General features: G+C 38.5%; 1 protein-coding gene across 1 annotated transcript; it reads left to right on the top strand.

Moving 5' to 3' along the window:
- Positions 1-4,053: 4,053 nt before the first annotated feature.
- Positions 4,054-41,159, top strand: gucy1a2 (guanylate cyclase 1, soluble, alpha 2; the record flags this gene model as incomplete). The annotated part of the gene is made up of 9 exons (XM_083886207.1): positions 4,054-4,371; positions 12,065-12,126; positions 12,680-12,804; positions 15,200-16,089; positions 29,103-29,315; positions 31,588-31,860; positions 34,701-34,844; positions 40,691-40,845; positions 40,940-41,159. 9 exons carry the CDS (start codon positions 4,054-4,056, stop codon positions 41,157-41,159), a joined length of 2,400 nt encoding a protein of 799 aa, XP_083742333.1.
- Positions 41,160-60,948: the final 19,789 nt, after the last annotated feature.

Here is a 60,948-nt window from a genome sequence, read left to right as displayed (position 1 = left end):
ACATTCTCTTATATACTTCACAGACATGCTGCAGCAGCAGGGGATATCTATTTTTCACAAAGATAAAATTATACATTAATCAAGTACACGGTGACTATATTGCCCAGCAATTGTGTGTGTGTGCAGGAGTTGCGGCCACAGCGATGAATATACAACTGCTGAATTTTTCCTCATGAGTGTCTGCTTATCTCTTAGGCTCCCGTAGTTGACTCGCCGGTGTGTGTCACGGTACTCAACCACTTCGATTTATCTCGCTACATTCCACAAATACACATATTTCAGGTTTTGATGGCATCACCTCTGCTCAGTGTGGATGTGGTTTTGTGGAGTTTTTTGTTGTTGTCTATATATGGGTTTGTCCCTTTTTTCCAGCTTTTATTTTGTTTATTGGAAATCTCTGTATCCCTGTGCATGATCCAGCCTTTTAGACTGCTCATAAATATCAGGGCTGTACCTGAAATTACACTCTAAATCTGTCAGAAAAACATGCTAGTTATTTCCTCTCAGATGTCTTAAAACTTACTCTAGAATCTTCTTCATCTTGGCTGTACATGCAATAATACCTACCAACCTACCTAACCACCTACCCCTACCTATCTATATATCTACCTACCTGCCATAACTTTCTATATTTACCTACCTACCCCTATCTTACCGCCCCCTAAGGATCTTATCTACCCCTACCTATCTATATATCTATCTACCCCTACCTACCTACCTACCTACCTACCCCAACTATCTTACCTACCCCTACCTATCTATATATTTATATTGACCTACCTACCCCTAACTATCTTACCTACCCCTACCGATCTATAATCTACCTACCTACCCCAACTATCTCACCTACCCCTACCTATCTATATCTACCTGCCTGCCTACCTATCCCTAACTATCTTACTTACACCTACCTATCTATATATCTATATCTACCTACCTACCCACCCCTAACCATCTATATATCTATATTTCCCCCTAACAATCTTACTTACCCCTACCGATCTACCTACCTCTAACTATCTTAGCTATCCCTAACTACCTACCCCAACTATCTCACCTACCTACCTACCTACCTACCTCAACTATCTTACCTACACCTACCTATCTATATCTATCTACCTACCCACCCCTATCTTTATATCTATACCTACCCCTAACTATCTTACCTACCTCTACCGATCTATATATCTACCTACCTACCCCAACTATATCACATACCCCTACCTATTTATATATCCCTACCTACCTTCTTTTCTACCTACCTACTCCTAACTATCTTACCTACCCCTACCTATCTATATATCTATATCTACCTACCTACCTCTAACTATCTATATATCTTTACCTACCCACCTCTAACTATCTCACCTACCCCTACCTATCTAGATATCTGTACCTACATATCTATCTATAGATAAGTTGCCAGATGAGCAAAATCTCTAGCGTGCTGTTATGTAATTCACTGGTTTTCTATGTGTGTACGTCGGTGGGGAGTGACCAGTTTACAAAAAACGTACATGAACTACATATTTGAGTCCAAAAAGACTATAGCTAACTGTAAGTCAGACAGCTTCCCTCTGTGTAAAGGTCCCATCAGTTCATTTCATTTTACACCATATCACTAAGATGTTGTGTGATGCACCTGGGGATATACTTTACGATCTACTCTAATTTCCTGATAGCAGCCTGCCAGCTCCAGGCACTCCCTCAGCTGTTGGCCTTATCTTCTATCTGCTGCAACAGTATTCATTCCAATGTAGTGTTGGTTTTATTAAATGCCCACATTATTACTGATGGATAGCAGACAGATTGCTAAGCGCAAGCAGCCAGATAAGGGAATAAGAGATGGAGACTTCAATGTGTTTTAGTGTGTGTGTGTGTGTGTATGAATGTGTGTTAGCACAGGCTATGTGGGAGAGAAAGAGAGAGTGTGTGGGGTGTGTTTGAGTGAGCGAAGGAGGACAACTCTGGGCAGTGTACTGTATTGGGGTCAGGCTGCTCCACAAAGTCAAATGAATTAGTAGGCACCTCCAGGAAATTGCATGTGCATGTGTGCACGTTCCGCACTCTTTGAATGATGCATCTTGTCCCTTTGGGGGCTTTAATGAACAGACATGCTCTGCCAATTGAGGTCAAGGTCATATCTGTGATTACTAGTGCCAGACACCATGTAGCATCATCCTGCTCTGTGATGGGAGGCAACAAGCATGTACCACTGTTGTACTACTGCTGCTGCTGCCAGTTCCATTAGCTGCCTGTGATATTTGTCCTTGTAAACCAGTGTTGAACACACTTGGCACATTGCCGCAACTTTGGCTTATTTGCCATGACGGTGACTGTCAGATGTTGCCTGGTTCACAGTTATTAAAACATCTGTGAGGTTCCCTTTTTTCTTAGCATCTGCTTTTGCAGTTACTCATCAGATATGACTTTACTAATTCCAAGTTGAAATGGGCTACTAACCTATGTTTCCAAAACGATTTCCAGGTGTTTTTTATTTTTTGGGGGGGGGGGGGGGGGGGGGATAAAAAAATCAGAAATATCTGTGTTCTCAGATTAATTTACTCTGACACAGAAACACATATCTTGATTCAGACAATTCTGGGATAATCCCACGTTTGACCTTTTTATTTAGACCATGATTTTACATACATACCCTGTATTTGTGAAGATATACTCCATTTATTTTGTCATTTTGTCTCATATGGTATAATATTATTATTATAATATAATAATAAGTATGTACCAGTCGGATGCACACTTAGAGAAGCATTTACATTATATTTGCTGGAAGATCTATCTATCTATCTATCTATCTATCTATCTATCTATCTATCTATCTATCTATCTATCTATCTATCTATCTATCTATCTATCTATCTAACAAACATTTTCAATCGAGCAGCACAGCGCGCCGTTGCGCACATGTACGCGCGCGCTCGGCACACTTTTGCTCAGCTCCCATCACCGGTTGGCTCTGTGCGCTCTCTCTCTCTCTCTCTTTGCCTCTCTCTCTCTGCCTCTCTCGCTCATCCCGCGCTCTGATCTTTAGTCGAGTCGGAGCCACCTCTCTTCCCAGCATCACACTCAGGGCCACGACCACAAGGCGACCCAAATAGCCGAGGGCCAGCGGAGGAGGGGGACCACAGGTGTGTGTCTGATAAAGACAGAGATAGAGATATGGATGAAGGGTAAGACGGGAGTGGAGTTGACACACACACACACACACACACACACACACACACACACACACACACACATACTCTCTCTCACACACACAGAGGAGAAGCGCTGGTGTCGCAGAAGAAGACGTGGACGTGGAGAAAGGACACAGGAGGAGACGGAGACGCGCGCAGACGCATCCGCCTTTGATTTTTTGGGGGGATTTCTCTCGTGCAGAGGTGGGGTAACGGAGACGTGCGCCACGCCACGTCCCTCGGATGCTATAAAAAAAAAATTCACGCTCTGCGCGTGAGGAAACATGTGTCGGAATTACCGCGCGTGACCAGCAACATTTGATGCAGTTTTTTTGTTTTTCATTAAAAAGCATCCTCTGTGAGGGAAGGAAAGGAGCTGCAGCCTTGACTTGATTTTTTTTTTTGGAGGGGGGAAACAGGGTGACATCCCCTCTTCACCACCACCACCACCACCTCCTCCTCCTCCTCCTCTTCCCACCCTTACATAAATGTTTGCGTGTCGTTAGTGCTCTAGTTTTCGGTCGACCCCCCCACACGCACACTCACACGGAGACAGTCGCATTTCCTTTACGCGCACACCATCACAGGCACACCTGACCTGCACATCCTCTTTACGCGCCCGCACCTGCAAACAACATGCATACATAATTACACAGACGGCACTCACCCCCTCCTCACCCATCCAACCCTCTCACCCCCTCCTCCTCCTCCCCCCCCCACCCCAAATTCTGATGACTCCCCGGCGTAGAGGTGGACGTGGTACGAAACCGGCTGGAGCATCATCATCATCATCGTCCTCAACACTGCCACTGTCATCCTCACCAACCTCCTCCTCCTCCTCCTCACCACCATCACCATGTCCTCGTCGTCGCGCAAGATCTCCTCCGAGTCCTTCAGCAGCTCAGTGGGCTCCGACTGCGGGCTCGAAAGCCCCGGGGGAGACGGAGGGGACGGCGGTTTGGATCCGGCGGAGGAGAGCCGAGGATGCCCCTTCGCCGCCTTAACGTCTTCCCACAGAGCGGTGCTCTGGAACGGCCGCAGCCTCGCCGAGAGGTCGGTGTGCCCGGCGGGTGAGCAGCAGCAGCAGCAAGTACCTCACAAGAGGGTCACCAGGAGGAGACGAGTGAACCTGGACTCTCTGGGAGAGAGCCTGAAGCGACTGACCTCACCCACGGTAGGACCTTAACTCTTCCTATAATATAAAAACACTGATCAGCAGCAATGACATATGCTTTAATGTTATGACTACACACACACACATGCAGGTTTTGCATACACACACTAACCCCTTACCCTAACCTTAACCATCACAACTGAATCCCTAACCCTTAATCTAATTCTAACCCTAACCCCTAAAAGCAGCTCTCAATCCTCAAAAAAGCCCGTTAAAGTTGTGTGGACCAGCCAAAAATGTCCTCACAAGGTTACACACACACAACTCCCCCCCCCCCACACACACACCCAAACAAATGTAACTATTTCCTCAGGGATTAGGTTCCGCCTAGTTAGGACCAGGTGTTGGTCCCTATAAGGACTACTGGTCCTAACACAATCAGTGTTGACGCCAAAAAAGGTCATAAAGCGGTAACAGATAGAAGCATGTGCGCTCACACATGTATTAACTCAATGCATTCCCTCACCCTTTATCCTAATCTTAACTATCTTAACTATCACAGCTAAATGTCTTAAACCTACTTTGAACCTTAACCCTAAAACCAGGTCTGAACCCATAAAATTGTATTTAACATGTGGCAGAATGTGAAGATCTCTGCTCATCCCTCGTTTTTTCCCAAGTGCATCAGGAAACTATATGGTGGCCTAGGACTTAAACACTTACACAAACATATACTAGAATTACTGCTTATGCATTTATTAAGACATATTAATGGAGGTGTATTCAATGTCTGCCAAGAAAGCAGCCTACATATTAAACACTGGACCTTTAAGGTATTTTAAAGAACACATATTGTACATAAAATGGATATGTCTCATGAAAATGACTGGTTTACTAACTCAAAAAGAATATTTGGTGTGACATACCTAGCCACACAGAAATATATTTCGCACAAATCGTGATTTCTGTTGTTATTATGAGCCACAGTGTTTGTCCCTGTGTAAAAAAGTTAGTTTACAGAAATTACTTTAAATACAATTAGACTCCATGTGGTTGTTAAATAGTCTTTGTAGACAAGGAACAACTCAATATGTTGGAAATGAAAATGTTAGAAATGACTGAAACACAATGATGAAGTAATAGAAGAAGGGGAAGATATGCACAGAAATAGTAATAGAAACAGTAAAACAGTTATAATGTTATGGATGTTTGATGTAAGATGTAGGCTTCAAAAACTGCTCTAACCATCATGAATGACTGTCTCATACACAATATTGTCTTTGTCAGTGTCGCCAAATTGTGAAAATTATTAATTTCCTCATGCCCTTCACCATTAGAGCCTCTTAGATTTGTATTTTCCTCCAAATAATTATGTTCCTCATTAATCCAAAATCTGCTCCGACCACAACAAAAAGGTCTTTAAAAGAACACACTTGTCATTACTGTGGGGAAAAGTCTGGATTCAAACTATTCCATCGCAGTATGTCTATTTTTTTAATATCATGATAAGACTGTGTGCTGTGATGTGCTGGCTCCCAAAAAATGCTTCTTTCATCCTTCACCTCTAATAGCCTGAATCATCTGACAGATTATATAATAAATATGTTGCTGTGAGGAATAGAGCGATATAACCATGCCGTTGCCTTGTCTGTGTATATGATGTGAAGAGTGTAGCGGATGAACCCGTTACCGTGTTTGTGTTTCTCCCTTTCATCCATGTCTTAGTTGTGTTACAGGCTCTAATGCAATACAGCTGCTATTAGAACTGAGCACAATTTGTCATAGATGGTATAAGATACGGAAAAATTTGCTGTGTGGCATAGTTAGGTTTTGATAGCATCTCCTGTCATGTGGCTTCCGCCGCTACACTAAAATATACAGAGAAGCACAGACAGATGTTGAAGATGTAGAGAGATGCATACTGTAATCACATTAATGCAGATTCTAGTGGCATTAAGCTGAACAATTAATGTTGTAGAAGACATAAAGAAAGAAAAGTTGCACTTTCTAGTTAGAAAACCCAATATTATGTGACGTGTTGACAGACAGAGCAAATCTAACAACTATGTGACCAAGGCTAAATATGATATTTTAGTGATTTACTTTTGCTCACCAGTCACTCAGTAGGCTGTAGTCCAACTAAGGCCGCAATTTTTCACCAATCACTCAATAGGCCGTAGTCTGACTAAGGCCGTAGTCCGACTAAGGCCACAATTTTTCACCAATCACTCAATAGGCCGTAGTCTGACTAAGGCCGTAGTCCGACTAAGGCCGTAGTTTCTCACCAATCACTCAGTAGGCCATAGTCTGACTAAGGCCAAAGTCCAACTAAGGCAGTGGTCCAACTTTTGATTTACTTTTGCTCACCAATCACTCAGTAGGCTGTAGTCTGACTAAGGCCGTAATTTTTCACCAATCACTCAATAGGCCGTAGTCTGACTAAGGCCGTAGTCCGACTAAGGCCGTAGTTTCTCACCAATCACTCAGTAGGCCATAGTCTGACTAAGGCCATAGTCTGACCAAGGCTGTGGTCTGACTAATTCCATAGTTTCTCACCAATCACTCAGTAGGCCATAGTCTGACTAAGGCCATAGTTTCTCACCAATCACTCAGTAGCCCGTAGTCCGACTAAGGCCGTAGTCCGACTAAGACAGGCAGCCGGACAACTTGCTGTGTCACCATGTTAGTTTTGTCGGTCCAGAGATGGAGGTGTAATGTTTGTGTGGTGTGGATTCTCGGTGGTTCCGGCAGTAATATCATTGTGAGCCTTTCGATTCAGTGATACTTCCACATTGTTGAGATATCAAGAGGATAATCTTTTGTGGTACAGTTTGGTACAAAGTAGTGTCCATCAGTCTTTTTTACTACTCAAGCACACACTTGCAAAAGTAATCACATTGAACAGCTAAAAAAAAGATAAAGTTGTATATTGGAGACGAGGGCTTTGTTAAGTCAGCTGCAGTTGTTTGTTTACCTGTACGCACAATTACAGGCATCAGCTGGTCACAAATGGAGCCTTGAAAATACAGGTTTAAACATGTAAGAGTCATTATGTGCTTTGATCACAAGGCAATGGTAGATGTCCACCAGGGTAAATGTCTGTTAATAGTGGTGGTTCCATTAAAAAAAACAAAAACAATAATTGCTGCCATTAGTAGGAAGATACAGAAGCAAATTAGCCAAAGCACACACACACTCACACAGTGGCTGCGTGCTGTATCAGTGTCTTGTTGACTGCAGTGGACCGTGACAGAGAGAACAGTGCCTACTCTTTGTGTTGTCTTCACCCTGACCACACTGACCTAGAAGCAACAACATGCACACACGCACACGCACACGCACACGCACACGCACACACACACATTCACTTTCATTTCACTCCCTCTCTGAGCTACATGGAAGGTGCTCATTAGCTTAGTGACCCATGATACTGATCAGAAGGCTCTGAGTGTTGGGCACATAATGTGAAAGGTGTGATAGGAGCATGCTTTAAACATTTATAGCTGCATGCACGGTCGTTTGTGGAAATGTCTTCGTTGATCACATTAAGTCTAACCTTGGACAGTTGAACTTATAATATAAGGTCAATTTTTTTGGGAACGTTGTGCGGAGACCTCGGTGCAACCACAGGAGAATGTTTCAGTTGTTGGTTCCATCGATGTTTAGAGAAACGTTAGGCTTCTGCGTAACCCTGAGGGAACGTTCTCTAACACTTGCCATTGGAGTGTGCGGAGTTGTTGGAGTGTGCTGTGGAAGCCGTGAGTGGACATCTACTACGCAAGCTCCCGGTAGACCTTCTCTGTACGGGTGGCTCCGTCCAGCTCTCTCTGTATTTTGTCGTCTCCGAATAAACACAGGAAAGTCTGGACCTCGTTGTTGCACCATGGAATGTTCTTACGCAAAGTTGTCAATGTCAAAGTATTCGCTCATTTTTTGAAAAAATGGTGGATTTGATTCCTGCATCCTGTGTCGTATATGTCGCGCTCTTGACGCGCCCAGTGACGACCCTTCTGGCTAATCAGTGGCCGGCAGTTTTGACCAATCAGCGCATAGTACCTCCTCGGCTCGCTTGGAACCTCGCCAGGGCAGGTATTTAAAATAGTACCTGGTACCAGGTACTACACTAGTGGAAATGCTCAAGATAAACCGATGCTTAGACGAGGCGAGTAGAGCTGGTGGAAAGCGCGCCATAAGCGTTCTCCTGGGGACCCACTGATCTGCATGTTTTAGATGTTTCCCTGCTCCAACTCACCTGAAGAAGCCTGATAACGACCCATTTGGAGCAAGGAAACTCCCCAGGACTGGGATTAAATAAACCTGCTCTAAACACTTTAGTTTGATTCTAACTAACTAACAACGGCTAATGTTCAAATGTTCAAAACACATTTTGGGTTAGTAGGGTAGGGTAGGCCGTATGTTATGTCATTATGTCATTCCAAAAAATATTATTCTCTGTATTGTGTCTATCGTGCACAATGCATACCTGATTAACACCACCCCTTCGACAAGGTTAATTACATCGATACAATTTAAGTTTTGTTCCTGAGTGACAGTTGAAGAAAGCAGTCGGTTGTGCATTTAAAACAATTCTTCCTGCATTTTGCACACAAAAGGAAACACCAAAGTATTTCATATATTTATTATAGCAACTGTCATATTTCATTGCTAGACGTGAAATGACCAAAACCTCAGTTCAAACTGGCTGGTAGTTGATCAGTCTGCACACTTATTGCGAGCAATATCAAGTTAACACATGGTTTTACCGCAAGGTTAAAAGTTGCAAATCTGTCCTTTTACTTTTTGAGTTATGCTGCCCAGAGACGACCAGACTAAGATGGTGGAAAACTGCCTCCTGGCAGGTAGTAACAAGGCAACGATCACAAAAAGAAACACACTCAACAGAAAAGTTCAGCGGGCCTGCAAGAAGTCAGCAAATAGAGCAAAAAAAAAAAAAATGCTTTCACGTCTCATTTTCCAAGTCACTTCTTGCCTGAGCGCATGTGCTTCTGAGACTAGACGTGCTAGTCTCGTAGTTTGGCAGGAGATCATGGTAGTTTTGTGTCTCCGTCAGTCCTGTATACTGTATCCTGCACTCGGCTTAACGGCACAGTGCTATATATATATATATATATATATATATATATATATATATATATATATATATATATATATATATATATATATATTTGTACTTACATTATCACTTTGCCTGCTCTCTGACTGAGAGGCCTGATACGTCTCATGCTGAGGTTCATCTCTGTGGCGTCTCATCTGCTGTATGAGGTTCCATTTTCTGTAATAGCGGCGGCTGATTTCCAACTGTGCTGAAACATCAGTACCGACTGCTTTGGGCTCACAGACCACCACTGCTAACTGCATTGAAATTTGGAGCGGGCAATAAAAATAAAGGAAAGGAAGTGCTTGTACACTGTACTCTGTGTGTGTGTGTGTGTGTTTATAATGAAGGAAATTGTTCACACACCCATCTACAGTTAAATTCATCCTTATACGGAGAGAAATCAATGCCGAGTTACAGGAATTGTGTGAGCGATAGGGATAGACAGTCATTTAGATAAAGATGAAGATGTTGTTTAAACACATTATTCAGTTAAATCCATTCAATTCAAACAGGGCTCTGTTGCGTTTGCGTGTTTCTCATGGCTTATTCTTGATTGCTCTGCTACCAAATAACCAAATCCTACCGTCCAGGCACGACACCACTGTGTGACCGAGTGAGATTAATGTGTTCGATGGGGTATGAAGTTGTGTGTACAGTAAACATGCCAGCACAATTGTAACAATGGCGACTAATGATGATGTATGTGTGCGCCGTGTTCGCATGTGTTTGCATATATGCGTGCGGCCGATAACAGTTTGGGCCCTGCGTGTTTGGCCGTATTGTGTATTGTATTGTAAACTTGTGTGCGCACATTGATACGTGGCTGTCCCGTGGTAAATGAGTGTCTGGATCAAGGACAGGAATGTCTGGGAAAACACTGTTTACTGTGTTATCACGTGTGCACACACGCAAAAAATGCTGTTCACGTCTGATTGCATTTTTCTTGATTTTCTTGTCAATCTACAATCACAATTTGATTTGTGGTAAAGAAGTCAAGCTTCAGTAAAATGTACACTGCTTAAAATATGTTTTCAATGTTTTCCTAGGATTATTTTCATTATCAAACTAGAAAAGCACTTGGAGAGCCCAGACCTCACAAAATAGCGATAAAAATAGTGATAGCGTCTACGGATCACGCCCAAAATTTAATCACTTGTTCCTGGTCCCATTGCGGATATTTCATCCAAATCTGTCCGCCACTTTTTGAGTTATGTTGCTAACAGACAGACAGAAAAACAAACTCCGGCGAAAACATATAGCTACCTCCTTGTAGAGCTTAGATTGGGCAGAAAAAATCAAGCCCGACCCATTAACTGTAATTACGAGCCCGATCCCGATTTAAACCCGACATTTTTTTTAATACGTGAGCCTTAATGTATACGTACGTCCACATCCTCCCCACAGAGGGAGCTTGTTGTACCTGCTGCCACAGTCTAATCTACAACAATAACAGAGCCGCTGAGATCCGCTTCCATGAAACGCATATGTTGCTATTGACGATACGCTTCATGGTTTTTAAATGATGCGTTCATGGCCGCAGGTTTTTACACCTTCACACAATACAGCGTGCTATACCACGCGAACACGACGAGGGAGAAAAAACACAAATGCTTAATCAAGGATCGGGTCGGGCTCGGGCAGAGAATCTAAACTCCACCTCCTTGGTGGAGGTCAATAATCAGTCGCACTAGTGGCGAGCATGATTTCTCTCATAAATAGTGAGAATATGGTGCTCGTGCTCTGTATCTTGTGTCCATCTTTGTTGCTAGGCTGATGTGTGATTCACTGTAGCTTAAGCAGAAAATATCCAACACACACACACACACACAAACAGCTTGCTCCAGTATCTGTCCAGGATGGGCAGAGGCCTCAGAGTGACCTCTCCAGCTGGCACACCATGTTCTTGTACTGTCACTACTGTCCGGGCATTTGAGCCACATCACAGATAATCCCATTGGACCTGCCTTCACAAGCTTAGTCTGGTGCATCCAGTGTGCGGCCGCTAGTGCCAGTTCCAAGCCTGGATAAATGGGAAGGGGGTTGTTCAAGAAGGGAATGAGTCGTAAAAAAAAAAAAATCAAATATCACTCCAGTGTGGCTCTAGAGAGGGAGAAACCAAAAGAAGAGGTTATTATCATTGGTGTCGATTTATATTATCTCTGGTGTCAAGATATATATTTGGAGACCTAGGTAAGAAGGAATATAAAACAAAAAAAAAATTTGCACTATCAACAGGTGTCACTTTGAATTTTAGTTGACTTTTTCCACTACTCATGTACTCAATTTAACTCTCGCACCAAATGACCCAGTTACCCTCTGGAAAATAGTTAATTCAAACACTTTTAGTGGTATTTTAACACTGGCATAATTGTTTATGTATTCTATATATAAATTCAGTGTATGATATATGTTTGGCAATACAAGGGATACAAGGAAAAGCCCATCTATGTCCATCAACAATAATGGCTCTGTTCTATTTAAGTGTTCCGCCAAGAAAGGGAAATTCTGTTCACTGTATTCTAGAAAAATATTTCTGAACCATTATTGAACATTTATTTATAGGGGTAAACGTCTAGACTGAATACAAATGCACATTGGTCCATGGGTCTAACGTATGTCGACTTCTTCTTGCAGACACAGACCGTTCAACTGGCTCTACAGCGAACTCTGCAGTTCTACAGACACCAAGAGATCAGGTAACGCTGTCACTTGTCGTCTCTTTTAGTGGTTCTTCTTCTTCGTTCTTTTCCTCTCCTCTTTTATCATTCTCCGTGCTCAGCTGCTCCCTCTGTCACTTACTGTCTCGCTGGCGTCTTCTCTTGGCATCCCATCACTCATGACTGCACTCGCTCTGCGCCGCCTCTTTGTGTCCTCACTTCTCTGTCTGTCTGTCAGTCGGTCGGTCAGTCGGACAGACAGACGCCTTCGTGTCTCGTCTTCGCTTCCCTCTCACTGTCCTTCCCTGTCAAAACAGTAACACAAAACACAGAATGTTCTATCACATTTAAAAATGCAAAAAAAAAAGTTATATATTTTTTTTAAAATAAAAGTGAATAACCAGGGAAGTAATTATATGTGCTGAAATAAATAGGTGAAAGCATTACCCGCTCTTCCTTAATTACCATCGTTGGGACGCACTCAACCACATTTCCCGGCCTCTCTGTCGTCCAGCTGCTTTTGTGTCCGGCTGACATCTCATGACTAATCGTGGCTTATTCCCTGCATGTGTCTGCTTTGTGTCTCTGACAGGTGTCAGGAGGTCAGCAGTGAGGAGAGGCGACGGGAAAAGAAAGAGGAGAAGTGTCCGTTTCTCGAGAGCTCTGGTTCGGAGGAAGATGTCCTACAAATCCTGCAGTACATGGCCACCATACTGGGTGAGTGTGTCAAGTCAATCTATTATTTCTAAGAGTGTAGTGAAAACAAAACATTGTTCTTAACCTCATCCATAACCAGTTAGTGCCTTATCTTATCTAAGGGCGCTTTCACACCACTAGTTTGATTATTTGATCCGCACCAGGCAAACAGTTGTTATTATGTAACATATGAGTCCAGTGTGGTCCGCTTTCACACCAGCAAACAAACCAAAATTGGCCCGATTGACGTTTCATCAATGTGTATATATCTTCCGGTAGAAAAGCGCCAATTTTGACTCACTATGGAGCAACACGTTTGCACATTGCTACTTGCTCTGATCTTCGTTTATTACATTCTCTGTATTGGCCATTTTTGGCAAAATATCCAATTTGAGAATGAGTCGCGGCTGCGTCTGGAGAACAATCTGCTGATGCGCTGGAGTCGGCGAAGACGTAAAGCGCGTCATTTCAGGCAGAGGAGACGCGCTATTTTCATGAATGTGGTCGTGCTAACTATGAGACGAAGGTTGCTCCAAAGACCTACAAGGTAAGCTATGTCCATGGCATTTACTGCAGAATATGGTTTGGACCGCACCAGAGTCTGACATTTGGTGCGGAGGCAAGCAGACCGAGACCACCTCTTTTTGGCGGTCTCGGTCCGCTTGATTTGGTGCGGACCCAAGTGCGATCGACGCTTTCACACCAACGACAACAAAACGAATTAGAGTTTTTGGCTCAAATGGATCGTTTGGTGCGCACCGACTGCTGTTGGTGTGAAAGCGCCCTCAAATGTTCGATCTAAACTTAACCGGTTCCTCAGAAATGAGGTTCTCTCTCAAATGAAAGTCCACACACACACACACACAAATGTATGAGTGAATGAGTGAATGGCAAACCTGGAGTGTAAAGCAGTTTTGAGTGGTTATCAATACACAAATACAGACCATGTACCGTTTACTGTCTCTGTGACCCGACATGAAAAAGACATATACACACATATTGTCCTGGTGAGTCAGCTCAGCCTTGTCCTTCCTGTGTACCTCTGTATCTCCCTCTAAGATCTCTTCCTGCCTCCATCTATGTTACCTCCTTCCTTATCACCCTTTCTTTCTGTCATGCTGAACTACCACCACAGCAGTGTTGTTTACTACTCCTACTGTACGTACTCACTGCTGTATTTGTGAACTCCACTGTCCTTCAGTCATTCTCTCGGCTCAGCTTTCCACCGTACTATAATGCCTTTGCCTCCTTTTACCTTTACCGACAGATCACCTTTACGTCCTTTTGTAAATTCCATTTTCTCTCTCTGTCTCTGGTGACAAAATACTTTTGGCAAATTTTTTAGCAAATTTAAGTGAAGAGCACGTTTCCAGATTCTTGACACTGTACTTTGCTTTACACAGACTTTTAATCCGAGTTTGAGTTCATCTGAACACAGACTGTTAATTCATGCTACTCAACATGTGGTTACTTATATTATCTGGATTTTCTGGTCTTTTTTCTGTTTGTTTGATTTCTGGTTTTATTTATATTTATTAATATTTCTTATTTTGCTATAATCCGTTAATCCTATTTTTACATGTGAAATTATTATCTCATCAATATTCATTATTTGAGCAAACCTTTGACGTGTGATATTAAATCTTGGTAGGTTTTAATCAAACAACATGCAACAGTAATGGTTCAGTACAGGTTTCTGCATGTGGAAATAAAACTAAAGGCGCTTTCACACCTATAGTTCGATTGTTTTGGTCTGCACCAGTCAGAAAAATGTTACAATGTAGCAAACAGACGTGGGTACGGTTTGCTTTCACATCTACATTGCTCTAAACTAACCAAAATAGACTGAGAAGACCATCGGCACCGGAACCAGACTAACCCCCGATTTCCACCGGGCGCTTTCACAGCCGCGGAACGTAAGCACCACGGTCACCGCTGAATACGGCTAGCTCGCAAGGCACTCATGGCAGCGCTGCGCTGCTATAACACGCCCGGTGGGGATGGAAGCTGGGCAGAGGTGGGCGCAAAACCGACTCGCTTGGTAGATATCTGGGGTAATCATGTATCTCATCTGATGCCCAAAATGCATTAAACTAGACTGTTTCGTCCCAATTGGTTTGGTTGCTTTCACACCAGAGGAACCGGACCTAAGTAGAGCAGATAAGCGGTCTGAGACCATCCCTTCAGGCAGGTCTTGGACCGGTTGATTTGGTGTGCACCAAAGTACTGAGATTACATTCACACCTACGCAAACGGACCGAACCCAAGGGACCAAACACATTCGGTGCGCATCAAATGCTGTAGGTGTGAAAAGCACCCTAAAAGACAGTGAACCACGTTGTGACCAATGTACACCATTTATTTTGTTGTTCAGTTTATTGATGACATGACATGATACCCCCTCTCTCTCTCCTAGGAGTGCCATTCTGTGAGCTGCGGGAACATTTTGGAGAGGAGTTCTTTGGCCTCTGCTTTGAAGAAAACGAACGAGTGCTTCGAGCTGTGGGCGGAAACCTCCAGGACTTCTTCAATGGCTTTGATGCCATTTTAGAACACATTCGCACCTCCACCGGACGCCGTGCCTCGTCTGAGAGCCCCTCATTCCAGTGCAACGATCCCAACGAGGAGGAGATATGGAGGAGAAAATTGGACAAAGTTGGAGAGCGAGTAGAGAGAGGAAAGGTGTTGGTTCTTCATTGTTTCAACCCTGCTCCGGTCGTTGGGTTGGTCATGCCAGGATTGATCAGAGCTGTTGCCAGGCGGATCTATCATTCAGAGGTTGAGGTGGAGGAGGTGCCACCTCTAACTCCTTTGCTGCCCAGTGAAGACACAGGCCACACAGATGGTGATTCCACCGCCCCCACTCCAACTGCATCCCCCACTGCCTCACCCTCCTCATCCCCATCTCCTCCGTCTCCTTTTCCGACCTCTGTCCCCACAGTTTGCCTGTCCTTCCAAATCCACGAGACACGCGGCCCTTCCCTCTCCTCAGCTTCAGGGAGCACCAAACGTCCTCCTCTCTCACTGTCCACCAACCCCAGTGATCTGCGCATTGGCCTGGCCACATTTTGCCGTGCCTTTCCGTTCCATCTCGTCCTGGGACCGGGTATGGAGCTACTGCAGCTCGGAGAGGGACTGAGGAGACAGGCTCGCATTGAGACTCACCGGAGTCTCTCATTCAGAGACTGTTTTGAGATTGTCTCACCCAAGATGGATCCTTCATTCCAGGGCATCTTGCTGAGGCTTGCATCGCCATTTACCATTCGCACCAGGCCTGATACCACACAGACTGATACCAAGGAGAAGGTAAACCCATGACAGTGTTTAGAACATATTTTTCATATTTTAAACAATTGTTTGCGAATAATAGTTTGTAGAATGTTATGTCGGATCATCGGTACTTGATGGCGCACAGAACTTTCAAGACTCAAGCCACACTTACTTCCTCTCCTCTGCACAGCTGAACAATCATGGTATGATGCTGGTGTGAATGATAGATTGTTAAAGTGGTATGGAGCTGTATGTGAATTGGGATTGGTGGTGCCAATATCCGGCAGTTACTGAGAAGCTGATGTCACAAACGTGTGACGCGCTGGTGAATCTCGTCTGCGATTGGACGGTCGTTCTGTGGAAGTCCTGAGGGCCTAATGACAAGTATATGGGCACAAAGCTCTATTTCTCTGCTTTTTCTGGCATCCTTCCATCTGCTACCACTTTCTACCGGTTTTTACCCAATCTCAGCTGACAGGGCAAAAGGTGGGGTCACACCCTGAACAGATCGCTAGTCCATCGCAGGAATTTTCTATCACAAACGGTCTAGGAGTTACGGTCAAGAGAAGTATGCATGCCAAATCAATCCAGAGAAGGGGTAAGGGAAAAAAAACCAAAACATATTCTTTATACTCCATAACTCTGTCCAACTCCATGTTGCATCACACTCATAAGCTGTTGATGTGTTTGTGGGCGTGAGCCCTGCACTGGTTCCAATTTGCTGGAAACAATTGATCAGTTGGAGTTGTGTGCACCATATCCAGTTATTTACTGGATATATTGGATTGCATCTGCAGGCTGTCAGTGACAGAGCCAAACGTCCTTAATGCTGAACAGAACTGACAGAGAGGAAATTGATCAGTCCAGCTGCAGTGCTGGTGATGACTTCAGCCCCCACCAGGAACTGAGGAAACAGATGCTTGAGTGAACGCCACAACAGTCAGTCACTGATATTGACTATACTGACATGAAAGGCATTAAAGATTTCAATATTTATTGTTTGCAGCTGTCAAACATGGTAAAAATCACTGGATATCTTACAGATAAAAATGTAAAATTCAATACAAATACAAATCCTTCTATAGTTAATGGTCTACAATGACTGTATCGGACTGATATCGGTATTGGTAGATAGTCAAGTTTGTGATATCAGTAGCAGTAGATACTCGAGTTTGTGATATCCGTATCGGTATATACTCCAGTTTGTGATATCGGTATTGGTAGATACTTGAGTTTGTGATATCATCAGTAGATAAATGAGTTTGTGATATCAGTATTGGTTGATACTTGAGTTTGTGATATCGGTATCGGTAGACACTCAAGTTTGTGATATTGGTATTGTTAGGTACTTGAGTTTGTGATATCGGTATCGGTAGACACTCAAGTTTGTGATATTGGTATTGGTAGGTACTTGAGTTTTTGATATTATTAATGGTAGATACTTGAGTTTGTGATATCAGTAATGGTAGATACTCGAGTTTATGATATCGGTAACAGTAGATACTTAAGTTTGTGATATCGGTATCGGTCGATACTTCGGTTTGTGATATCGGTATCGGTAGATACTCGAGTTTGTGATATTGGTTTCGGTAGATACTCCAGTTCGAATATCGGTATTGGTAAATACTCGAGTTTGTGATATCGGTATCGGTAGACACTCAAGTTTGTGATATCGGTATTGGTAGATACTCGACTTTGTGATATCAGTATCGATATTGGACACAAAAAAGTGGTATGTCCGATCCCTACTACTACTTACGCTTTCTCTGTTTCAATTATTCTTACATTTTACGATAGTTGCATAAGTATGACGTGACATGCGGTGATAAGTTAAATGTAATCTCATGAAAACAAAACGGTGTAATAATGACAACTTAATAACTAAATGATGTTATGTCACATTGTATATCACTGCTGATTCAACAAAACAGGAGCATGTGTGGTAGTTGTTCGATGAAACAGGTTTTTTTTATTTAGATGTTACAGTACAGTACAGTACAGTCTGTGTTGTGGCTCTTCACAGTGGCTTCACAATCATCTGTTTCACTCGTTGGTCTCATGTACACTCCACTGAAAGTGTCACCAGTGATCAAATGCAACGATGCTCAATTTTAGCTGGAAGCTGCCTTTCAGGCACCACCCATTTGCAGCTCGAGATTTGCTTTGCACGTTGCGTTTGTGGAGAAGGGCAGGCGGACATTGTGTCCCTTTATATTTGCCCTATGTACAGTATCTTCTGTCACCTGGGCAGAGAAGCAGAAAATGGACACAGAGAAAGAGAAGGACAGGTTGACATTTTCACTGGAAAGGGCAACGAGAGATGGCGACAGGCCAAGGTAAAGAGGCCACACTTCCCTACTGCACACTGTGTGTGTGTGTGTGTGCGTGCGCGCTTGTATTTTTTGCCTCTTCAGGACTTTTTCTGGCATAAACACTGACCAGTAGTCCTCATGGAGACCAAAACCTGGTTCTGTGGAAGTGGTTAAGTTTAGGGCTAAGATTTGAATTGCTGTTAGGTTAAGGTTAGGGTTAGGCATTAACTGGTTTCGGTTAAGATGAGGGATAATACTTTGTTTAGGCTGTCCAAATGAATGGACGTCAAAGCAGTGTCCTTAAAAGGATAGCTGCATGAACACGTGTGCGCGTGTGTGTGTGTGTGTAGTGGATTTACAGTTTGACATCTTCCCAGTGTTTGTCCAGTTGCGTTCGAAACGTCCATAGACCTCCTGAAAAGGTCAAATTGCTTCTCAGTCGGTCTCTGTTTAGTGTGAATGCAGGGTCAACACATAGGGGAGTGGACACAGTGTCAAAGCTCTCCTCTAACTAGTGTCTTCTTCTTCTTCTTCTTCTTCTTCTTTAGTGTTTTACGGCAGTTGACACCCGTACCATTACGTTGTTACACTGTTCTTTACCCTCTTCTTCTTTGTTGACCAGTGTATTATGGCTGAACAATATGGTTCAAATATTTAATGGTGAATTTTCTTTGGTTTAATTTGCAATATTGTCAAGCTCCAGTTCAATATCGCTGGTTATAGATTTAAAATGTGATGGAAAATATAAGGATTACAATGTAAAGGATGAGAATTTAAATACATGGAAATAGACATAGAACAGTAACACAATTATTGAATGGCAGCTTTTGTGATTTGTTAATTGTTGTCCCTAAACTGTGTGTCATTTAGGGCTGAACGATTTCGAATAAATATCTAATTGAGATTATTTTGACTGACATTGCGACTGCGATATCAGAGGGAATGGTTATTTTTTACATAATTATTAAACATAAATATTCTGTAGAATATGATGTGTATGGGAGAAGGACAATATTTTGTCTAAAATGGTCATTTGACACACATTGTGGCTTTAAGAAATATTGCGCTGCATAAAATTGCAGCAGGCCGTGCTGTGATTTTGATGAATTGTTCAGGCCTAATGCCATTCATGAAGTTTCCTACTATATATGCTTTAAAAAAAATCCTAGTCTCTCTGCCTCAGTGAGACAGAAGTGTAGCATTTTAACCTACATTACACAAAAATCCATAAAAAAGTCGCTTCACCATGATATGCATCCATACTCATACTGTTGTTTGAACAAATACAGACAGATTAATAATCTCCACTTACCCGGTGTCATTATTATATGATTTTGAAGCCTGGACTAGTTTAGATATTAGCAAACACTTACTTTTTTCCGTTGTCAGTCATCATAGTAATACATGAGATATAACTGTAAATGGTGTTTAGCTGTAAACAAACAAACATACATGTTGTTGGATGCTTGTATTCTCTTGTATTCTTTGCAAAAGAAAAAGAGTAAATAAGACGGAGGACCCCTGAATAGCAACACCTGCCTCCACAGTGATGATGCTGTTGCTGTAAATATCCAAACATTCCCAGACTCTTTGGGCCAAAGAGTCATAATTGTGCTTAGGATGAATCAATGTGTTTTTTTAATGGTCCTGAACATCGAGAGTATGTCATAGTGAACAGCAATTGTTATATATTAGAGCAAAATGTTCAGTGACATGATGCTTTCTGGCATGTTTTACAGTATTTAAACATACACTCTTAGAAATAAGGGTTCCAAAAGGGTCCTTCTACAAGGGCTGAGGTTCTACCCTGGAACCATTTGCTTCTGAAAAACTTGCTTTTTCAAGGGTTCTTGGTAGCAATAATGGTTCCAGTAAGAACCATTTTGATCCAGGGAACCCTTTAAAACCCCTTTCCTGAATAAAGGGTTTTAAAAGGGTTCTTGGTGGAACCCTCCAAAAGGGTTGTCCTATGAGGAAAAGCCGAAGAACTTTATATGGTTCTACTTAGCACTTTTATTTCTAAGAGTGTATATCCTACTCTGTTCAATTATGCTTTTAGCAGGTATGGTAGAAAAGGAAAACGAGGAACAGGATGCTCAAATCTGCTTCGTCATAATTGATTTCAAACAAATGCTCCCGTGTTGTACTAGCAAAGCTTTCTGAATGAGGTTCCTCGTGCGTGTCCACGTGTGCACCTGCGCATTGTACAGTACAAAGAGAGTCTTGACATTAGCACCACCTTTGATCTGTTTCTAGATAAATCAAGTGCAGTGATGGTTTGTTTGTTCGGTGGAGAGGGCTTTGAAAATCACTGCCCTGCTCTGCCTCTGTCTACTCCAGAGAGGAGGAAACAGGCACATTAAGAAGAAATGTGCATCACAGTATAAGTTTAAGTATAGCAGTAAGTATAAGATTGTTGAAAGTAGGACAAAGGGAAGATAATCATGATAATACTTGGATGTAGAGATAGATGAAGCAGCAACGTTCTGCTGCACTGACAGTATTGATAAATGAACAATGATGAGTGTGAAATGTCCTAAAAGTGACCTTTTATGAGCTGTATTTTATGTGGCTAAAAGTCTACCTCATTATTAGATGGTGATGCAGTCACAGAAATGAGAGGTTTGAAGTGTGGACCATCTGTTATCAGCAGTAATTACTTTATTATTATGCCGTTTCCCAATTCCTGCTTTTCTGTCCTAAACCATTGGCCCTAATTGATCACTTTCTAATCACCTAACTTAGATCTGAACTTGGTCCTCATACAGACCAACACTATGCACTTTATTTTTTACATCACATTTATTGATAGGACTGTAGATGATCAACAGAATGAAGTATTGATTGGGTCTGAAAACTAAGCATGAGCACAGCACGGTGACCTTTAAATTCTCTTTGCTGGAAACAGCCCAGTGAAAAAACCATGAAGTAGGTGCTGCTGCAGTCCTTACAGTCACTTGGTGCTTTGTCCATTTTGCACCTGTGGCCAACATTGTTCCATTACTGTACTGTACTGCTGAGACTGGTCCGTGCACGTCGTCACATTTAAGCAGGAAAAGGTTTGTTTTGCTTTATGTGCGACACAGTCAGACTGACTTTTAATTATCTCTGTATAATTATCTAAATTATATGTTAATCCAATTTCCACCAAGAGGCACAGTTTGGCATGAGTTTGAGACAATTGTTTGTGTTTTGAGTGTCAAAACAAAAGTTGTAAAAGGATTCTTAATTACTGGGTCTGTACCATTCCATTTTTTAGGGGCCCTTTTTTGAAAGCAAGAAAAGACAGATGCCGTGACATGGTATGAAAATAGTCATAATATACAAAGAGATATCCTGTTTCATGTCATGATATCTGTATAATATCAATGTATTATATGTACTGTACCTAAAGCGGGGATTAGGCATGTACAGGATGCAGCTAGACACACTTTGTGAAGTGTAGTGAAAATGTAGTGGCTGTGGCTTAGTTGTAGTTGGCTGTTTCCAGCATAAACCAACTCCGCCACAACCACCCTGTCACAACCCTGCCACTCAGAACCTCTCCTTACCCAAGGCTCCTACATGGCCTCCACGTGGCCAACCTGGTAACTTGGGACTGACGACCCAAGGCGAACTATGCAGGGATCCCAGAGGTGCAGTAGGCACGACTAGGGATGGGACTTTTTTGTCGACAAATCGACCGACAATCGACACGCGCGCACCTTGACAAAAAAATGAAAAGTAAAAAAAGTCGAAGTGTCTCAAACACGTAAATTTCACAACCATGGAGGTTAAAGAAGCTGTGCACGAAAAGGTGATCCTGCTGTCCAGGCTCTCGACGCTCTCAGATGATCGTGCGCTCGTCACCGGCTCGTTCTCTCGAGAGGCTGTGCACCTCCAAGCGTGTGTGTGTGTGTGTGTGTGCGTGCAGTGTGAACGAGGTTGCGCTTAAGTTTAAGGGACATAACGTAAGCGCTACACAAATGAAGACGGCATCTCACCCAGTCAAGATCACTGTACTTCACTCTGGTGGACACCTAACAAGCGCAGGTTCAAAACTGAGAGTCTGCTCTTTTTCCTCTTTTTTGCACCTCATTTTTATTATCGCTGTTCTGATGGTCAATAATGGACATTACAGCCATGTTTGTGAGCCTAAAATGAAGTAGTACACTGTAGAATAATTTCCACCCCCGCATTACTGCTGCTGCTGCTGTAAAAAAAAAAAAAAAAAAAGAAAGAAAAAAAGTCTACAAAAAATTTGACACGTGGACCTCGACAATCGACTCTTAAAATATGTGAAATTCCCATCCCTATGCACGACCCACCTCTGCTAGCCACCAACGCTCATCCCAGCTATGGGTTAAATAGTCGAGGTGGATCACCACCTCGAGGGCGTACAAGAGGGCGCCCGAGGAGTTACACAGTAGCGGCCAGTGATCAGAAGCAGGGAGTCCTGGGACCGGTGTGACTTGTCATCTCTGGTCGAAGACAGGGATGATGAAGGCGAAGGGCAGGGTTAGGACGACAGCATACTGGCAATCCTACAACGGCCACTGGACTACGAGAAGGAAAACTCGTATGACAAACCATGCTGCAGGAGTTGCGCCCGCAGACATTACTATAATCGGGAAACCACAATGACATGACACTTCAATTTGTTGATTAGTTAGAGAGTGGACCAGCCCTTTGGAAAAACACCTTTCTTGTGGGGACATTTTCTCTTTTGCGGACATTTTGCCTGGTCCACCTAATAAAAATGCTAGAATGAGCTTCTTTGATCCCCATGGATGATCTGTCAAAGTTTGAGGAGCGGTCCAACTCAGAAATATGTGTGTGTGTACGTGTTTTACCAAGAGAGGTGGAGTGTAGCACAATATAGCCAGGTTCTGACAAGATAAGAGCATAACAGCATTTTGTGTGTGTGCGTGTGTGTGTGTTTGAAAGAGAGAGAGGGAGAGAGGGCTGACTCATTGACTCTTTGCTGCTCAGTGCTTGTAGATGCAAATGAGTCCGTTGACATGCCTGACTCCACTCGCAAATGACAATCCATTAGTTGTCCACACCCTCTATCTATCTATCTATCTATCTATCTATCTATCTATCTATCTATCTATCTATCTATCTATCTATCTATCTATCTATCTATCTATCTATCTATCTATCTATCTATCTATCTATCTATCTATCTATCTATCTATCTATCTATCTATCTATCTATCCTTGTCCTCGTGTGTCACGCTCACTCATCACCCCCACTCGCCCTTTTTTTCTGCCTCTATTTCCAGCTCTTCCTCCTCCTCCTCCTCCCCCTCCACCTCTTCTTTTCATCTCCCCTCAGCTCCCCCCGTTGCCCGTGGCGGCAATAACCTGAATCTGTACATTTAAATAATATGTAAAATGTGCCCTACACAGTACGTACTGTGCGTGATGCATTATACACGCGCCTCAAGCATGCGTGAACGAATAATAATACACAAACGTGTTTATGAGGATTCATATGTGAGGGAGGCGTGTTCTCAGGGGCAGGTGACAGAGCTTCAGGGCAGCGAACAACAGCCGTAGCTTTAGCTTTAACATGTTCTGTTGACCTGTCACTATTTAAGTGCTCAGTCTGATTTTTAGATTTATGTGGATGTAGGGCTTTTAACTTTGGTTTAATTGAGCTAATATTGATCATTATCTTGACATACCAATATTGCATCTATCATATCAATAGAACCTTTGTTATATTGACATATATTGAGGCTATTTGAGTAGAAATCGCTATTTGTTTATTGCCCAGCCCTGTGTGGATGCAATATTTGTACAAACATAATTGTGTTGTTCAAGGCGCAGAAGGTAGGATTGCTAGAAAATAGATGATTGTTGCATTTCATCTAGAGCTAACCTGTAACTAACGGGTCATTTTCCTAATCCATTAATCTGACGACTATTTTCACAATTAATTAGAGTAATCCTTTGGTCCATAAAATGTCAGAAAACGTTAAACAATGTTGATCGGTGTTTGTCAAATCTGTTCTTGAATGTCTTGTTTCGTCCACAGACCGAAATGATCCAGTTTTTAATGATTTCTTTGTAATATGGAGCGAAGAAGACAGAAAATATTCACATTTAAGACGCTAAAACAATCAGAAATCTTGTTTTGATCATGGTTGTTAAAATACTCGGGATTTGGGATTGTGTCTCTGTATACACTATCTCTCTGAACTGCTCAGTAATTGGTCAAAGTCTTTTTTCAAACAGAGCCTGGTGCTTGGAGATGCAGAAGACTTAAATGTTATTCTGGAATATAGAAAAAAAACTTGCTTAACACATGACTTTATCCATCCATCCATCTTCCAAATCTGCATGTTTTTGGACTGTTGGAGAAAACGGGAGAACCTGGAGAAAACCCACGCACACACAGGGAGAACATGCTTTACACAAGACTTATTTATTCGATTTGAAACAATACAAAAGTGCAATTATTGATATCAGTTATTTGCAAAAAAAAAAAATCAGATCAATGAAACTTTTTAATGACCTACTTTTTACTCCACAAGCCGTCCATACAAAAGATTTTCAGGTCCTGACAAACGTGATGTGACCTTGAATACATGTACAGTACATGCTGCTACAGAACTCAATTACATACATACTGAGTGTTATATATAACACATTGGGTTATATTTGCATGTCTTTTTTAAATCACGCCTCGCTAAAATATATTCAGTTCAGGAAGATGTACTTAGTTTTACTGTTTTGTCAGGTTTTCTTCATATGTTTTGTTTTTAACTTCCCATCTCAATTTGTATTCCATCTTTATCCTCATCCTTCACCAATGCTTTCCTTTTGCCCTTCCTTCCTCCTTCATTCGTTCACTCACCTTCTGTCTGTCCTGGCTCTGTAATAACAGAGGTTCTGGCACAAGAGGAGAGTTAAACAGAGATGCACAAGTAGGCCAACGCAACTGTCGCCAGGGACGTGTGTGTGTGTGCGTGTGTGTATGTGTGTCCATGTATGCTTTCTATCTGTCTGTTTGTGTGTGTATTTGTTACTTCTTTAGGTTTCTTACACAAACATTGACCTTGTCAGGACCCTTAGTCCTCATGGAGACCAGAATCTGGTCCTCATGATGCAGGACCTCAATTCTGAGGAATTGGTCAAGTTGTTTGATAGATTAGATTATAAGATTATAATTGTGAGATATAATGAATAGAATGTGCACAGCTGTGGCTGGACTTCAGAGTTCAGTGACCTTTGTTATTACCTCTGATTCTTTAATGTTCCATTTTACCAAGGACCGCACTTGAGATTGATTAATAAAAAAAGAAAAGGACTGAAGAATAACATGTTGTTTATGGCATCTCTGGAACCTTATTTTCATCATTCTTATCCGTAATATAATATACAATAATAAAGGAGGTTCTCCAGCTTCCTTCCACAGTCCAAAAACATGCAATATGAGGATGAGGTAAATTGGACACTAAATTGACCGTGGTTGTGAGTGTGACAGTGGATGGCTGTTTGTCTCAATGTTGCCCTGTGATGGACTGATGACCTGTCCAGGGTGTACACAGTCTGTGGAGGATAAAGCGGTAGAAAATGGATGGATGGATGGATAATGAACGAGGGGTGATCAATGGGCTAATGTAGCTACGGATGTGTCTTTCACTGACATTAAATACAAGTTAACTGCTTAGCTTTATAGAATAAAATAGTTCATTTAATGTGGGAGATTCATTTGGAATTTCAGCTTTACCCAAAAACCTCATTATTTAAATAGTGCACACCAATAATACTTGGTTTCTGCATCTGGCTCACTGATTCTACAGTCTCCATGGAGATGTGGTTGATAGTGAGCTCACATTCCTCCATGCACATACTGTTATACTGTTTATTATTTTTTACAATAATGTGCAACGACTAAATAAACGTGTGTTTCTGAGTTTGTCAGGCTGGAGTTCTGACGGGGATTCTGGGGATTGATGTGTTTTGAACTTAGTGACACCGTTTCTTTGTAAGCAGCACTTGTCAATATTGTATATTCATGCGCGTTTGCGTGACAATCTCCATACAGTATTAACACACACATGCCGACATATACTGTATGCATGTGTGGGTGTTTTTGATAAACAGACAGTCAAAGGCTGTATCTATTCTGTGTTTGTGTGTAAAGATGTGTGTGTGTGTGTGTGTGTGTGTGTGTGTGTGTGTAGACTTCTGTGTGTAGACTGTATGCATTATGCAGACCTACGAGAGCCTTGTGCTATAAATAAAACAGGGCTGCAGTGTGCTCACTGGCGGAATAATCTATCTGACACTATGGAGAAGGAATGGGGGGGAGACGGAAAGAAGACGAGCTCAGAGACGGACAGAGACAGGCATGAAAGTACGACGAGTGAAGGTGAAGAAAATGGAAAAGAGGAAAAGAAGAAATGAAGGAAATGAGGCAAGACTGAGCTGGAGAGACAGAAATTAGGCCCAGGGAGAAAAGTGGTTTATCCTCAGGGCTCCCCACAGTGGTGGTTCGCACAATGAAACAGGGAAAAGTCTTCTATCAAAAGGGCAGTAATTCATCATTGTCTTGGGCAGAGTACAATAGTGTTTAATGTTTCAGGAAAAAATATTTAAACATTTTCTGCCCAATATGGAGAATACAATTTGATTAGATGTAAAGACGATAACTTAAGACTATTTGTTTCTGGCAATTATGTGATTTGCTAATTGTTTTGTTTGATATCGTGATTTTAATGAGGGGAAAAAAAGTCCTAACATGTCACTCGTCTCTCTTTTATATATCTTCAAGGAAGAAAGAGGCAGTCTGCAAGTGCAGGTGCTACTGGCAACAATGCTGCGATGTTGTTCGTGTACCTGTCTTATTATTGTCGATTCACTCCTGTATTTAGCTGACAAGTTTGTTTGTCACTTAGTGTCATACCCACTCAAATATTCAATATTCATGGCAATTACATTCATAAAGATGATGAACACCGACTCTGGCTGCCAGGACAAGTGTCGTTATGACAACAACCAACCCCAGAGTTGCTTTTTTAGCAATGACGAGACACAGAAAATAAACTCTACAACCTGACAAGCTTGTACCAGTTTACTGTCGTTCTCTGACACCTTTCTCCAGGCTTGGTTTCTCTGGTTTGTTTTCGTGGACAGGGTGATTTATCCACTGCAATATTCAATCTCTTCTTGTCTGTCCATGTCAAACAGGACCTATACTTGCATAAATGTGTTGTTTTGGTCTTCTGCCCCAGCTGGGCTATTTGCATAAACATTGATTGATGATTATATGATGACTAAGCAGCCTCTTTAACCCTTCAGCACCTAAGCCTCAAACGTCTGTGTGGTCGTGTTTGCTTATTTTAACCAGAAAAGGGCCAGTGAGTGAGTGCTTTTGCAGTTATTTACGTTTACTGCATGCTGAAAGAGTGTATTGACAATTTCAAATGGAGAAAAATAAAGAGTTTTATTTAGAAAAACACTGCATGTTGAATTTGAAGTTTGAACAGTAAAACACATATTTAAAATAACATCTGTTTGAGTCGGCTCAATGTCCAAAAACAGGCCAAATAATGGAAACCATGTACAGTTTTTTTTTCCAACTCGCTCCTCTCTGGCGACAAAGACGATGATTTGCCGGCGTCCTGCAACAGCACGAGTGACATCTAGCTATAAAGCAAGTTGTGTCTGTGTGTGTGTCTGTGACGGGCATATCTCGCTGACTGTTGGTCAGATCATCGCCCTTTGGAGATGGGTTGGGCATGGCCCGATAGTGTGCATCATTGATTTTCATTTTAGAACACACTAGCGCTATCAGTCCAAAAACCGGAAGTCCGCGAAAAGTTCTATTCTTGGCTCCACAGTGCAGCACAGAGTTCTACACAAACTTCCAGCCTCAAAGGATTTATCTGTCCAGTGGATACATGTTAAATGACGGCAATGTTCCCGTTAGAGCCTGCAAATGATCACTTTTCCAAAATGTTAACTGCTGTTAGCTCCCAGTAACCTCTGTGGCTGATGTAATTTCCTGTCCCTTAAGTTTCATTTTACTTTTTTTTTTTGAGGTGGACCTAAAGAGATACTACTAAACAGAACGTTCTGAACTGGGCTGTGCAGTGCCCTTGGAATACATACTTCCTACGGGCACTGATGGCTTCGAAGTGCAACTTCTTAGCTTTCAGTAACCAATAGCGCAAACCGTCATGTAATTACGGTAATACAAAGTGCGCTTGCGCAAACGTGCGACCTGCGATACACTCGGTGTTGGAGGGTTAAAAAATGGAACTTTTCAAAAGCAGAGCAAGACAGCAGAGCCACATCCCGGTTTGGCAACATGATGTCACTTCAAATTACAGTGTTTTCCATTGAAGTCACTAGTGTACGTAACAGTATAAGTCAAGTATACATTGTCTCAGGACATTGACTTCATGATGTCTTCTTAATATCTGTTACCAGTTGATCCAGTTTTCACAGGCTTTGTTCATATGGGCCTACATTGACAAACGAAAATAGAAATGCAAATTCAACTAGATAACGAGTTATCTGCTGTTGCAGTTGTGTATGTGTTGTATACATGACCTCATCTCAACAAGACTAAGATGCATAAATATTTAAATCCCTGTCTGTGTCGATTTGTGTTGTCTGTTGCCTTTTATCTGCATTTTCTGAATATTTTAACCTTTTCCAAGTGAACAAACTCAGCAAAATGTCTGACTTTCTTATTTGACAATTTCTTTCCCGCTTGATTGCTCTCCTTGTCAGGTCATGGAATTGAAAGGTCAGATGATCCATGTGCCAGAGTCCTGCTCCCTGATGTTTCTGGGCTCGCCACGGGTCGATAAATTGGAGGAACTGATGGGCAGAGGCCTCCATCTGTCAGATATCCCCATCCATGATGCAACACGTGATGTTATCTTGGTGGGGGAGCAGGCCAAAGCCCAAGACGGCCTGAAGAAAAGAATGGACAAGCTCAAGGTTGAGTGGTTTCTTTTTATTCTTGGGTCATGTTTAGAGAGAATATTGTCACATTTATTTATTTGTCAAAATAATAAAGCTCCTGTAAAGTGTATACTGCACTTGGAATAGTTGGATTTTATTACCACTATGCTTTACCAACTACAAACAGGCCACAGCATACACTGAATGCCCCCCATTGATCTCCTCCTGTGTTACCGACCATGCCCTGAACAGCCGACACACACAAAAACCAACCAGGATGAGGGATTGCTGTCATTGTTGACAGTTTGTGGTTCATGACTATTGAAAGTCAATCCAAATGATACTGAAAGTCGTTTTGCAGGCCAATTTATATTTCCATCATGTGTGAAACTCCACAGTGACGAAAGAACCCATAGCAACCAGGCAAACCTCACCGATGCTGATTTAAACCCATTGTTGCTGAAAAATGGCGGCTCCAGGGACTTGCTCTTGTAATTGCCTTTCAAAGACCCCTTGAGCAACTCACTGAGTCTTGACCCAGTCCTATGCATCTGCCAAACACATCACTCGCTCACTGCGACTGCTCCCTTAGGCCACTATTATAAATAGCAATATCTTACTCAACATGCCTGCTTTAACAACGCTCAGTGCTCCAGTAGACTCCAGTTGGCTTCCAGAAGCTCACCCTTGGACACAAATAAACGTGTGCAGCTTCACAATCACAAATGCACCAAAGGGCACGCTGATGAGATGATGTAAATAATGACTGTGATTAAAATTGCAGTGCAGAACTCGTTGTTGTTGTTAATGTTATTAGACTTGTAAATAGTCTCTGTTAAGCAGTACTGTTTGTATGTTTGCAGCAGCAGTGCAGGGGCGGGTGGGGAACAACAGTTTTTTTTAGCAGTATAGAATTAACGTATGACCGTAGCTGTGAGAGTGGGAGTGAATGGTCCTTTCATTTGTGTTGCCCTGTGATGGACTGGTGATCTGTTTAGGGTGTACACCCCCCCCCCCCCTCCGATGGATGGATCGATGGATGGAACTTTTCATGGTGCTTGTTTGTGTTTCCAGTCATCCACCAACCTGTTAGCAGCTGTCTAACTATTAGCACTCTTGTTGTCATCCGTCTTGACATACACTACCGTTCAAAAGTTTGAGGTCACTTTGAAATGTCCTTATTTTTGTAGTTTTCAATGTATATAACATTAAATGAATCAGAAATACAGTCTATACATTGTTAATGCAGTAAATGACTATTCTAGCTGCGTAAAAAACGTCTGGTTTTTAATGGAATATGTACATAGGTGTATAGAGGCCCATTTCCAGTGTTCTAATGGTACATTGTGTTTGCTAATCGCGTTAGAAGGCTATTGGATGGTTAGAAAACCCTTGAAAACCCTCATGCAGTCATGTTAGCACAGCTGAAAACTGTTTTGCTGGTTCTTTGACGAAAGCAAAGTTTGAAGGGCAAAATTATTATCTATCTACAAAGCAAGTTGTGTGTGTGTGTCTGTGACGGGCGTATCTCGCTGACCGTTAGTCAGATCGACCTAAGATTTTGTATATGGGTTGAGCATGGCCCGATGGTGTGCATCCTCATCTGCAAACACTGTGTCAAAAAAAGACGAGTTTGTTGTACAGACATCGTATACAAGCTCATAACTTTAAGGACTGATGAGTATTTTAACGTGACAAAATAGTTTTACTGTGAGTGAGTGTTTTAAAAATGCATGGATGTGGCCACAATGGACACAGTTCTACAGAGGTCGCGAATAGCCTACTGCTCTCTTCATATTATTGACGCGTGTTATAGCCTAGCCCGACAGTTTTCATTAGCCCAAATAGCTCGACAGCATGCTAAATCCACTAAAACGCCTAAAGCTAAGTCCCCGCTTAGGATGCCAACGTCTGCAACTCCATAAAACACATACTTTTCATAAGGTACGCACACTATCCAGCACATATACACTTCCTACGGGCACTGCACTAGTTTTGAATAAAAAATATTATTTCTAATCTTGTCAAAGTCTTGACTATATTTTCTATTCATCCTATTCAACTCTTTTGATGAATAAAATTGTGACTTTCAATGGAAAACTTGGAGAAATTGTATAGGTGACCCCCAAACTTTTGAACGGTAGCGTTCAACCAATCACTTCCTGTGTAACTCAGGAATGTCGCTGGGTGACACGAGACCTAAACACTGCTATACTGAGAAATACAGAATCAGCATTTTGAAAAATTCCTTTGACAGTTAATGTATGATTGATCAAAGCTAACCTTGTAACCTCCTTCTCTTCCCCAGGCCACATTAGAACGTACTCACCAGGCCCTGGAGGAGGAAAAGAGGAGAACCGTGGATCTCCTGTACTCCATATTTCCAGGCGATGTGGCGCAGAAGCTGTGGCAGGGTCAGCCAGTGCCCGCTCGCAAATTCGACGATGTCACCATGCTCTTCTCGGACATTGTGGGTTTTACCGCTGTGTGCGCCCAGTGCACGCCCATGCAGGTCATCTCCATGCTGAACGAGCTTTACACGCGCTTCGACTACCAGTGCGGCATTCTGGATGTTTACAAGGTCAGTGGATGGAAACGCGCGCATGTAATAAACCTGTTGACGCGGGCGAGGTTCTCTAGACTGTGGATCTGAGGAATAGGACATCAGCGAAGGAGTGTCAATAGCCTGGGATTGCTTGAAACGTAATGGTCCATGTGAACATTTGTGCAGAATGAGGCGTATCATCAAAGACTAACTATTTTTCCAGGAAGTGACAGTAGAGCCCCGTGTTTGTTGTTTGTTTTTTGAAAGCAATAGCACTTAAGCTGGATTTGTCAGTCCTGTAGGGTGTGTCACTGCCTGCATGTGTGTGTGCGTGTGTGTGTGTGTGTGTGTGTGTGTGTGTGTGTGTGTGTGTGTGTGTGTGCTTGTTGTGTGGAAAAAGTGACTGATTAATGGCCAGCGTGTGGGAGTTTAACAAAGATGTGTCAATATTGTCCATCTGACAGCGTGGCATTGGGCCCTAGTTACAGTCATCACTGTGGTCTGCTGTCTTTACCTCTCTGTATCCAAGCCTTTCATCGGCCAAACCTATTTTTCTCTGCAGTTTTTTTTTTCTCTCTTTCACACCTGCTTTTCATCGCCTTTGCCATATCATCGTCCTCCCTCTCTGTCTCATTACCTCATCTTCTTTGATAACAACGTATACTTTCCCATGTAAAAACCCGCTTCCCTCTCTCTGGAGACAGGCACAGAGGAAGGCCGAGAGACTGAACGTGTGTGAAAGGGAGAGGAAAAAGCAAGTTGAACAGAAAAAAAAGGAGAAAACGATCTTCCCACCACATATTCAATGATTAAGGAACCCATATACTGCCATTGTCATGGTTACTGTCGAAAAACAAGCATGTGGCAAGTCTAAATGAGAGCAGTTTGTCTCCTAGTTTTCTCCTTTGCCTCCCTTTTTTCCCCCTGTGCCATTTACTTTTTGCCTTTATAAAGATCATGTCAACTACCGTCACACTTGAAGCTGGATATGGCAACATATCCTTGAAAGTGGCGTTGTTTGCTCACATTTTGCTCTTTAGCCTTGGGGAGTAGTGGTTTTGGCTTCTCTACACAAGGACCTCGGTGCCACTGTAGTTTCTGGCATTGTTTCCCCGACGAAGGCTTGAAATGGCTTGGTTCATCTGCGTACGCAGCTTTTGTTCACAACCGTTCTATCAACGCTGAAACAACGAAGTCAAAGCCTCCCTAGATGTTGTAGCCAACCTCTATGGACAGGAAAAAGCCTTAAAAAAACAACACAAGAATGTATTTAATCGATTCATTGTGAGGGAGAATTTTCCTAATTGAAAGTACATGGAAAATAACAACATATATAATTGTTTTTCCACTTATATTTGCTATAAATCACAAGGATGAAGATAAAACCAGACGACATTATTTAATAGGGGTGGGGGGGGAAAAATCGATTCACATAGGAATCGCGATTCTAATCATCCACGATTCTGAATCGATTCATAAACTTCAAATATCGAGTTTCTATTTTGAAAAACCACACAAAACAGCAGTTTGTGTTATTTGTGTACAATTTATTTTTGTAACTTCTGGGAGAAAAAGGCAGCTAGTCTAAGCTTTCTTTTATGCAAGTTATTTTTTTGTACAGTAAGTTTTTATTTGTTTTGAATGAATAAATGTTAACTTTTGTCTTGAGTTTGCCACATTATCTTATACAAACTGTATTGTTTCGATCGTGTGAATGGAATCGTTTGATTCGAGAATCGATTTTGAATCGAATCGTGACCCGAAGAATCGGAATGGAATGGAATCGTGAGCCACCCAAAGATTCACATCCCTATTATTTTGTCAACAAATCCAATGTAAAGACTAAAACCAATACCTATATTGATTTGATCCTACTAACAACTACTATCTAGAGCCAAAATGTATGTTTTTAATTTTAGTATACAGTATGTTTGTCAGCCAATGGTAGCACTTAGAGGCTTAGAGCTGGTTGGGATGAGATGTCATTAGATATTGAGACATTGGCTGATCCTCTCCATGCTTGGGTTTGACCTTTTAATGAGATTTGTTGGCAGTAAGAAAAAAATAAAGATTACAGGAAGTAGACTTTATCATGGTCAGGACTAAGTGTGAAATGTTGATGCACATTGCACAATACTGGATATTTGTTTTATGTTGGTGATGACTCAAGCCACCCCAGCCAATCACAGACCAGGTTCACATTTTTCTTGTCGTGTGTGTGTGTTTTTTTTTTGTCTTTTTCATATAATACCTGATCAACAAAACAGGAAAACAAGAGCAGATTGAAGACAACGGGGACGGATACAGAGAAATACCACCAGATATGACAGATTAGCAGGATTCAGTAAATGTGCAGTGTGTGAACTTAGCCAAGCTCAACCTGGTTTGAAGGATCGCTCTCTTTAGTGTCACTTCTCGAGTGTTTTTGTGGAGACGACTCGTCGGGGCCCCTCCTGGTGAAAGCTTGCGTGGTGTGTGATTTCCCATCATCACTCTCTCATGTAGTGTGAACTCACAGCGGCTGCAAAGATATTCAATCTCGTAACAGCAGAGTGCACAGCAGTCCACTGACACTAAAAGTCTTGTCGTGTGATCTTGGCTTAAATGTGACTGTAAGTACATTTGTGTTTATATAGCAGCTTTCACAGATATAAAATCACACAAAGTGCTTCATAATAAAAATAATAAGAAGTACAGAACACCGTATAATACATACAACGTCATTTAAAACCCTTGTTCACCCAAAAGCTGGTTTAAAATCATTCTAAAATGTAAAATATGTGCTCTTTTGCCGGATTCTATGTACAGTAGCTCAGGAATTAAGCTTTTATTAATGTTTTTAATCCCTTGCTCTCCTGCTCCACGTCTCATTACAGATCGAGACGATAGGAGATGCCTACTGCGTGGCAGGAGGCCTTCACAAGAAAGTTGATAGTCACGCGAAGCCAATTGCACACATGGCCCTGAAGATGATGGAACTTTCTGAGGAAGTGCTGACACCTGACGGGAAACCTATCAAGGTGAGTTTTCGTTCGTTCTCCAGCAGGCATCAGCGGAGGCAGTTGTGCGTGTAACTGTCACATCAGGCCGGTCGGGTTAGTTTGAGGTTTTCTCTGTAAGGTTGGGCTGCTGTGACAAGTGAGACAAATGTGCGAGAACACTCCAGTTAGGCAGCCCACAGTTTTTTTAAGAGAAGAAAATGTGCTGACGCCAATGTTCGATAGTTAAAGAGATCAAGAGCAGCGCTGTGAGATCTTTACGTGCTTTTTCTTTTTGTAAAAGCAAATGTTGACATGTATCATTTTGGGCTGTATTCTGTTCGTCTTTGATCGATTGGTTGTTCATAATTGTGCTGGGATTTGCACACATTATTGGCCTCTGCTTTAAATGCAAGGCTGACAGTCGAGGATACATCACTCCAGATTTCCTCATTGCAGTTGCCATGGTGATAGGATGCATTATTGACGGCCGGGGTTTGCATTATGATTGATGAACAGCATGTTGACGTTGGAGATAGATGGGCGGATTGATTCAACGCGGATTATGGACGATCATGTCGGTATCTCAGTTGATGGATGGATGATATTTGAACACACAAGAGGGACAGTAATAGAGAAATGCCTTACTTTGATAAAAGTGATTAAAAAAACGATCATGATCTTTGTGTTAGCTGGCAAGTTCATGTGCTCATAGACAATTCTTTTGCATTTCCTCACAGTTTGATTGATTAAAAGTGTCATGAAATGAGTAATATATTGCATGTCTGTGTGTGAATTAAGAGAGTGGCTATAAAATCAACAGTAGGGCTACACACACCACGCATGTTCACATGATTAAATGTGCCTGTGTGGGTATATGTGTGTGATGTTGTGTGCTATTTATGTAGTGATGGTGTGTGTGTGAGTTGATTTTCCACTGCCTAAGCTGTCTTGCTATTTCCTTTGCTTAATCTTGTCCTCATTTTTTTCTTCTTCTTCCTTTATTTTTCCATTTTGTGTTGTACGGAGATTAGATTCTGAAATGTTCACCTCACACAACCTCCCACTGACATTGTTGCAGGGAACATGTTTCTTAAAGGGGACATATTATGCAAAATCAACTTTTTAATCATTTAAATCCTTATACATATGGGACTATATCAGTCCATATCAGGCCATATCAGTCGGCAAAGTGTGAAAAAAGATGAATCACTCATGTTTTTGTGGTCCTCCTCAGTCTAAATACAGGAGATGAAACACACGATGTTGACTTCCTCGCTCATTGGGACGTCACAATGCGCTAAATTCCAGTAATTGTTGTCTCGCGGAGCTCCGATTTGTCCGTAAAACACGCGATAATGCTTGAAAAGTCAGTGAAAATTTCTATTCCTGGCTCCACAGTGCAGCACAGAGTTCTACACAAACTTCCAGCCTCAGAGGATTTATCTGTCCAGTGGATACATGTTATATATGCTAGAGCCTGCAAATGATCACTTTTCCAAATGCTAACTGCTGTTAGCTCCCAGTAGCCTCTGTGGCTGATGTCATTTCCTGTCCCTTAAGTTTCGTTTTACTTTTTTTTAAGGTGGACTTAAAGAGATACTACTAAACAGAGCGTTCTGAAAAGGGCTGTTTTGTCAGGGTGATTGAACTGCTGTGGTGCTTCATCCTTATGGTATTTTGACCAAAGCATGTCACAGACATGTTCATTAGGACACCAGGGAACTAGTTTAACTTGGAGAAATAGGATATAATATGGGACCTTTAATGGTTTGGCCTCCTCTGTACTTAATGCTCCATATAAAATTGTAGTATATTACACTAGCCCTGGACAGTATACAGGTTTCAATCTTTTTCTTTTATTGTCATCGTTATAGTCATGTTGTGAATAGGTCAATTAAAACCGTTGTAATGGTAGAATTGATGGTTTTCCTTACATGTACTGCAGCTGGTATTGTGGGTGTGTTTTTTCCACCACCACAATTCATATTCATGACCAAATAAAAAATGTAATCCATGTCAAGTGTACAACTGCACATAACAAGAGCTTCTTTAACGCAGTGGTTGGTGTTATATACCGAGCAGTTTAAATATGGAGGGGAAGAAAGACGCGCAACTGAGGCTACTGAGTTCAAACCACTCATGTTAATTCATTAGAAAGGAAAGGGAACACAGGATATCATTTATTTATATCTGTTCTAAGTACAGTCGCTGTCAAGGTCACCGTCACTTCTAGACTGCCAGGATTGCAGGAGCCGGGGCAATAATTTGCAATCAACATCATAAATCATGACCTAGAACAGTTCTTTTGTCCAATTCGTTCTCAAATGTTTTATGAAAAAGAAACAGAGCTTATGGTTTTTTTGTGGCCGAAAGAAAATACAGTGTATATATATTATATGTACACTGTATATTCCGCAGCATTAAATGTGCGTCAATCGAAGATTAAGTTATTATATAAATATTGAGATACTGACCCCAAAAAAACCCAAACAGCAAATTTATTGATTTAAAAATTTCAACTGGATTTAAAACTGAGCAAAGACCTTTTTTTCCCCCTCACCACTGAGCACGTTTGGTTTTGAAAAATATTCCAACATAGAGAACAGACAGGACACTGCTCTGTGCTCTTCTGTGCTCCTAACATTGTCCATTTGCCTCAAAATAGAAAGGCCTTGCCAAGCATTTTGCCCTGCTCGCTCGCTCTCTCTCTCCTTCACCTCTTCATATTTCCCTAACCACTTCTACTCTTTCCATCCCTGTCTCTTTCCACTTTTTAAACTCGCTTTGTGCTCAGTTTTTATTGTCGTTATAGTTGCCTATAAATTTCTCTCTGCTTCCTTCTTATCTTGTCTTCACTTCATGTCGGTATGTGGGAGAATTATAGAGATATTCAACACTCCAGCTTGATAAATGCTGTTCAGTGAGTGCACTCAACTTCAGCCAATGTTGCAGTGTTATGCAAACCAGCATGAGAGCTGTGTGAGAGAACTGCTCAGTGGGTGAGAGACAAAGAGAGAGAGAGAGAGAGAGAGAGAGAGCGATGCAGGGACACAGAGATCAATAATATAGTGTGCAGTGAGATGTCAAGAGAGAAACATGTACAGAATAGAAAGTTGTTTTCATTTTTATTCACGCCTGGAACAAGATTTTTGCATGTGTGTGTGTTTGTTTGTGTCGATCAAAGTGCTTATCCCTTTAACACCTAAGCCTCAAAATGTCTGTCTGAGTATTTAACCATAAAGGGGCCAGAAAATGTCAATGCTTTTGCCCATTTTACCAGAATAACTTTCAATATCTGGCAGTTATTTACAATTTACTGCATGCTAATATACTGTTTTAAAGCTCCCATAGAGTGGTCCTGTCGCACATATATGTTGGTTATGGAGGTCTACTTGCATACATTAACTTGTTTTTATAGTCAAAAACCTCCTAGTTGCTGTAAATGGGTCGATAGAAATCTCTCCTCACTGAAGCTCTCGTCAGTCGCGCTGTTTCAGACTGAAATCTCACCCCCAGAAGACAGACTGTGTTGCGATTGGCCAGCCAGCGTAGAGCCTTCCCAACTGTCTTGTGATTGGCCAATACCTGGAAGTGACGTAATCAACACACCAGCTCTCAGAAGCGCAGCTCCCCCCTCTGGAACGGTGGATGCACTGCTACTCATTATCAAAACATTGTTTTAACAATGTTTAAAAACAGCGTTGTCACGACTCTCCGCCGCAGTCCCTTTTACGCCTTTGATCCGGAGTCAGACACAGAGTCAGAAGACACTGGAGAAGGATTGTTGTATTAGACTGCTTTGGTTGTACCTAGGTGTACCTAATAATCTGGTGCCTGCATGTGTGAGACGGTGCTGACTCTATAACAACTTTCTCCTCTCTTTGTCTCACTCTCTCTCCATCTCTCTAAGTTTGGCCAGAGGCTAGAATGTGATTAGTTGTCTCTGCCACTTGCTCATTGGCTCGTCGATAACCATGTGCTGTGGATGCTGCTGACTCATAGCAGGGAGGAGGAGGAGGAGGAGGAGGGGGAGGGGGGGGGGGGGGTGAGAGTGCATGAGTCTCACTTTGTCTGTGTTTTTGAGACTGAGGAATAAAGAGGCGAGTGGGTGCCGGACACAGATTTTGTTTGTATGTCTGTGAGTGATTGTCTGTCGTAGAGACAGACACGAGTATGACCATCTGTAAGCAGCTGAGCCGGAAAATAGGTCACGCTCGTTCACCTACAGTGCTGGCCTGTTCTGCCTCTCGCTTCCCGTCTCTCCAAATTTCTTCACCTCTCTAATGATGTGTAGCTTTTGCAATGATGATAAATAATCCGTCTCTCCTTTGTCTCCCATTGTCTTCCGTTCTCCGTCTTCCTCTCTATCTGTGTTCTTTCTACCTCACTACCCCCATCGCCTGTTGTTGCCATGACTACCTTACAGTGTGCTGGCATGCACATAGTGGCATTGGTTACCGAGGTGACGAGATGCTCAAGGAAATCTACTGGGTTCCATTAGCTTGCGTGTGTTAGGACGTGTGCGTACTGTATATGTGTGAACCGTATGATAGATAACCTGTTCTCAAGTGGAGATAAACAGCGCATCGTTCAACGCCGCGCGCGCTACAGGACGAGCAGCGCGTGAACGATTGTCATCAGTTCAGCGAGGTGATGTAATTCAGTGACATTCACAAAGAAGTCAGGTCTGTTTATTGTGGTAAAGGTTAGTCACCAGAGATGACAGGTTGGATTAACCTCATGCACGAACCACAGATGTGCTCGCAGATTCCAGATTCAAAGCCGAACATGATGAAAAGCTTACAAAAAGCTTACCGAGAGATGACTACCGCGACTTCCCCAGATTTTCATTATCAACTGATAATATTCTTGATTTTGTCTGTCAGAAAGACTTTGCAAAAGCTCATTTCAAAATTTCTTTTTGCTTTCGGCCACAACGGATGATCCACATTTGATTTGGCAAAGATTCATGGTATCTCTGTGGATAGGGTCAATGCAGAGTGTCCAATTAACAACCGCTTGGCTTCCCCACTTGTAAACATAAGTGGGGCTATACTTATACTTCCTATAATCTCAAGACATTTATTTTTCCTCTTACCGGACTAATGAGCGCATCTGGATAAATGCATCATCAATTAAATTTAGAAAGAAAAACAAATGTGCACATATATAAGCTGCACTTGTCTTTAAGCAGCAGGTGTCCACGTTGTCACGAGATATTTACACAGAATTTTTTCCCGTAATTTTTAATTACCGTATTACCTAATTTTTCCAAGTAGTGTAACGCAGTTGGTTAAAAAAATAACCAGCCTACCAGAAAAGTCATTGATCATCATCTTCCTCCTGCACATCAAGACCACTGAAGTGGTCTTCTTGTCGGACTTGAACAGCCTCAGAATGACTTCATCAGACACTTTCTCAGTCTCTCTTTCGTCGTCGCGCTCACTGTCCAGCACTTGAGCTAATGTTGCTTTTCGCATGCGGCCAGTTTTGATTCAGTAAGAATCTATAGATTAGCCGCATCGCTATACAAGCGGCAGGGTTCAAAGCGTGTGAAAAAAGTAGCGGCTCATAGTAAAGAAAATGATAAGAAATTACCGTATACGTATTTCAGAAACTAGAATTATATACAAATATTGAGTATTTGAGTAAATCATTGTTTTTGCCATTTACTTTGCTGTTGTTCATTGACAAACTTTATTGATGACTCCATATCAATCAAACAGCCTGCACAAACGGCGTGAACAAGTGTATGAGTTAATAATAATAAGAAGAATCACGCTGTTTGAATCGCTGCATACGTTGCTAATGCTATAACTTCTTTACCTCCCCTCTATCTCCTTTTTCCCCCTTCCACATCTTCTACCATCACCTTCGTTTCCTAGCTAAGGATAGGTATCCACACGGGCTCTGTGCTCGCCGGCGTGGTCGGGGTGAAAATGCCCCGTTATTGCTTGTTTGGCAACAACGTGACTCTGGCCAGCAAGTTCGAATCAGGAAGCCAGCCGAGGTGCATCAACGTCAGTCCCACGACGTACCAGTAAGTAACAACGGCATGTATATGTACACAGACAAACTATATTTGGTCTTGTGCACAGACCTTAATTTAGTCTTCTCTTCTCCTCTCTCCACAGGTTGCTGAAGGACGACCGTTCTTTTTCATTTGTCCCCCGGTCACGACTAGAGCTGCCCGACAATTTTCCCAAAGAGATTCCAGGGACGTGCTACTTCCTGGAGGCGGGGACGTCCCACAGTCATGCCTCGTTGACCAGCTCGCGCTCTGCTCCCCCAGCCTCTATGAGGAAAGTCTCCTACAGCATTGGGACCATGTTTCTCAGAGAAACAAGTTTGTAGGCCTCGCACACACACACAGGATGCGCATGTGTGATGTGAGAGGCTTGAGTTGAAAACGGGGCAACTTACAGTGAACCTATAATTCAGATCTTTGGATATGCAAATTAATGATGTGAAATAATGGATTCAGGCCTGTGTCAGGGCCTGTGTGATTCAACCGTAAAAAAAAAATATACACTCATTAGAGGTTTAAAAAAAGAACAATAATTCCCTCATCTCTGGTGAGGGAGACATGGCTGACAGAAGATGTCGGTATCATCAAGCCTAGTCTCATGTGGACCCTTCCCCAAGGAAATGCACTGATTAGTGGAGAAACCTAAATAGCAAACTCTAAATCTCACTGGATTCCTCAGTTCCATACCTGATGCCCAGCTCTCTCTCCCTCCTGTTGTCCTTTCTCCAAACTAGTCCCCTGACCTGGTTCTAAGGGAAACAAAGCAATGAGAAAACCTGGGGAGAGACCATTTTCATGGCTAGTGTTGCACTCGACGCCGTAAATAGAGCAAATCATGCTGAAGACTAACATTTAAACTTTTGGAAGACGTAAACATCGACACTGGCATCATCAAGTACAAGGAAGGCCGCTGCTGAAGAACTCTACGTCATCCCTGAATTAACTTTATCCGAATCATGCCATGCTTTTACCAAACCCACTTTTAACGTTTGCAGCTTGTTACAGTCGTCATTTGTCAAACCCGGGACCAGTTTGTCAGGATGGAGAGACACGAGTGAACGAGGCACAAATACGCAGAGAGTTTTGAAAGGAAAACGGCAAAAAACACACAGCTGGTCTTTGAGCCTTGTCCGCGTTTAACTCACAGGAAAATATACAACCAACAACAATGCAGCCATTTCATTGCAGGTGACGTGTTTAGGACTGAAAACGATTCCCAGCTCAGTGCCTTTTTACTGCTCAAATCGGGACAAACACACGATGGATTCATTTTCAATATTTGACGATTAACATAAGGAGCACTTATTTTACCGTAATGTCTTTTTATTTCCCTTTGTTTGAAGGTATGTGACATTAATGTGTCAGTAGCTACAAAATATGATGTGCCAAAGTTTATGAGCCACATTTTGCCCTTTGATTCGTCCAAGTTTTGGTACTTTATCCTAGGAATCCCAACTTGTGTATCTAAGTTTGAATCTCATAAATCTAGTGCTCCTCGTAGACCTCAAATATTTGAAATTATATTCATCGGTTTTTGTCTAGTTCAACCAGTAATACACACAATATAGTACTAATAATATAGTACTATTACCATATGTAGACATAGTCGCAGTATGCATGCGTTACATGGTTCAAATTTGCACACGTTATCCTTTTCGATTGCATTGTTTCTTACCACATAGATGTCAACATACAGGGAACACGATTCCCTTGCAAATATCACAGCACGATTCAAATTAAAAAACCTCTACTAGTTTGTTGATGGATAAGAAGATTCAATCAGTGAAATTCTCAGGCCTTCCAAATACTAAAGTGTAGCTCGATAACCCACACATGGGGAAGTAGAAGTAGTATTCAGGAGAGAATACAGAGGAACCTGGCGAGTTGAAGTTGTTTTTAGAAGACGTTGTTGTACTGTAATAATAACACACTTGTTGACCGAAATGTTTATACTGTTAAAAGAAGGTCCAAAAACCACATTGTGATTGTTTAAATTAGAAGTGGTTTCCACCTGTAAAAGGATGAAGTCAGCTGAACTCTTTGTACTTGATTCTCAAAAACAGCAAAATGCACTTTTGACGGTGTGTAATGGTAACATCAGAAGTAGAACTTGCTCCTGACAAATAAGGCAAAAAGTTTCACCCTCTAAATAGCATTGTGCCAACTTAGTGAGCCTCACGCCAGCAAAACAAGTAATGTGCCATATTGTTGAGAAAAGATTGGAGAAACGCAAAATAGAAATAGATTTCTGTGTCTGAACCAGAGCTGGGTTCACTATTGATTCAACAAAATTCATTTAAATGTATTTTTTCTAAACTCCTGACAGCAGTCGCATCACAACATTTCCAGCGTACACTGACGGCTATGAAAATAGATACTTTTGCTAACAAAGAAAACACAAATATATTTTTGAGAGATTTTCCGATAATATGCACCGTCCATGCTTACAATAAACATACGCATTTTATCCAACCTTTGTTCCTTATGACTTAAAGTCACTATGTTGTATATAATTAAGAATGAACTAGTCAAAAAAAAGGAAAGTTTGGAGCCTAAATTATGGAGTAGATGTCAACCATGACATCTTAAGCCCAGCATAAATTGATTTATATATATGCATACAATGTATTTTGGCTAGTAATAATTAAAATCTGTATGTGTATGAATAAAGTTTAGAGACAACATGCACTTGAAGCAGCTCAATGCCCACATTTAGGACCACAAAGTCAGATCATGCTCCTGAAACCAAAACATTTTGTGCTGTTTTAAGAGAACAATATTCTGCAACAACCGCCTGCAACATCATTATAAATGTGTTAATCGTTTGTCTTAACCTGCAATTTAGTTTTAGAGGCTTAGAACAGAAACAAAGAAAGACAAGTAGCAAAAATGTCATGACTTGTGGAAGATGCACTGCAACGTAGGCTCATGTTTAAGGTGTTAACGTCCACGTACGCCCTGCTCTCTGAACCAAGTAGACAAGATTAGATGCGTATAACTGAAAAATGGTGTTACTCTGTTAACAGTGGCCGCCATGACAGCTTTGTTTGACGGCCATTGAACACTCATTTGAATATATCACTTAAAGGTCCCATATTATGTCATATTTCTCCAAGTTAAACTAGTTCCCTGGTGTCCTAATGAACATGTCTGTGACATGCTTTGGTCAAAATACCATAAGGATGAAGCACCACAGCAGTTCAATCAGAACACTCTGTTTAGTAGTATCTCTTAAAAACTTCAGGGACAGGAAATTACATCAGCCACAGAGGCTACTGGGAGCTAACAGCAGTTAGCATTTTGGAAAAGTGATCATTTGCAGGCTCCAGCAGGCACATTGCTGTCATATATAACATGTATCCACTGGACAGATAAATCCTCTGAGTCTGGGAGTTTGTGTAGAACTCTGTGCTGCACTGTGGAGCCAAGGATAGAACTTTTCGTGGACTTCCGCTTTTCGGATACCGTCGCCCTCGCCAGCACTCTTGCGTGTTTTACGGACAAAGCGGAGCTCCGCGAGACAACAATTCTAGGAAATTAGCGCATTTGTGACGTCCCAGTGAGTGCGGAAGTCAACATCACGTGTTTTATCTCCTGTACTTAGACTGAGGAGGACCACAAAAACATGAGTGAGTCATCTTTTTTCGCGACTGGTAGAGCCAGTTGATTTTGCATAATATGGGACCTTTACTAATTCACATAAAAAAAGCATGTTAAATCCACTGTGGGTAAAACAAAAAAAAGGAAATATGCATGGACACCACTTTAGGCTTCTATCTAACAATAAAAAGGACTGAATTTCCTCGAAGTCCTTGTGAAGAAGAGTAGGTGAACGAGTCTTAAGCGTATCTGACAGTTGTGTTATTGAGCCTGAGGCAGGTTTTTTTTTACCAAGGCCTGAATTCACATAGAGACGAGCTCTTTGACTGTCACCATGACACCTTCCTAGACTCTGCACATGCGTTAATGTGTACCTAATAAAACTACTGTGGCATCCGTGTAGCGCAGGTGTCATTTACGCTCAACTTCAGCGGCGGTGGCTGAATCCTGCATCGAGGCTAAATTAAGGACGTGACACCAGCTTCTTTTTTTTTTTTATGCCCACGTAAAACCTGTGTGTCCAACACTCGTGTCTTCAAGTGAGTAAATCCCTGGCATAATATTAGACATATGGTCAGAAATTTCAAGTCTTACTGCTGCGGAGGTGTTGTTGCAGAGGTAGGGGGGTTCTCCCTCCAGTGTTGTTGTCAGTCATGGACCATTACACTGCAGTGCATGACTTACTAATACATACGCTCACCATCACAGTCAATACAGCGGCAATACAACCAAGCTGTACTGTCCAAGCTGTGTCCAGTTTGTCTCCAGAAACCTGCGTGTGTGTGTCAAACAAATTTGTATCATTTAGATCTATTAAATATACTGAAACTGTATTATGGAAATTGTAATAAAATGATATACTAGATTTCTTGGGTATAATTCACACATTTTTCCACTACGTTGTTTTCTATTTCCACCACTGCATTTGTGTTTTTATGTTTAACAAAAATCTGCCACTATCATGTAGTGTCCTTTTTTATATATTAAATAAATTTAAAAAAAAAGGAGAAGAAGAAAAAAATGCATATTTTCATTGACATTGTTGTAATTTTTCATCACATTTTAAATGATTCTTATTCTTTTTTTTTTTTAACTAAATGAACACGAGGCTGTCATTTGTACTGAGAAATAAAGTGGCTTCATATTTGGTTGTATTCCTGCCCCCCGAACATTGTGAAAAACTGTCTAGTTGCCAAGATCAACTTCCCTGCTGAGCGACAGCACAGTGGGTGTAAAGTGATGGGAAACATTTGCCTGCTTTCAACAGCAGAAACAAACATGCTTTATTGTTGTTATTCATGTCCAGGGTCCTAAAACTCCCTGAAGGATGCACATCCCATCCATTGATCTTCAATCTGTAAGCATTCATCCACATGTGGGGGGGGGGGGTCATTCTGACAATGATCGTGATTATAAACTGGGATCTCGTCACAGAATAATGTCATAATGTCAAAAATCTGGTCATCTGGTTTTGTACTTTGATGTCATGTTATGAACATATGAACATGGAGAGCTGACCCTGGACATGAACCCCTGTGGAAGAGGCTCAGTGACAGCTATTGGATTCTGACTGGCATTAAGGGCACATCTTCTGTCTTATATGCTGTAAATAAAAACACTTAAGTATCTTTCATAAGGAAGAAAAGACTGTGGCTGTTACTATGCATGCATGTGTGTGTGTGTGTGTGTGTGTGTGTGTGTGTGTGTGTGTGAGAGAGTCATAAGTAATCCACATTACCCTGTATAGATGTTAATCTTAGCTGTAATTACTCTTCTTTGAATTCAGTATGTGTGAAGTGTGTGTCGCTCACACTGACACTGAGACACAAGAGGCAGTGCCAAGATATCCCAACATCTACAGGTCTTACAACAGTAGATTAATTAATGAAATGGCTCCGGAGTGGATGGCTCTTGATCTATATCATGATTTAGGTTTATTATGTTCCCCTCCTCCAGTTCAATTACTTATCTGTTGACTTACCTGCTGTCTCACAGTGTGTCCCCAGCTTGTTTTGTTTAAAGGTTCCAGTACGTAATACAATTCCCATAAATATATTAGTATGAACGTGTTAAATTGCATTAAAATCCGTCCAACGTTGCTTTCAAACTGTGTTGACAATTTACTGTCTGCGTGCACTGTGCAACATTTAACTGGTTGCCATGTTTACTGTGGTAACAAGCAGGGATTTTCCCATTAAAAGGCAAATAAGACTTAAGGCAGAATCCTGGGAAATGTTCTATGACAGTTTTCCTCTAACTCTGTCTATATTTTACTATATATTTCTAATGATGAAAACCTTTTTGACAAATTTTGGACGACATACTAAAGTATGACTTTTTTGTCAAATTTTAGACAATAAACACTGACTTTTTGTCAAATTTTGGACAACATACTAAAGTATGACTTTTTTGTAAATTTTTGGACGACATACTAAAGGATGACTTTTTTGTCGAATTTTGGACGACATACTAAAGTATGACTTTTTGTCAAATTTTGGACAACATACTAAAGTATGACTTTTTGTCAAATTTTGGACGACATACTAAAGTATGACTTTTTTGTCAAATTCTGGACGACATACTAAAGTGTGACATTTTGTCAAATTTTGGACAACATACTAAAGTATGACTTTTTTGTCAATTTTTGGACGACATAGTAAAGTATGACTTCTTTTAAATATTTGGAATGACATACTAAAGTATGACTTCTTTTAAATTTTGGACGACATACTAAAGTATGACTTTTTTGTCAAATTTTGGACGACATACTAAAGGATGACTTTTTTGTCAATTTTTGGACGACATACTAAAGTATGACTTTTGTCAATTTTTGGACGACATACTAAAGTATGACTTTTTTGTCAAATTTTGGACGACATAGTAAAGTATGACTTCTTTTAAATATTTGGAATGACATACTAAAGTATGACTTCTTTTAAATTTTGGACGACATACTAAAGGATGACTTTTTTGTCAATTTTTGGACGACATACTAAAGTATGACTTTTTGTCAAATTTTGGACGACATATTAAAAAGTATGACTTTTTTGTCAAAATTTGGACAATAAACTATGACTTTTTTGTCAAATTTTGGACGACATACTAAAGTATGACTTTTTTGTCAAATTTTCGACATACTAAAGTATGACTTTTTGTCAAATTTTGGAAGACATATTAAAAAAGTATGACTTTTTTGTCAAAATTTGGACAATAAGCTATGACTTTTTTGTCAAATTTTGGACGACATACTAAAGTATGACTTTTTTGTCAAATTTTCGACATACTAAAGTATGACCTTTTTGTCAAAATTTTGGACGACATAATAAAGTATGACTTTTTTGTCAAATTTTCGACATACTAAAGTATGACTTCTTTTACATTTTGGACGACATACTAAAGTATGACTTTTTGTCAAATTTTGGACGACATACTAAAGTATGACTTTTTGTCAAATTTTGGACGACATATTAAAAAAGTATGACTTTTTTGTCAAAATTTGGACAATAAACTGACTTTTTTGTCAAATTTTGGACGACATACTAAAGTATGACTTTTTTGTCAAATTTTCGACATACTAAAGTATGACTTTTTTGTCAAATTTTCCACATACTAAGGTATGACCATTTTGTCAAAATTTTGGACGACATACTAAAGTATGACTTCTTTTAAATTTTGGACGACATACTAAAGTATGACTTTTTGTCAAATTTTGGACGACATACTAAAGTATGACTTTTTGTCAAATTTTGGACGACATACTAAAGTATGACTTTTTGTCAAATTTTGGACGACATACTAAAGTATGACTTTTTTGTCAAATTTTCGACATACTAAAGTATGACTTTTTGTCAAATTTTGGACGACATTAAAAAGTATGACTTTTTTGTCCAAATTTGGACAATAAACTATGACTTTTTTGTCAAATTTTGGACGACATACTAAAGTATGACTTTTTGTCAAATTTTGGACGACATATTAAAAAGTATGACTTTTTTGTCAAAATTTGGACAATAAACTATGACTTTTTTGTCAAATTTTGGACGACATATTAAAAAAGTATGACTTTTTTGTCAAAATTTGGACAATAAACTATGACTTTTTTGTCAAATTTTGGACGACATACTAAAGTATGACTTTTTTGTCAAATTTTCGACATACTAAAGTATGACTTTTTTGTCAAATTTTCCACATACTAAGGTATGACCATTTTGTCAAAATTTTGGACGACATACTAAAGTATGACTTCTTTTAAATTTTGGACGACATACTAAAGTATGACTTTTTGTCAAATTTTGGACGACATACTAAAGTATGACTTTTTGTCAAATTTTGGACGACATACTAAAGTATGACTTTTTGTCAAATTTTGGACGACATACTAAAGTATGACTTTTTTGTCAAATTTTCGACATACTAAAGTATGACTTTTTGTCAAATTTTGGACGACATTAAAAAGTATGACTTTTTTGTCCAAATTTGGACAATAAACTATGACTTTTTTGTCAAATTTTGGACGACATACTAAAGTATGACTTTTTGTCAAATTTTGGACGACATATTAAAAAGTATGACTTTTTTGTCAAAATTTGGACAATAAACTATGACTTTTTTGTCAAATTTTGGACGACATACTAAAGTATGACTTTTTTGTCAAATTTTCGACATACTAAAGTATGACTTTTTGTCAAATTTTGGACGACATATTAAAAAAGTATGACTTTTTTGTCAAAATTTGGACAATAAGCTATGACTTTTTTGTCAAATTTTGGACGACATACTAAAGTATGACTTTTTTGTCAAATTTTCGACATACTAAAGTATGACCTTTTTGTCAAAATTTTGGACGACATAATAAAGTATGACTTTTTTGTCAAATTTTCGACATACTAAAGTATGACTTCTTTTACATTTTGGACGACATACTAAAGTATGACTTTTTGTCAAATTTTGGACGACATACTAAAGTATGACTTTTTGTCAAATTTTGGACGACATATTAAAAAAGTATGACTTTTTTGTCAAAATTTGGACAATAAACTATGACTTTTTTGTCAAATTTTGGACGACATACTAAAGTATGACTTTTTTGTCAAATTTTCGACATACTAAAGTATGACTTTTTTGTCAAATTTTCCACATACTAAGGTATGACCATTTTGTCAAAATTTTGGACGACATACTAAAGTATGACTTCTTTTAAATTTTGGACGACATACTAAAGTATGACTTTTTGTCAAATTTTGGACGACATACTAAAGTATGACTTTTTGTCAAATTTTGGACGACATACTAAAGTATGACTTTTTGTCAAATTTTGGACGACATACTAAAGTATGACTTTTTTGTCAAATTTTCGACATACTTAAGTATGACTTTTTGTCAAATTTTGGACGACATTAAAAAGTATGACTTTTTTGTCAAAATTTGGACAATAAACTATGACTTTTTTGTCAAATTTTGGAAGACATACTAAAGTATGACTTTTTTGTCAAATTTTGGACGACATATTAAAAAAGTATGACTTTTTTGTCAAAATTTGGACAATAAACTATGACTTTTTTGTCAAATTTTGGACGACATACTAAAGTATGACTTTTTTGTCAAATTTTCGACATACTAAAGTATGACTTTTTTGTCCAATTTTGGACATACTAAGGTATGACCTTTTTGTCAAAATTTTGGACGACATAATAAAGTATGACTTTTTTGTCAAATTTTCGACATACTTAAGTATGACTTCTTTTACATTTTGGACGACATACTAAAGTATGACTTTTTGTCAAATTTTCGACATACTAAAGTATGACTTCTTTTACATTTTGGACGACATACTAAAGTATGACTTTTTGTCAAATTTTGGACGACATACTAAAGTATGACTTTTTGTCAAATTTTGGATGACATATTAAAAAAGTATGACTTTTTTATCAAAATTTGAACAATAAACTATGACTTTTTTGTCAAATTTTGGACGACATACTAAAGTATGACTTTTTTGTCAAATTTTCGACATACTACAGTATGACTTTTTTGTCAAATTTTGGACGACATACTAAAGTATGACTTTTTGTCAAATTTTGGACGACATACTAAAGTATGACTTTTTTGTCAATTTTTGGACGACATAGTAAAGTATGACTTCTTTTAAATATTTGGAATTACATACTAAAGTATGACTTCTTTTAAATTTTGGACGACATACTAAAGTATGACTTTTTTGTCAAATTTTCGACATACTAAAGTATGACTTTTTTGTCAAATTTTGGACGACATACTAAAGTATGACTTTTTGTCAAATTTTGGACGACATACTAAAGTATGACTTTTTTGTCAAATTTTGGACGACATAGTAAAGTATGACTTCTTTTAAATATTTGGAATTACATACTAAAGTATGACTTCTTTTAAATTTTGGACGACATACTAAAGTATGACTTTTTTGTCAAATTTTGGACGACATACTAAAGGATGACTTTTTTGTCAATTTTTGGACGACATACTAAAGTATGACTTTTTTGTCAAATTTTGGACGACATAGTAAAGTATGACTTCTTTTAAATATTTGGAATGACATACTAAAGTATGACTTCTTTTAAATTTTGGACGACATACTAAAGTATGACTTTTTTGTCAAATTTTCGACATACTAAAGTATGACTTTTTGTCAAATTTTGGACGACATATTAAAAAGTATGACTTTTTTGTCAAAATTTGGACAATAAACTATGACTTTTTTGTCAAATTTTGGACGACATACTAAAGTATGACTTTTTTGTCAAATTTTCGACATACTAAAGTATGACTTTTTGTCAAATTTTGGACGACATATTAAAAAAGTATGACTTTTTTGTCAAAATTTGGACAATAAACTATGACTTTTTTGTCAAATTTTGGACGACATACTAAAGTATGACTTTTTTGTCAAATTTTCGACATACTAAAGTATGACTTTTTTGTCCAATTTTGGACATACTAAGGTATGACCTTTTTGTCAAAACTTTGGACGACATAATAAAGTATGACTTTTTTGTCAAATTTTCGACATACTAAAGTATGACTTCTTTTACATTTTGGACGACATACTAAAGTATGACTTTTTGTCAAATTTTCGACATACTAAAGTATGACTTCTTTTACATTTTGGACGACATACTAAAGTATGACTTTTAGTCAAATTTTGGACGACATACTAAAGTATGACTTTTTGTCAAATTTTGGATGACATATTAAAAAAGTATGACTTTTTTGTCAAAATTTGAACAATAAACTATGACTTTTTTGTCAAATTTTGGACGACATACTAAAGTATGACTTTTTTGTCAAATTTTGGACGACATACTAAAGTATGACTTTTTTGTCAAATTTTGGACGACATACTAAAGTATGACTTTTTTGTCAATTTTTGGACGACATAGTAAAGTATGACTTCTTTTAAATATTTGGAATTACATACTAAAGTATGACTTCTTTTACATTTTGGACGACATACTAAAGTATGACTTTTTGTCAAATTTTCGACATACTAAAGTATGACTTCTTTTACATTTTGGACGACATACTAAAGTATGACTTTTTGTCAAATTTTGGACGACATACTAAAGTATGACTTTTTGTCAAATTTTGGATGACATATTAAAAAAGTATGACTTTTTTGTCAAAATTTGAACAATAAACTATGCCTTTTTTGACAAATTTTGGACGACATACTAAAGTATGACTTTTTTGTCAAATTTTCGACATACTAAAGTATGACTTTTTTGTCAAATTTTGGACGACATACTAAAGTATGACTTTTTTGTCAATTTTTGGACGACATACTTAAGTATGACTTTTTTGTCAAATTTTGGACGACATAGTAAAGTATGACTTCTTTTAAATATTTGGAATTACATACTAAAGTATGACTTCTTTTAAATTTTGGACGACATACTAAAGTATGACTTTTTTGTCAAATTTTGGACGACATACTAAAGGATGACTTTTTTGTCAATTTTTGGACGACATACTAAAGTATGACTTTTTTGTCAAATTTTGGACGACATAGTAAAGTATGACTTCTTTTAAATATTTGGAATGACATACTAAAGTATGACTTCTTTTAAATTTTGGACGACATACTAAAGTATGACTTTTTTGTCAAATTTTCGACATACTAAAGTATGACTTTTTGTCAAATTTTGGACGACATATTAAAAAGTATGACTTTTTTGTCAAAATTTGGACAATAAACTATGACTTTTTTGTCAAATTTTGGACGACATACTAAAGTATGACTTTTTTGTCAAATTTTCGACATACTAAAGTATGACTTTTTGTCAAATTTTGGACGACATATTAAAAAAGTATGACTTTTTTGTCAAAATTTGGACAATAAACTATGACTTTTTTGTCAAATTTTGGACGACATACTAAAGTATGACTTTTTTGTCAAATTTTCGACATACTAAAGTATGACTTTTTTGTCCAATTTTGGACATACTAAGGTATGACCTTTTTGTCAAAATTTTGGACGACATAATAAAGTATGACTTTTTTGTCAAATTTTCGACATACTAAAGTATGACTTCTTTTACATTTTGGACGACATACTAAAGTATGACTTTTTGTCAAATTTTCGACATACTAAAGTATGACTTCTTTTACATTTTGGACGACATACTAAAGTATGACTTTTTGTCAAATTTTGGACGACATACTAAAGTATGACTTTTTGTCAAATTTTGGATGACATATTAAAAAAGTATGACTTTTTTGTCAAAATTTGAACAATAAACTATGACTTTTTTGTCAAATTTTGGACGACATACTAAAGTATGACTTTTTTGTCAAATTTTCGACATACTAAAGTATGACTTTTTTGTCAAATTTTGGACGACATACTAAAGTATGACTTTTTTGTCAATTTTTGGACGACATAGTAAAGTATGACTTCTTTTAAATATTTGGAATTACATACTAAAGTATGACTTCTTTTACATTTTGGACGACATACTAAAGTATGACTTTTTGTCAAATTTTCGACATACTAAAGTATGACTTCTTTTACATTTTGGACGACATACTAAAGTATGACTTTTTGTCAAATTTTTGACGACATACTAAAGTATGACTTTTTGTCAAATTTTGGATGACATATTAAAAAAGTATGACTTTTTTGTCAAAATTTGAACAATAAACTATGACTTTTTTGTCAAATTTTGGACGACATACTAAAGTATGACTTTTTTGTCAAATTTTCGACATACTAAAGTATGACTTTTTTGTCAAATTTTGGACGACATACTAAAGTATGACTTTTTTGTCAATTTTTGGACGACATACTAAAGTATGACTTTTTTGTCAAATTTTGGACGACATAGTTAAGTATGACTTCTTTTAAATATTTGGAATTACATACTAAAGTATGACTTCTTTTAAATTTTGGACGACATACTAAAGGATGACTTTTTTGTCAATTTTTGGACGACATACTAAAGTATGACTTTTTTGTCAAATTTTGGACGACATACTAAAGTATGACTTTTTTGTCAAATTTTGGACGACATACTAAAGTATGACCTTTTTGTCAAAATTTTGGACGACATAATAAAGTATGACTTTTTTGTCAAATTTTCGACATACTAAAGTATGACTTCTATTACATTTTGGACGACATACTAAAGTATGACTTTTTGTCAAATTTTGGACGACATACTAAAGTATGACTTTTTGTCAAATTTTGGACGACATATTAAAAAAGTATGACTTTTTTGTCAAAATTTGGACAATAAACTATGACTTTTTTGTCAAATTTTGGACGACATACTAAAGTATGACTTTTTTGTCAAATTTTCGACATACTAAAGTATGACTTTTTTGTCAAATTTTCCACATACTAAGGTATGACCATTTTGTCAAAATTTTGGACGACATACTAAAGTATGACTTCTTTTAAATTTTGGACGACATACTAAAGTATGACTTTTTGTCAAATTTTGGACGACATACTAAAGTATGACTTTTTGTCAAATTTTGGACGACATACTAAAGTATGACTTTTTGTCAAATTTTGGACGACATACTAAAGTATGACTTTTTTGTCAAATTTTCGACATACTAAAGTATGACTTTTTGTCAAATTTTGGACGACATTAAAAAGTATGACTTTTTTGTCCAAATTTGGACAATAAACTATGACTTTTTTGTCAAATTTTGGACGACATACTAAAGTATGACTTTTTGTCAAATTTTGGACGACATATTAAAAAGTATGACTTTTTTGTCAAAATTTGGACAATAAACTATGACTTTTTTGTCAAATTTTGGACGACATACTAAAGTATGACTTTTTTGTCAAATTTTCGACATACTAAAGTATGACTTTTTGTCAAATTTTGGACGACATATTAAAAAAGTATGACTTTTTTGTCAAAATTTGGACAATAAGCTATGACTTTTTTGTCAAATTTTGGACGACATACTAAAGTATGACTTTTTTGTCAAATTTTCGACATACTAAAGTATGACCTTTTTGTCAAAATTTTGGACGACATAATAAAGTATGACTTTTTTGTCAAATTTTCGACATACTAAAGTATGACTTCTTTTACATTTTGGACGACATACTAAAGTATGACTTTTTGTCAAATTTTGGACGACATACTAAAGTATGACTTTTTGTCAAATTTTGGACGACATATTAAAAAAGTATGACTTTTTTGTCAAAATTTGGACAATAAACTATGACTTTTTTGTCAAATTTTGGACGACATACTAAAGTATGACTTTTTTGTCAAATTTTCGACATACTAAAGTATGACTTTTTTGTCAAATTTTCCACATACTAAGGTATGACCATTTTGTCAAAATTTTGGACGACATACTAAAGTATGACTTCTTTTAAATTTTGGACGACATACTAAAGTATGACTTTTTGTCAAATTTTGGACGACATACTAAAGTATGACTTTTTGTCAAATTTTGGACGACATACTAAAGTATGACTTTTTTGTCAAATTTTCGACATACTTAAGTATGACTTTTTGTCAAATTTTGGACGACATATTAAAAAAGTATGACTTTTTTGTCAAAATTTGGACAATAAACTATGACTTTTTTGTCAAATTTTGGACGACATACTAAAGTATGACTTTTTTGTCAAATTTTCGACATACTAAAGTATGACTTTTTGTCAAATTTTGGACGACATATTAAAAAAGTATGACTTTTTTGTCAAAATTTGGACAATAAACTATGACTTTTTTGTCAAATTTTGGACGACATACTAAAGTATGACTTTTTTGTCAAATTTTCGACATACTAAAGTATGACTTTTTTGTCCAATTTTGGACATACTAAGGTATGACCTTTTTGTCAAAATTTTGGACGACATAATAAAGTATGACTTTTTTGTCAAATTTTCGACATACTTAAGTATGACTTCTTTTACATTTTGGACGACATACTAAAGTATGACTTTTTGTCAAATTTTCGACATACTAAAGTATGACTTCTTTTACATTTTGGACGACATACTAAAGTATGACTTTTTGTCAAATTTTGGACGACATACTAAAGTATGACTTTTTGTCAAATTTTGGACGACATATTAAAAAGTATGACTTTTTTGTCAAAATTTGGACAATAAACTATGACTTTTTTGTCAAATTTTGGACGACATACTAAAGTATGACTTTTTTGTCAAATTTTCGACATACTAAAGTATGACTTTTTGTCAAATTTTGGACGACATATTAAAAAAGTATGACTTTTTTGTCAAAATTTGGACAATAAACTATGACTTTTTTGTCAAATTTTGGACGACATACTAAAGTATGACTTTTTTGTCAAATTTTCGACATACTAAAGTATGACTTTTTTGTCCAATTTTGGACATACTAAGGTATGACCTTTTTGTCAAAATTTTGGACGACATAATAAAGTATGACTTTTTTGTCAAATTTTCGACATACTAAAGTATGACTTCTTTTACATTTTGGACGACATACTAAAGTATGACTTTTTGTCAAATTTTCGACATACTAAAGTATGACTTCTTTTACATTTTGGACGACATACTAAAGTATGACTTTTTGTCAAATTTTGGACGACATACTAAAGTATGACTTTTTGTCAAATTTTGGATGACATATTAAAAAAGTATGACTTTTTTGTCAAAATTTGAACAATAAACTATGACTTTTTTGTCAAATTTTGGACGACATACTAAAGTATGACTTTTTTGTCAAATTTTCGACATACTAAAGTATGACTTTTTTGTCAAATTTTGGACGACATACTAAAGTATGACTTTTTTGTCAATTTTTGGACGACATAGTAAAGTATGACTTCTTTTAAATATTTGGAATTACATACTAAAGTATGACTTCTTTTACATTTTGGACGACATACTAAAGTATGACTTTTTGTCAAATTTTCGACATACTAAAGTATGACTTCTTTTACATTTTGGACGACATACTAAAGTATGACTTTTTGTCAAATTTTGGACGACATACTAAAGTATGACTTTTTGTCAAATTTTGGATGACATATTAAAAAAGTATGACTTTTTTGTCAAAATTTGAACAATAAACTATGACTTTTTTGTCAAATTTTGGACGACATACTAAAGTATGACTTTTTTGTCAAATTTTCGACATACTAAAGTATGACTTTTTTGTCAAATTTTGGACGACATACTAAAGTATGACTTTTTTGTCAATTTTTGGACGACATACTTAAGTATGACTTTTTTGTCAAATTTTGGACGACATAGTAAAGTATGACTTCTTTTAAATATTTGGAATTACATACTAAAGTATGACTTCTTTTAAATTTTGGACGACATACTAAAGTATGACTTTTTTGTCAAATTTTGGACGACATACTAAAGGATGACTTTTTTGTCAATTTTTGGACGACATACTAAAGTATGACTTTTTTGTCAAATTTTGGACGACATAGTAAAGTATGACTTCTTTTAAATATTTGGAATGACATACTAAAGTATGACTTCTTTTAAATTTTGGACGACATACTAAAGTATGACTTTTTTGTCAAATTTTCGACATACTAAAGTATGACTTTTTGTCAAATTTTGGACGACATATTAAAAAGTATGACTTTTTTGTCAAAATTTGGACAATAAACTATGACTTTTTTGTCAAATTTTGGACGACATACTAAAGTATGACTTTTTTGTCAAATTTTCGACATACTAAAGTATGACTTTTTGTCAAATTTTGGACGACATATTAAAAAAGTATGACTTTTTTGTCAAAATTTGGACAATAAACTATGACTTTTTTGTCAAATTTTGGACGACATACTAAAGTATGACTTTTTTGTCAAATTTTCGACATACTAAAGTATGACTTTTTTGTCCAATTTTGGACATACTAAGGTATGACCTTTTTGTCAAAATTTTGGACGACATAAAGTATGACTTTTTTGTCAAATTTTCGACATACTAAAGTATGACTTCTTTTACATTTTGGACGACATACTAAAGTATGACTTTTTGTCAAATTTTCGACATACTAAAGTATGACTTCTTTTACATTTTGGACGACATACTAAAGTATGACTTTTTGTCAAATTTTGGACGACATACTAAAGTATGACTTTTTGTCAAATTTTGGATGACATATTAAAAAAGTATGACTTTTTTGTCAAAATTTGAACAATAAACTATGACTTTTTTGTCAAATTTTGGACGACATACTAAAGTATGACTTTTTTGTCAAATTTTCGACATACTAAAGTATGACTTTTTTGTCAAATTTTGGACGACATACTAAAGTATGACTTTTTTGTCAATTTTTGGACGACATAGTAAAGTATGACTTCTTTTAAATATTTGGAATTAAATACTAAAGTATGACTTCTTTTACATTTTGGACGACATACTAAAGTATGACTTTTTGTCAAATTTTCGACATACTAAAGTATGACTTCTTTTACATTTTGGACGACATACTAAAGTATGACTTTTTGTCAAATTTTGGACGACATACTAAAGTATGACTTTTTGTCAAATTTTGGATGACATATTAAAAAAGTATGACTTTTTTGTCAAAATTTGAACAATAAACTATGACTTTTTTGTCAAATTTTGGACGACATACTAAAGTATGACTTTTTTGTCAAATTTTCGACATACTAAAGTATGACTTTTTTGTCAAATTTTGGACGACATACTAAAGTATGACTTTTTTGTCAATTTTTGGACGACATACTAAAGTATGACTTTTTTGTCAAATTTTGGACGACATAGTAAAGTATGACTTCTTTTAAATATTTGGAATTACATACTAAAGTATGACTTCTTTTAAATTTTGGACGACATACTAAAGGATGACTTTTTTGTCAATTTTTGGACGACATACTAAAGTATGACTTTTTTGTCAAATTTTGGACGACATAGTAAAGTATGACTTCTTTTAAATATTTGGAATTACATACTAAAGTATGACTTCTTTTAAATTTTGGACGACATACTAAAGGATGACTTTTTTGTCAATTTTTGGACGACATACTAAAGTATGACTTTTTTGTCAAATTTTGGACGACATAGTAAAGTATGACTTCTTTTAAATATTTGGAATGACATACTAAAGTATGACTTCTTTTAAATTTTGGACGACATACTAAAGTATGACTTTTTTGTCAAATTTTGGACGACATACTAAAGTATGACTTTTTGTCAAATTTTGGACGACATACTAAAGTATGACTTTTTGTCAAATTTTGGACGACATATTAAAAAGTATGACTTTTTTGTCAAAATTTTGACAATAAACTGACTTTTTTGTCAAATTTTGGACGACATACTAAAGTATGACTTTTTTGTCAAATTTTCGACATACTAAAGTATGACTTTTTGTCAAATTTTGGACGACATATTAAAAAAGTATGACTTTTTTGTCAAAATTTGGACAATAAACTATGACTTTTTTGTCAAATTTTGGACGACATACTAAAGTATGACTTTTTTGTCAAATTTTCGACATACTAAAGTATGACTTTTTTGTCAAATTTTGGACGACATACTAAAGGATGACTTTTTTGTCAATTTTTGGACGACATACTAAAGTATGACTTTTGTCAATTTTTGGACGACATACTAAAGTATGACTTTTTTGTCAAATTTTGGACGACATAGTAAAGTATTACTTCTTTTAAATATTTGGAATGACATACTAAAGTATGACTTCTTTTAAATTTTGGACGACATACTAAAGTATGACTTTTTTGTCAAATTTTGGACGACATACTAAAGGATGACTTTTTTGTCAAATTTTCGACATACTAAAGTATGACTTTTAAATTTTGGACGACATACTAAAGTATGACTTTTTGTCAAATTTTGGACGACATACTAAAGTATGACTTTTTGTCAAATTTTGGACGACATACTAAAGTATGACTTTTTTGTCAATTTTTGGACGACATACTAAAGTATGACTTTTTTGTCAAATTTTGGACGACATAGTAAAGTATGACTTCTTTTAAATATTTGGAATTACATACTAAAGTATGACTTCTTTTAAATTTTGGACGACATACTAAAGTGTGACTTTTTTGTCAAATTTTGGACGACATACTAAAGGATGACTTTTTTGTCAATTTTTGGACGACATACTAAAGTATGACTTTTGTCAATTTTTGGACGACATACTAAAGTATGACTTTTTTGTCAAATTTTGGACGACATAGTAAAGTATGACTTCTTTTAAATATTTGGAATGACATACTAAAGTATGACTTCTTTTAAATTTTGGACGACATACTAAAGTATGACTTTTTTGTCAAATTTTGGACGACATACTAAAGGATGACTTTTTTGTCAATTTTTGGACGACATACTAAAGTATGACTTTTTTGTCAAATTTTGGACGACATACTAAAGTATGACTTCTTTTAAATATTTGGAATGACATACTAAAGTATGACTTCTTTTAAATTTTGGACGACATACTAAAGGATGACTTTTTTGTCAAATTTTCGACATACTAAAGTATGACTTTTTTTGTCAAATTTTCGACATACTAAGGTATGACCTTTTTGTCAAAATTTTGGACGACATAATAAAGTATGACTTTTTTGTCAAATTTTCGACATACTAAAGTATGACTTTTAAATTTTGGACGACATACTAAAGTATGACTTTTTGTCAAATTTTGGACGACATACTAAAGTATGACTTTTTTGTCAAATTTTGGACGACATACTAAAGGATGACTTTTTTGTCAATTTTTGGACGACATACTAAAGTATGACTTTTGTCAATTTTTGGACGACATACTAAAGTATGACTTTTTTGTCAAATTTTGGACGACATAGTAAAGTATGACTTCTTTTAAATATTTGGAATGACATACTAAAGTATGACTTTTTTAAATTTTGGACGACATACTAAAGTATGACTTTTTTGTCAAATTTTGGACGACATACTAAAGGATGACTTTTTTGTCAATTTTTGGACGACATAGTAAAGTATGACTTTTTTAAATTTTGGACGACATACTAAAG

This window comes from Microchirus variegatus (assembly GCF_963457635.1).
Source record: "Microchirus variegatus genome assembly, chromosome: 3".
In the NCBI taxonomy this organism is placed as follows: domain Eukaryota; kingdom Metazoa; phylum Chordata; class Actinopteri; order Pleuronectiformes; family Soleidae; genus Microchirus; species Microchirus variegatus.
This window is presented reverse-complemented; position numbering and strand designations above follow the sequence as displayed.